Below are 66,233 nucleotides of genomic sequence, written 5' to 3'. Positions count from 1 at the left end.
ATACCAGCAAAGTGCTCTATGGGGCCGAAACTCGATACTCAAGGGTGGAGAAGATGATATTTGCCCTGATCCTATCCGCGCAATGACTTTGTCCGTATTTCCAAGCATACGCCATCGTGGTCCTCACCGATGGTCCTCACGACCAGCCCCTGAGGGAGATCCTCCATCATCCGATACATCGGGACGACTGGCGAAATGGACGGTGAAGCTGAGCGAGTTCGACATTTAGTACCGACCGTGACCTGCTTTGAAAGCCCAAGTCCTGACTGATTTTATTGCAGAATGTCCGACAGCCGACCAGATGTCGGAAGATGGGAGCTCCAAAGAGGCTGCGACCTCCGAATATGACCCCGGGTCAACCTAAGTGTTACACATAGATAGAGCTTCCAATGCCCAAGGGAGCGGGGTCGGATTCCTGCTCACCAACTCGGAGGGGGTGGTTACCGAGTATGCCCTCGATTCAACTTCAAAGCTTCCAAAAATCAGGTCGAGTATGAAGCGCTTCTTGCTGGCTTGAGAGTGGTGAAAGAGCTCGGGATCGACAGCCTCAGAGTCTTCTCCGACTCCAGCTAATTGTGGGGCAAGTCAAAGGCGAATTCTAAGTGCGGGATCCGACCATGGCAAAATATTTTCAGAAGGTGAGAGATCTCGTAGCACACCTCAAGTATTTTGAGATCTCTCATATTTTCAGATCGGAGAATGCTCGGGCCGACACACTCTCCAGGCTTGCGACGTCCGCCTACGACACCCGGGGCCGGACACTCATGGAGAGTCTCGAGCAATCGAGCATCAACAGGGCTGAGGAGGTGCTACAACTGATGACGGAGCTGAGCTGGATGGACCCGATCGTTCAGTACCTGACCAACGGAACCAGCCCCGAAGATCTCGCAGAAGCCAAGCGACTCCGATGGACGACTTCCCAATATATAATGATGGACGGACGACTCTACAAAAGTCGTTCTCCCTTTCATTGCTGCAGTGCCTGAGACCGACGGATTGGACTACGCACTCTGAAAGGTGCATGAAGGAATCTGTGGGAGTCACCTGGGGGCAAATCCTTAGCCTACAAAGTCCTGCGGCAAGGTTACTACTGGTCCACCATGAAGAGAGACGCGGCTGACTTGGTTCGAAGGTGTGAGCCATGTCAAAAGTATGCCAACTTGCAACACCGACCCGCCAACCAACTGACTTCCATTGTCACCCCGTGGCCCTTCGCCCAATGGGGGTCGACATACTTGGCCCTTACCCTCCGACGTCTGACCAAAGAAAGTTTATAGTTGTCGCGATCGACTACTTCACTAAGTGGGTGGAGGCCGAACTCCTGGTGCAAATCACCGAGCCCAAGATAGAAGATTTTATCCAGAAGTCCATCATCTTTAGATTCGGATTGCCGCATACTATCATCACCGACAATGGGCGACAGTTCGACAACCATGACTTCAGGGAGTTCTGTGCGAGATTTCATATCGCGCACAAGCTGACTTCGGTCGGGCATCCACAGTCCAATGGAGAAGTCGAAATGACCAACCGAACCATTCTGCATGGACTGAAGATCTGACTGAACGCAGCTAGAGGCCTCTAGGTCGAGGAATTGCACTCGATCCTGTGGGCATACCGAATGACATCCCGTGTCCCAATCGGAGAAATTCCTTTCAACTTGGCCTTTGGGATGGAGGCGATGATCCCACTGGAGATCGGGCTACCATCAATTAGAGTCGAGCAATACTGTGAGCCAGGCAACTCTGAGTGTCAGAGAGTTGACTTGGACCTCTTTTTCGAACTCCGACATGAGGCTCAACTCCGCATGACTTCCTACCGACAAAGAGTGGCCCGATACTACAATGCTAAAGTTAAGCCAAAATCTTTCAGACCCGAAGATCTAGTTTTAAGGAAGGCGGAAGTCTCGAAGCCTCAGAATCAAGAAAAACTGTCTCCAAACTGGAAAGGACCCTACAAGGTAGCAGACACCTGCAGGCCGGCACCTACCGACTTGAGACCTTGGAAGGGACGGCTATTCTCCGGACTTGAAATGCCGACAACCTGAAGTTGTATCATCAATAAATTCTGTATGCCCTTACTCGGAATACAATTCAATTTCAAAACTTCAGAGTCTACAAAATTCGGTCCTCACCAGAAGTACGAGCCTCGACGTCCCGACTTGGGCCCAACATCTCATTGGAAATCTATGTCTCGATCGTCGATCGTCGAACTAATGGCTCGATCGTCAATCGTCAAATCTACGGTTCCATCATCGAATCTATGACGGCCTCCGTCTCTGAAGGCAAAGGGCTTCGACCAATGCGGTTGGCTAACTTGCCGACTTAACTTTGACTAAGAAGGGCAAAACGCCAAGACAACCGCAGTCGCACTTGCGACATACCAACCGATCACGATCGATCGAAGGATATTCGGCTTGCCACCATTATCATACGTCTCGACTATACGTCGACAAGTGGACAACGGATATTCGACTTGCCATCATTATCTATCCGAATACATCAGACATGACTCGACTATCAAATTCTACAGACGAATATCTACGACGGCCTCCGTCTCTGAAGGCAAAGGCTTCGACCAATGCGGCTGGCTAACTTGCTGACTTAGCTTTGACTAAGAGGGCAAAATGTCAAGACAACTGCAGTCGCACTTGCGACATACCGACCGATCACGATCGATCGAAGGATATTCGGCTTGCCATCATTTATCATACATCGCGACGCATGCCCGACCAAGGATCGGATATTGACTGTCATCGTTATCCTATCCGACTATCAGACTCTACGGAATGATCATGATCGATAAGCTACGTTCGGAGATTGGTCGACACCCGATTCGACGTACAAGCTATGATCAGGGCTTGCGCTGCCCTTAGCACGGCGCACACTACTGACTACTTTGATCGGCTATGCTAGATCCTACCGAACGTCCTAGCGAGGTATGTCGGAGCTACGACCTATACTCTTGGGGATGGCTCAGCAAATCGAACACTTTGAACCACATGCGGAGAAAAGTTTGAAAAGTCTTTGATTTCATTAAGTTGAAGTGACTTACAAAATTGGGCCGAAGCCCGGTTACAAAATTGGGATGAAGCCCGATTATAAATATCAAAGACAAAATAGAAACAAAAGAATACAAAGATAACAGACCAGACACTCCGACTAGTCATCGGAGTCGACTTCCTGCATCGGAGATACTTCGGGAGCCATCGATGTACCCACTCGGGTCGAAGTGGGACTGAAGGTTGGAGCCACCTCACCTTCGGTCACTCGTTCCATTGACCCAGGGTCGGCCTCCTCCGCAGCCATCGGGTCCCTCGGCAGTGGGTCGGCCTCCTCCTCTGCGGCTCGATCTTCCGACCCAGGAGGGACGATGCTGCTCAGGTCGAGCTCTGGGTGCAGACTCTAGATCGCATCTCGGGCATCTTCGTACCCCACACGGTAGGAGGCAAAGCCGCTCTCGAGGAGCTCCTCTCGGTACTCGTCCGAGCCACGAAAGTCCTCCACCACCCAGCTCAGCGCCTCCTTGGCCGACTCTACCTCCGCCTTCGTTATGTTGGCGTCGGCTTGGGTGGAGGACAAGTTCTCCTCGGCCTTAGCCAGGTTCTCCAGGCTAGCCCGAAGCTGTTCGCGCTCAGCCTCGAGCTCCTTGACGCAGCCATCCCGCTCATGCCGCAGCGGTGAACGGAGCGGGTCATGCGCTGGACCTGCTCGCGAGCCGACTGAAGTTCGGCCTCCGAGGCAGCTAGGCCGTTGGTGAGTCGGGAGATCTCCTCCTCGAGCCTAGCCTCACGATCGACCGACAACTTCAGCTGGTCCACCAGCATCATCTTCTCAGCCTCGACGATCTCGGCCCTATTCTTCTAGGCCGCTCGGACATCGTCGAACCTTCGGTACCCGACCTCCAGCTCGGACATATTGTAGATCAGTTGCAAGTAGAAGGCTGGTCATCAGAAAAATGAAATGACGAAAACAATAATGAAGAAGGAAGAAGAGCTCACCTGGATCATGGTCGGGTAAAAGGAAAAGAGCATCTCGATCACCGACCGGCTCCTCAAAAGCTCCCGATCGGTCGGGAGAATGATCGCCTGGCACAACCTCTTAGCAAAACTGTGGTTGGCCAGGGCCGATGCTCCTTCGGGAATCCGAACGTCGGACGATGTGATGCGGTCCGCCGACCTTGTGTCATCCACCGCCATCGGAGCCTTCCCCCGATCAGTCGTCCAGACTCGAAGATCGAAGAGAGACGGGAAGCTCGAACTTGATTGGGTCCCTCCCGAGGGTGCGACGGGAGCCGCCGCAGGTCGTTCGGGCTCACTCGCTTCGACCTGAACCTCCTCCATAGGCGGTGGCACCAACGATCCTTCCTCAGATGATACCTCAGGTGGCACCGTCGGTGCCGACAGGGCGATGACTGGCTCAAAGCCCAATGCACATTCAATGTCGGGCTGCGCTGCCACCGTCGCGATGTCGGTTAGGGATGATATCTGAGGCCTCTTAGGAGGTCGCAAAGGTCCGACCCCGGGCGCCGGTCTCTTCCTCGCCGCATGTTGCCGAATATCGGCATCTGTCAATCTCACTCTCGACGGCATGTCTGCAATTTCAACAAAGGATTAGCATAAGTCCGAAGATGGATGAAAAAGTCAAAGGATGACCGACAGACCGAACGATACCTAAGCGGAGAACCAAACTCAGGCCGGCGTCGTACAGAGCTTGCTTGGTGACGAGCTCCCTCTGCTTCGACACCGACACATCCTTCAGTCGGTGAAAGTCCTCTCGGTCTCCAGCCTCTACCCGACTATTTTCGTTCGATTGAGTCCGAGGGTCGCCCCAGCGGGAAGGGAACCCCCAAGGTAGTGAAGAAGAAGCAAAAAAAATTGGTTTTTTCACCCATGAATCGACGATGGATGATCGATGATGAACGAAAGATCCTTCCGGAGATTGAAGAACCACCACCTTCGGGCTTTCGGATGGGGTCGGAGGACAAAGAATGTCCGGAAGAGAGAAATGCGGGGAAAGATCGACAAAAGCCGACACAATAAAGCAAAACTGATTATCAACCAGACTGAGTTCGGCGTCAGTTGCGTCGGGCAAAGCTCGTAATAATCCAAGACGTTTTGGACAAACTCCGAAATTGAAAAGCGAAAACCTGCCCGAAGGTCCTCGACATAAAAAGCCACCTGGCCCGGAGGCGGGTTGTTAACCCGACCCTCGGCCCCAGGGGCGAAGAGTTCGAACTGCTCCGGGATACTGTACTGCTCCCTGAGCCGTTCAATGTTTGCCCCCGAAAGTGAAGAAACCTCCACCTCTGGGGTCGACCGGGAGTCGTCGGTCAGATTCTCCGACTGACTTCCTCGTGGAGAGGTTCTAGCCATGACGCTAGCCCCAAAAAGGAGAACATAAAAGAAAAATGGCAAAGGAGAAAGGATGCATGGAAACAGGCACAGAAAAAACTTCGAGAAGAGCTTCCAAAGGAAGAGGACGGAGACAACTACTTGAAACTGGGGGATAACTCGACAGGACCTCAGCGCCAGGAACAGATTTGCAGCGAAAAGTGAAGTTTTGAATGTAAGTGGCCACATATATATAAGGCCCTTCGACGATCGAGATGAAAGCACGCCGAACGAGGGTTTTTCGGATGTCGATACGTGGCAGCACCTGGGCTCTTCCTTGGTCCGACGGTTCGACGCACCTGCCCCCAGATCAAACCACATCGCCTCCATCCGCATGAACGGTTCCAGCCCAATAGTCCTCTGACACGTGGCAGAAAAACTGCGTCTTAGAAAACCACGTCTCAAAATTCATTAACCGACGGTGGTTCGCATTCCCAAAGAGACGGCGATTCGCGTTCCCAATAGGACATTTGACACCAGATCATTCGTTGGTACGATCGTCAGAGTCGGAGCATGACGTGATGGAAAACCACTCATTTCGCTCGAAGCCGTCGCCCACGTGGAAATGCTGGCCAACACGACATCCGACTCAGGAGTGGGGGGGACAACTGTTGGGATATACCGACCGATCCCTGTACGCCGACTTACCTTCAGTCCGATCCGATCGACGCCCGACTCTATCGATCAGACCAACGGACGATTCCGACAAACGACTACCGACAATAGCTGCCGACGATATCCGACCGATGGTGTGTCGGCCGAACAGACCCATACTGTTCCCGATCGATCGAGTGGCCGAACCCGTACCACCGACTCGCTGTCGGGGGTGGCAGCCGATGTCCGACTTCCGCAAGGCACCAGATCAGCTGATGGTGTCTTCGAGTCATCATCCGACGTCCCGACAGTCGAATACCAACATATAGTCGGCTAGCCCATCCAAACGCCGTACAACCGCTATGGGCAGTTGTCCTGTCAAGGACATGCGGTATGGCCGCCCTGGGGTATTGTCCTGCCAAGGACATGGATTAATCCCAGTGACTTGACAACCCATGGCGATTTGACAGCCCCCGACGACTTGACAACTTCCTAATTGTCTGCACCATTAATGGCGGGACCATACCGCATTCTACTATAAAATGGGGTAAGGCAATAGTCTTGGTAAGTTTTTAAGTGAGCTTTCTCAAGTTTCAAGCAAGCTTCCTCAAGCTCTCTCTCAAGCTGAGCCCCCTGATTTTCCACTATTGCCTAGTCTCCTCTCTGACTTGACCGTTGGAGGGTCCCCACCGGAGACATCTCTGATCCGTGAGGACTTTTCTTACAGGTGTGCGACCTTGACAATCGGACGACGGGGGGATTGGCCATAACAGAGATAATAATAAGTTAGATTGTAGTTCTAGTTTGATTATTATAAAAAAAATTAAAATACAGAAAAAGGGTAAATTCATAATGCGAGCAAATCCACATTCTGGAGGACGAGGGGATTGGTCGTAACAGAGATAATAATAAGTTAGATTGTAGTTCTAGTTTGATTATTATAAAAAAAATTAAAATACAGAAAAAGGGTAAATTCATAATGCGAGCAAATCCACATTCTGTTTTATATGCAGCTTCCGGTGGATTATCTATGTTATGCATATATAGTATTTCTGTTTTGACTACTATTGTATCTTAGTATATGGAACAGAACTCATGTCCTTGTGCCTGTGACTTCTTATTTAACAAATTGAGAGTGATGCTCTTTACCAAAAAAAAAAAAAGAAGTATAGGTTACCATAAGTTCTAACTTGGGAATATTTTAATCTAAATATCTCTAATTCTAACATTTAGATGAAAACCATGAAAAATAAGCTAATTGTTAAAATCCTGGCCTGTAACGATGAGTTGGTATTTGCTGCTTCTGCTGTGTTTGGTCGGTAGAAGAAGCCCCTTTGTCTGACGAAGTGGTTGAAACAGAAGCAATGAGAGTTGGCCCAATAAAAGGTGAAGCAAAGGATGAAAGGATTGGAAAGGGAGGAGAAAAGAAGGGTAGATTGTTCTGGACTTTTTTCAATATACGATGTGGTTGCAGAAAGTTTCTTTTGAACGTGCGTTTTTTTTTTTAAAGGGAGAGTTTTAGGATAAGTTTTCACAATGCCTTAAAGTTTTTTTTTATAATGAATGGCGAAAGAATTAAAGGAAGAAACGCGCGAATGCTTTGGATTTGTTTTAGAACTTGGTGGACGCGCGCTTATTTCCTCGAGCGATCATGGTTGGATACTTTTTTAGTAAAGAAAATTTAGTTGGCAAGATCAGGAAGAGTTTTAGGATATTTAGACTCCTTGATTTGTTTTATGATATCTGGGATTTTTTTTGTTTACGATGCCTTATAATTTTTTTATGCAGGGTGGAAGAATTTGAAGAATCAAAATCGTTTCAGATTTTTAGGACGCGCCATGTGATTTAGAAAAATTATGGGGCGCTTGCTTTTTTCTTGGAGTAATCCCGCGGATTCTACCAAAGGTTGGACGTGGATGTTTTTGGACGCCTAATGTTGTTTAGGAAAATTTTTAGACTCACGTTTTTTTAGGAATCCCAATAGAATTTGGATGCTTTTTAAAATCATAGTTGGAAAGATTAGGAAGAGTTTTAGGATATCTGGACTTTTTGATCTGTTTTATGATATCTAGGATTTTTTTCAGATGCCTCATTATCTTTTTTATAAATGGCCGAAGAATTGAAAGAGAATCACGTTGTTTTAGACTTTTTTTTGGATGCGCGATGTGGTTTAGAAAAATTATTGGACGCGCGTCTTTTCTTCCTTGTAGCAATCTTGCGGATTCTTTTTTGGTATAGAAATCAGATTTTTTTGGATGCCCAATGTTATTTAGAAAATTTTTTAGACTAAAATCACCTCAACCAAATATAGAATATTTAGAGTCTCCAAATATAATCATACTAATCATATAATATTTATCGGGATTTTGCATAAATGCCTTAACTAGTATACGAAATTGTTATCTAATTACCAGTATTTTATGCTCTATGCCGCAAAAGATTAATAAAATACCAGCATTTATAGCAAAATACCTTTTATTTTATAACACTTTTTAATAATTAAAAGCACTTGAGCCTAAATGCCATTAAAAAAGAATTTTTACCTATATAAAATAACAAATGCCACTACGATTATGCCGCTAATGAAAAATTTTGTTGTAGCTCCTTGGATAGCAAAATCCAAATATCGGAGTGAAAAAAAAGCTGACAAAAGTATCAAAAAAAAAATCGATTTCACTATCCTAATACTAAAGTTTCACCATTAAGGAGTACTTTAAAAATAATAATACTTAATAAGGAAATATCTAAAGATCCCATTATGGTACTTGACGGTATGGAGACTGATTTAAGTTTGGAGGCTCCTGATTGTCAAAAAATTTACATCGCTCGAGACGGCCTTCCTTATAGGAAATGCATGTATCATACCTTAAAAAGATAATAGTGATCATAGAATATTGAAGTCAGTGGAGAGCAAAATCTGATCCGTAAGATGCTCCAAGCTGCATAGGGTAGTAACCACTAGAAGATGATGCCTCGAATGCACCATATGCATATGGATCATAAGGTGGCTGTGGATAATAGGATCCATAATGCGGGATGATCCAGATACATCCATGGACCCTACTCCACATGCAAGATCGTCCGCAGTATATATATAATTAAAATATATGCAAGTATAACAAAACACGATAGTTTAATGATAATTAAAATAATTATATATAATTTTAAAATAATTTTAATAATTATTTTAAAACTTATAAATTCAAAATAAATATGTTATATGTTTCAAATAATATTTTTAAATTAACTAAAATATAACACTATTTTTATATATTTTTTATTTTATAATTAAATTTTTTAATTTAAATAATTAAAAAAATAATTTTTTAATTTTAAATATTTAAAAAAAATTAAAATTAGATTTAAGTAGCTTGAACCATTCTAAACATGATTCCTAAACTCTAATTTTTTTCTAAAATTTATTTTTTTTAATTTTTAAATAAATAAATATTTAAAAATATTTAAAAAATATATAATTAACAAAAATTATCAATTTTGATGTCATCATGTAGATCTTCCAAAGATCTATCACATATAATTAAATCATACCAAAATCATAAGATTTTGGCATGATTTTCTCCTATTTTTATTTTATCTCATTTTTATTCTATTTCTAACAATAAAAATAAAAAAAAATATTTACTAACAAAATAACAGATTATCTTACCTCCGGTCAAAGATCAGCCTCTTCTCAAATCATTCCTCCAATTTCACAAAATTTTATCTTCTTTTCTAATTTTTTGGAGGTCTCAACGATTAAGTTGCCCACGGCCATGGGTGTTCTCTGAGAACTCTCAAAAAACACCGAAGGCCTGGTGCTTATTAAAGCACCAGGCCCTCCCCCCACGTGAAGTGGGCCACACCCATTTCTCTCTCCTCTCTCTCTCTCCAACCATGTGAAAAGGCCCCCACCTTCCCTCCTCCCCCTTCTTCTGGGCGGTACGGTTCGGTTCACCCCGAACCGGTCCAGAACCGAGCCGTACCGTCCGGTTTCGTGTGGTATGGGCCCGAACCACATCGAACCGAATGATTCGGGGTTGTGTTCAGAAAAAAAGATTCGAATCAGACCGGTAAGGGATCGGTCCGGCTCGGTATGCCCCGTACCGGACGGTTCGGCCCGGTATGGCGAACCATGGTTTGGAGGATAAACAGTGTGCTCAATTAATATCTATATTATGCCAGATTGTACAGGATTTATTCGTAGCCACATCTGTGATTCCTACGAAGGAAAACTTGCAGAAATCAAAGCCAATGCGAGGGTCTGAAATTTGTGATAGTGCCCAACATGCTTTCGAGTTTTTTTTTTTCCTACTTTTTAAATCAATGAGCCAATCCAACTCCAATCAGACTTTAGGTAAGTTAATCTTTTAATCTGATCTTTTATAGTACTGTTTGAATGTATCTGAAACTCTTTTTTCACAAAATTTTTTGTAACATTCTAATGCAAAATTACATTCTCTCAATTTCAATTTTCACTAAACTTTTAATAAGAAAAAAATCACTTTTTTATTTTAAATTCATCTTAATCTTTGAACTATTGAAATTGCATCGTAACTTTTATAATAGAGGCATAACTTGCATCTTTATTTCGAGTTTCTTCTACCTGCTTTGAAAATATAGAAGGTCCTAATAGTCATTAAACTTTACTTGTAGCTCTAATCAAATCCTCCTAAATCAAGTTTCTTGTAATCTTTATCATAGTTTGATGGTGCCAAGGAAGTCTTGACCCTTAAATTAGAAAAGTTCAATGGTCATGGGTTCCTTAGATGGCACGAATAGCTTGAGGCCTGATTAATTGCATTTGGGCTCATCACTGCCACTGAAAAATAACATCCTATGATATTTCCTCCTCATCTAGATCATGATTTTATAGATTATCTGATGCTTCAACACTTGTAGAAGCTATAAATCATTCAAAGGAATTGAATTTCATTGTAGAATCAGAATCTTTAGTTTTTTTTCAGATGACCTATACGAAACCTATAAAAAATATAAGATCACCAAAGAACTCTGGATTGCCCTAAAAGATGCCCATAGCAGAGATAATGAAGGGGCCATAAGGTTCACCATTAGTGATTTTAGCAACTTCAAGATGGTAGATAATGTTTTAATAAATTATCAAATTCATCAGTTCGAGAATTTAGTCCAAAAGATCCATAGAAGGGGCTTGATGTTAAATGAGAATTATCAAATTTCTTATCTAATTGATGAGCTCTTGTCATCATGGATAAATTTTGGATATGAACTTAGAAGAACTCAATATAGCCTTATCCTTCGACCAATTATCCAAGCCATTAGAATAGAAGATCAATACTGAATTAGAGAGTTAAAAAAAAACTAATTGAAACTCAAAATAAAACTGATCGAATTTTAATACCTACAGCAAAAATCTAAGGATCAAGATTGTCGATATTAGAACTAATTAGATTGCATTTGGTACATCATCCGATAATCTTGGAAGACAATGTTGATTGCCTTTAAGATAGATTGCTATCATTAAATTATCAATAATATTGATTACTATGTTTGATACATGCAAGTAATTTGCAATAAAATTACTAGAAATCTTGATTGACATGTTTGATATGACAATCATATTACTAATAATGTAAAATTAAAATTTTAAAATATTCTCAATAATTTTGTACTATTATGTATAGTATTATGAGAAAAATTGGGTATAAATATATACCAACTATTTGTTGAAAGTTCACCTAATTAAAGTAATAACTTTCTAGTGAGCATCGTCAAATTAAGCATGCTCCATTATTATATCAGATTATATCACAATATGCACATCAATTATAGAATTACATCATTAAAATATACCATAAAATCAAGCCTATACCCACTTCCATCTCAACTGGGAGGGGCTCTCGACCGATGATTGGATCACAGCTCTTGAGCAGGCGATGGAGCTGGTGAAGACAAAGGGGGCCAAAAAGAGGATCGAGGAGAAGATGGAGAAGGCGGTGGGTAGAGGGATAGAAGAAATTGAGGGAGGTGAAGGGGCGGAAAGGGTGACGGTGTTGGTGGTGCGATTGATATATGGGGAGGTAGCGGAGATGATGTCGGTGGTGCTGCTATCGATGTGCCAGGTAGGGGAGGGGGTTGATGAAGCGAAAATTTAGTGCAGGGGCAAAATGGTAATTTTAAAACTTTTTCAAAATTACTATTTTACAGCAGAATTATTAATTAATCTCATTAATTAATACTAATTAACCCTACACTAGGATCTAAATATGATACAACAGCATGCATTTAAATTTGAAATTCAAATTTGAATCAGTAAACGTTTTACAGTACTGTGTTCAGAACACATCACCTTTTGCGGGTAGTCGATCACCGCAATCTGATCACCGTCGGAGGGCTCTGATCATCACGTCACAGCCACCCAACTGTCTGGCCTCTGCGGATCGTCCACACGAAGCTCCCGTCTGATCAGCTCCTCACGAATGCTAGTTCGTGATTTCACCCTTTTGATGGCAGATGTTGATCGAACTCCTTCGATCGATGTGTGCCGACTTCTTGGATGCTCCGGATCATCTGCACAGTTACTTGAGAGGCTGATGGATCTCTCTCTGAAATTTAGTGGACTCACGACACTCGTGGCACACCAATCTCACTTCCCGAACCCTAGGTAGAAACCCTAGGGTACACACCAAAAACCCTACGCCCAATTTTCTCTCTTTTCTTTCTTTTTCTCTCAGAAGGTTTTGGACCTTCACCTTGCGCAGAAGCCTTCCTCGCGCCCCAAAGTTTCTCTCCTAATTTTTCTACGCACGTCCCACCTTTCTCCTCTTTTTAAAACAACGTCGAACGTGTCTTATCCGCGTGAGAGGATAAAGACAAGAGGTTACACATTTGAATTCAAATCAAATTTGAATTCAAACAAAAACCAACTTATCCCTATCCTTTTGGGCGTGAGAAGAGAAGGGGTGTGGCTCTTTGTGTGTGGAAAAAGTTTCATAAGAAACCTTTTCTCGTGTAAGTAATGTGGCGCACAAAATGGATAAGGATGAAAGGGCAAGTGATAAGTTATCCATTCAAATTCAAACATGCTTTGAATTTGAATGGCTAACTAATTATTTTATCCATCCATATGGTGCACAAATGAGGACGTGGGGAAGGGTTTTGCGTGAGAAAAATTTTACGAGAAGTTTCTTCTCGTGAATTCAAATGGGTGCAAGGAAGTTGGATGACGCAGGGAATTTAAAACAAGGTGGTTTGATTCAAATTGAGCCAACCTAGTTTAAAATAGGTTGAGCACAATTAGACCAAATTAAACCCAACATAATTAGGCTTAATTAGGCTTAATAAAATCCTAATCAAATCAAGAATTAACTAAACCTAACCCCTGATCAAATCAGGGACTAAACCACCTTAGCGATTAGGTCAACATTTAACCTAATCGGGTCAATCCAAACTGAATCCAATTCAATTGGACTTGATCCAAAAATAATTACTCAATCAAATTGAGTTAATTAGTGATTAAATCACTAATTAAACCTCTCATAAATATTGAGTCCAAATCCGATGGGCAATCAGGCATCAGAGACCATCGATATGAAACCCTGATCAAAGAGTTCAAATTTCAAATTCAAAATTTGAAATTCAAAATTTTGACCCCGGTACCCAAAATGTGTGGAACTCATGATTAGAGAATCCTAATTCTCAATCATAGAGTCCCAGATAGATAAGACTCATAATCAGCCATCAGATCAGAAAGGAACCTCTAATGTGTGTGACCCCGCAGGTTCGAACCTAAGCCGGTAGCACAGGAACCAATTTCTGTACTAATCGAAGTGACCATCTAGCAATGGTACCCGACGATCGGATAGGTCGAATAATCGCAATCGCAATATTCAGAACCTACGTGAATATGGTTACCGTATAATTCATCCCTTTTGACCCCTGTGTTTAGGATGACTCAAGGTTAAACTGTCAACCTTGATGATATCATCCGAATCGTGCTCAACTCAATTAGTCCTGTGACTCCTCACTAGGACTACCCTGGCCAAGGTTTTGCTAAATTGAAACACGACTGTACACAGCTCCTAAACTGGAGTGGTCAATCCCATCTTGACACACGCACCGACAAGTCAAGTACTTGACTACACCCAGCAACCTTCCGTCACTGAATTAGAAATTCAGGTAGTCCAGTGCCTAAGTGCAGTGAGTTGCTTGCAAGTCACCGTGGCGGTCTCAGGTCAGAGGGACATTTATACCCATATCCCATCGGAGCAAATCTTGACAGCAGAAATAGCTCCGGAGTTGGTCACGTTCAGTGCAGATGTACCATTACATCTCACCTGTATGCCATACCAGTGTCTCCACACTCTTTGGTTATGAGGACAACCAACGCATATGGCACACAACGATCTATGCTCGATAAATATTGTCGTCCTTGGTAACAACGTATCATTTGGTCGCGAACATGTTTAAGGACTAAACGACAAATCCTCCTTTGTCGAGTCTAAATAGTCCTAAGGACTTCACCACAACACAGGAGTTCATTAGAAGATGAAACATTTGTGATGAAAAAATACCAAAATAACTTTTATTTATTTATAATTCATGTACTAATACAAAAGGAGCACAACCGTCAACAGGCTGACGATTGGCTTTGGGACACTATTCCCAACAGTTGAGGGGGTGGCGGTGGTGGGGGAGGGGGAGGGCTAGTGGTGGAATTCAGGGATGGAAGGGTGCTATCGTGGAGGGCGAGCAAAAAGTGGAGAATGGAGGAGGCGGTGCTGGTTGTGGCAGATCGAGGGAGGATAGAGATGGCGGTGGCGGCTGGCTTCTATCTGGTCGCAGAGGGAGAGAAGGGGGAATCAGGGGGATAAGCTAGTGAAAAAGGGGGTGAGGGAGGTGCTGGGGGTGGTGGTGCTAGTGGTGACTGACAGACTACCCGTCCGCCTTCAACCTCATCTCCTCCACCCACATGATGGTGCTGCCCGCATGCTCCAGCACCCGTTGGATCTATACGAGTCCCGCCATGGGAAGCCCACATGTGCGAGGAGCCGTGGGTGGCGCTGGAGAGAGGGGAGGATTGGGGGACGGAGAGGGTTGGACGATGAATTTTATATAATTTTTTTAAAAAATAATTTTATCCAAAATTTTTATTATAATGTTGCCAAAGATGCGATAATCTGGAAAGTCACCTCTTTCCAAGACTATCAAGATTGCCTCATGGGAGGCGATATAGATTATCAAGACAATTTAGATTGTCATTCAAAAAATATACCAAATGCAGTAATCCAATGGGCTCATTTTAAATTGCCAGCAATCTGAATAGATTGCCAGCTATCAAATGTAACCTTAGACTCAAATCAAGGATAAAAGAAAAAGGGGTCGATTCCAAAATCAATCCAAATTTGATTCTCAAACCATAAGGAACAAGAAATCTATTAATAAAAGATTTTGCTTCATTTGTAACCCGGACAACTATCTTTCTCATCAATGGTTCTTCCAAAAGAAGAAGAAGGTTGTGATCAAGAAGAGGAAGAACCGACCTCAATCTAAACCTATGATCAATATGGTAGAAGATGAACCATCTACCTTTAGATCAGTATCATTTATCCCATCAGTTAAGTTTACCTATAAAAACATTGATTATGGTTAGATTCTGATTTCAATATCCATATTTGCACTAATAAAGCATCTTTTTTCTCTTATTAGGACTCAAGTAGGAAGTGTAATCATGAAAAATGAAACAACTGTCAATATTTTGAGCAATGGTAACATCCACCTAAAGTTTATCTCTGAAAAGAGTATTATCCTTCCAGATGTGCAACATGTTCCTAATATAAAAAAAATCTTATTAGTAAATCTTTATTAGTATAATTAGAATATAAGATTATACTACAGTCTAATAAGATTATAATTTCTAAAGATGATATATTTATTGGTAAAGAATTTGTGTCTGAATAATTTTTCAAACTTAATATAATTTCTCTTTCAAATCAATCATTTTTTTTGAATTCTGAATCTTGTGATGTTTGCATTGTAGATTAGGATACGTGAGTTTCAAATCTATCCAAAAGATATTCAATCTTAATCTTATTTTTAAATTCAAAATCAATCATAAATATAAAAATATAAAATCTATGCTCAATTCAGACAAACTAGAAAACCTTTCAAATTCATCTCTTAAAGAAATACTCAACTCCTTGAATTAATTTATAGTGATGCACATGATTTTTGTAGAAGTCCAACCTGTGGAGGTAATCATTATTTTGTGACATTTATTGATAACTTCTCTAGGTATTATTATTCCTTTCTCTTAAAGTTCAAAGATGAAGTCTTTAATAAGTTAAAGTTTTCAAAGCTAAGGCTGAAAATCAAATTGAAAAAAATATTAAAATCCTAAGGTTTGATAGAGGAGGTGAATATTTTTTAAATAATTTTATTATCTTCTGTCAAGATCATTGTATAATTTATGAAATCACTACTCCTTACTCTCCTCAATACAATGATGTTGTTAAATAAAAGAAAGAATTCTATTAGATATGGTTAATACCATGATCATAAGTTCTGATATTTCATAAAACTTATGGAAAGAAGCTCTTTTCACTTCTATTCACTAAAGGATAAAGAGAAAACTCCCTATGAGTATTAAAAGAGACATGCATCGAAGTTGAGTTACTTCTAAGTTTACAGGTGCTTAGCTAATGTTACAGTTCCTAAATCTAAGAGCAATAAAAGAGGTTTTAAAAGTATTGATTCAATTTTTGTTGGTTATTATCTTGATGGTAATATTTATAATTTTTTTATTATTTATTCTAATTTTAGTGATATATCTATTAATACCATTATTGAATCTATAGATATGATCTTCTTTAAACATGTATTTTCTTTCAAGACTTGAGTTCCTAGATCCACATCTAATTAGGACTCTTATTCCTTACCCAATTCAATTGAGATCTCTAGTTCTTTGATCCTAATGAGCTTGCATCTAATCAACCAATCTTCCTTCGGAGTACAGAAGGAGCAAGAGGGTTATGATCAAAAAGAACTTAAGTAAAAGTTTCTTTATCTTTTTAGTTGAGAATATACCTACCTCATATCAGGAAGCTATAAGATTTTTGATGCTTTTTTTGAAATGAGGCAATTAAGAGTGAGATTGAATATATTATTAGAAACAATAATTGGATTATCACTGATTATCTCTTATAAACAAACCTTTAGATCATAAATAGATCTTTAGAAAGAAACTCAGTATTAATGAATCAGTGAAAAAATATATGGCATGATTTGTAGTCAAAATTTTGGATAAAAAATCAGTATTGATTTTTTTGATACTTATGCATCTATCACTAGCATTACCACTATTCGTGTCCTCCTTACTCTTAGTTCCATCTATAAACTTCTTGTGCATCAAATGAATGTGAAGACAATCTTTTCTCATGGAGATCTTGATGAAGAAATTTATATCACTCAATCTGAGGGCTTCACAATGGTAAGACAAGAGTATAAAGTGTACAAGCTTACTAGGTCCTTGCATGGACTAAAATAAACACCTACATAATGGTATGAGAAGTTCGATAATATTATCCATTCATATGATTTCCAAATAAATGAATCTAACAACTGTCTCTATCATAAAAGATTTGATGATCGTTATATCTTTCTTTACCTCTATGTAGATGATATCTTAGTTCTATTTTTCGACCTTGTTCTAGTTAATATTGTTAAGAAATTTTTTTTCCATCACTTTCTATGAAAGATTTAGATAAAACTGATCTGATTCTTGACATGAAAATCATTCGATCCTTGATTCTATCTCTATCTCAATTTCATTATACTCAATTGTTGATAGATAAATTTGGTTGTTTTGATTTTTTCTTATTTTCTACTTCTTTTGATCCTTCTATTTGACTCTTGAAAACTTGGATAAATTTGTGAATCAAGATAGACGTGCTTACATCATTGGATTTCTAGTGTATCTTTTCAATCATATTAGACCTAATATTGCTCTATTTCTAGACTTAGTCCATATACTAGTAATTTTAGTTGGGTTCATTGGATTGCTCTAGGAAATGTTTTTACGTATCTTAAAGGCTATATTTTATATTATCTTAGATTTATTGGCTATCCAGTTGTGTTGGAGGGGCACAGTAGTGCCAACTGGTTTTCTGACTCATCTAATATTAAATCCATCTTTGACTATGTATTCTTTCTCAATGATAGTGCTATTTCTTGAAAATTAGTCAAACAAAATATTGTAGCTAAAAGTATAATAGAAGTTGAACTTGTTGTACTACTACAATAAGGATCTATGACAGCGTTTACTACTGCAGTAGTTTTCATAGCATGTACAGCAGCGGTTATAAGAAACTGCTGCCATAGATGGATCTACAGCAGCGATTATTTATAACCACTCCAACAGATCGAATATAGAAGCAGTTATACATAATCGCTGTCATACGTTAGATCTATGGCCGCGGCCATTGTTAGATCTATGGCAGCAGTTAGCGGTTATATAATTTGTTCTTTGTAATGATTGTTTAGAAGCTCTTTTAGATTTGTTTGCCATAATTTTGGATTAAAGTAGATTTTTTGTGCCAATGATTGGATTTATGGTGCTAATATTGGTAATGACATCCATTGAATATTGCGACTATGTACCCATGACTTGTGCTCTCTCCCTTTCTTCCTCCCTCCGTTCCTTTGTTATACTTTGTATTTAAAAGATGCACCAGTACAAGGTCTTTACGTGGGGCGAAGACCCACTGCAGGAGATGGAAGCCCATGCAATAGGCTGGAGTCCTCATAAGGCTAAAAGCCCAAGTAGAGGCTCCAAATGTGGAATGCCTGAAGTCTCATCCTACTTGGTACCAGCTGGTCCTGTTTGCCAACCCAGTCTGTGCCAGCCAATACCAACTTAGATTGCTTGGTCTTATCGGTATCAGAGAGCTGGATCTGCCCCAATATCTGATCTCTCACAAGTCCATCCGGGCCCGATCTGGGACATTTAGGATAGATCAGTACCGACCACAGCTTTAAACCTGTTGAATATATATGTTATCTTAAGTGTTTAATTTCATCATCTCCCAAATTCTATGGTAGATGGTGCAAATTCTCATGTTCGTCACCGGAATCATATGTCCCTTTGCAAAACGATCGTCTAACTTCGAGGTTGAATCCTTTGAACCCACAAGCAAGATATTTAATTGTTGAGTTTTAGAGATCAATTCTTATGGATGTTTTATATCAGACTTTTCAGTATCGTTTATTCTGTGGATCCTGGATGCACCAAATCCTATTACATTTTTTTCATCACTTTTATCATTTTTAAAATGCTTGACGTGACCAGGAGTAAGTAATTGTTTGATTCATACTCTTATAGGATTCTTCTCCTCTCAACAGAGAAGTTGCAGCAGTGTTTTGAGACTGACCTGCCTGCTGAGGTCAAGCAACCTACCGTGTATGCAAGACATTTATTAGAGTACTGCTGTTATAAAGCTCTTCAAGTGTTGACTGATCATCCAGATTATTTGGCTGATGAAGATTTTCGCCGCTTAATATATGATGTGATGCTTGCTTGGGAAGGCCCTGGTGAAGGGAATGAATCTTTATCAAAAGTGAGACACCTACAATTGTTAGAAGTGGATACTTGTAAGAAGTTCTGATGTTATTTAATACCCCTTTTCCATAAAGGATTTTAATTTGATGTTCCATAAAAAAAAATTCATGTTACTATTTGCTTATGAAATTATATTGCTCATACTCCTTCCTAGATTTCACTTGTGTTTTATTATATGGATTCAAGGTGATGAGAACTTTACTTTTGTTTTGGACCTTATTGTGGCAAACATTGGCTGCATTAGGAAACCACTTCTTGTAACCATTTAGAAGTTGAAGATGAAGATGAGGCATCACTCCTTTACACAAATTCTACGTGCCTAGCAGTTCAGGTTAGTTGTTTCTGTACTGATTCATTTAGTGTAATTACTGTATCACATTTTAGTTATGCATAGGTGTCAATTCTATCATTTTCATAGGTTCTCCAGGTCTATGACAAGAAAACTGTTGGACTACGAGCCTTTGCACGGATAGCTTCTGTTTGTCCTGCAATAGCCGAATTGATCACTGTTCACAACCTCTGTGATGCACTTACAATCTCATCGAGTGACCAGCTCCATTTTCTCATCTATGACAAGTACCTCAAAAGCCTAGACAAGTATGTTTTGATTTCCTTCTTCAAGGACTCTATTCCAAACTCATCTATTCCTTTTTATGTGTTTACCCACAACTAAAGTTCCATTTTTGAATATGTTATGAAAGTATAATTTCCTTTCTATTTCATACCTGCCATTTAGGTTTATGTGTCCCTCATATTTTGGAAATGTTTACTTTATAAAGGAGTAAGCAATGTGTTCATTAGTGCTCAGTGTTTTATGATGTCACCTATTTATCCAGTATGTATCTTTGTGGGAAAAAACACTTGAATTTCTTTATCGACAGGAGCAAAATATCATTTTAAAAAAGAAAGCTAGATTCTTTAGAATATACTGGTGCCTTTTCTCTTTCTTTGAGGTCATCTCATAATTTGACATTTCAAAGAAACACGGTTGGCTGCAAGCAAGCATTTTTACAATCATCTCAACAAAGCTGTTCCTGTTATAATCTTGAGCTGGTTGGACTAAAGTGGGAGTCTTGTTGAACATTCCAACTTTTGCATGGAGAATTAGATGGAAAGGACGATAATATTGCCAGAAAATTGGTATATAGAACCAAAAGAGAGATACACATCTTGTCATATTCTTCAGTTTCAGCTTGTAAAGATGCTCTGTGGTTGCATGGTATGTAGAACATAGGATGGGTATAACTATCTTGTAGATCTGTTTCCTTTCTAGTTTAGGTGAGATTTTTGTCCATTACAACTGGCTGCTAGAACCTATGAGAATTCGGTAAAATGAGAACCAAGTTTGTGTGCTATGGAGTAACCTTCATTCCTTTATCAGATTGTATCTCTTTAGAGCATCTAATCTTAGAACATGCAGGAAAATGCTCAGTAATGTTTTGAGATTTTTTTATGGAGGCAGTTATGAATAATTCAGGTTTAATACCTTTGATTTGTCCTTTTTCCTTGTTTTCCGAACATTGTTGATGAAAAGGAGTTTACTATGGCTGTACATGGTTTTGGGAAATCTAGAAGCCTTTTGACCACGAGAGTCTGGAATAGATATACTGCTAATTACTGTTAGAACCTTTGTTAGCAAAACAAACTTTTTGGCAACATTTCTGAGATGTTGTCAACCTGACATTAAATCATGATGAGTTGATATCAAGATCTTGGCCAAGGTCCTGTTGCAGAAGTAAATTTTGCCCTTGAACGCAATCATGTCTTGAGTCACTCTTTACATCTTTTGTATCTGGCAACTGGCAAGTGTTTTGACATCCTTCACTTTTCTGTCTTTTTCTATATCTTCCTGGATATTCTGTTTAGAAATCTTTGCAAACATGATGTCCAGACACCAGATGTGTCACGCCCCCGACCTGCGATTGTGAATCAAGGGTCATGGCGTGACAATTAATATGGTATCAGAGCCAGGTTTTGGGCTATCACATTTTTCACCCCTAAAAAGAAATTTCGTCCTCGAAATTTTTTCATACCTGTCACCATTGTATTGGAAGCTTGTGCATTCTGTAGAGTAAGCGCATTCATTCTTCTCTGATTTTTAGGAATCTGTCCACCACCCTTATGTTGTCTTTCATAAGTTCTTTGGCCAACTTGATTTTCAGTATTTAACGGGCAGCTAGCAATTTTATGATCCTTCTGACCACATTTGAAACAAGCACCTGTATTCCAATAGCAATCTTTGTCTGCATGATTTTTGCCACATCTGGAGCACGGCTCACCATCAATCTGTTGAGTCTTATTGTCTACTGTTCCCTTAGCTGATCTTTTGATGTTTTTATTATTCTGTCCTTGTGTATCATTTGATTTTGCTCTCTTTCTTTGCCTTCTTTCCCTTTCCATGCGTTCTTTATTGACTTCCCTTTCAATTATCAGTGCTTTGTTTACCACATCTGCATAAGTTGTCAATTCATATGGAACCACTTATTTTCGAATCTCAGTTCTCAGTCCCATCTCAAACTTGTGAACACGTTCTTGCTCACCATCCACTAATCTCGGAGCAAATTTTGCTAACTCCGTAAATTTTACTTCATATTCAGTCACACTCATACCCTTTTGCTTCAAATAAATAAACTCTTGTTCTTGTCATTCTACGGGGAGGCATGATAACCTTGTAGTAGTAAAACCTTATTAGATTCATTGATCTATTTGTTAGGATGGGTTTATTATGATGCTCATACTCTAACGTCCCAATATTCCTAATGTTTACCCATCTACACTCATACTATGTCAAATTCTATGTGTCATAACTTATCCACTTATGCTCTGATACCATATTAAATGTGATAGCCCAAAACCTGGCTCTGATACCATATTAATTGTCACGCCCCGACCTGCGATTGTAAAAAGAAATTTCACAAGATGTGTCTGATATCTCCACATGGGGTAGGAAGGGCTGAAGAAGAGAGATGGTTGATGGATGGAGAGTTGGAGGGACTATGAGGTTGTGATCCCTCTGTATCGAGAATTTTGGAATACTGGAAATGAACTCTCTAGAGGAATTCTGGTATCTAGGATCTTGGAAAATATAGTGCTTGGAGGATCAACGGCCTCCTAGATCCCTTCAACCTCTCTCATTCTTAGCCTTATCTAACTCTGCAGCTCGCAGCAGTCCAGCATACATCATGGGGAGCTGGTGCCACATGGGTTTCTAATGATTACATTAAGAAAAAAGGAAATCACCTGAACTGATTCTATAAAAGTTACTGCTTTATGAATATTCATTCAGTTATTGTCAGCATTACCATTCTTATCCAATATTCGAGATTTTATTTTATAAGTAAATGTGCATATACCAGTTGTGATTGGCCCTTTCAGTACCTTGTTTTCCCTGTACTTCTGGAAAAGGCACGGGAACACTTTCTCCTCTTTCCCTACCTTTTTTTTTTTCTTTTCTTTTCTTTCTCAAAAGAAAGGATAGAATAGCCATGTCAGGACTTTGAGGCTCAGGCACATAACCTCCAATATTTATGCTTTTATCATAGGGTTCTCAAATCCACAAAAAAGCATAATATGGTCACCACTTGCTTCAAGCCTTCACCTTTCTGATGGAGAAATGATCTAAGATGCTGATGGTGTTGCGCCAACTCAACCTGTTCTGCAATACATTGGAATATCTGCATGGCCAGGTTAAGTAATTTTCCTTTTCATTTTCTTTGTTCTTAATTGTTTCCAAAAGCTCTTAGGAACATTCTTTCTTTCTTTCTTTTTTAATTTTGGCAGGACGGTTGACCATAACCACCCATGCTCTTTACTTTGAGTCCTTAGGAGTGGGTTCACATGACAAAGCTCTCAGGTATGATTTAGCAGCAGATTTAAAGCAGGTAGCAAAGCACGAACTGACTGGACCATTGGGTGCTCGCCTCTTTGATAAGGCTGTGATGTACAAGTCAACCTCTGTGTAAGTTCTGCATTTACATTGATTTTTTGTTCTGAAATTGGATTTGTTTAATTTATGTTAATTCGAGACAAAATTTGCATGCACTCCGTTGCAGAGCAGAGCTAGTTTATTTTGAGTTTCCTGAATTTAAAGGTCATTCACGCAGAGATTACTGGTTGGCAATAATTCGACAAGTCTTACAGGTGCGTAGATTCATCAGAAAGTTCAATCTTGAAGAAATTCAACAGGGAGAAGCTCTTTCAAACGCCGCTTGAGGCATCTTCAGATACCGTGCTGTGAAAGAAGCTTTCCATATTACTCCCTATCACTTTAAGATGACACTTGCTTTTAACTTAGCTGAAAAATTACCAAAAGGTGACATGATCTTGGAAGCTCTATATAATCACCTGGAACTGCTGCATACTGGATACCAGAGCCATTTTGTTAGTGATTCTTCATCTGATAAAAAGTTTCAGGCTCTTCCTTTACCATCTTCATCATATACACTTTTTAAAGTGGGCTTACTGAAAAGGAAAAATAGGATTAACGAAAGAGATTTCCTTGTTGCTGTTGTCTGCATTGGTGCAACAAGTCCTTTAGAGATGGCTTTAAAAGAGTCACTTTGTCACTCTGAAAAAGCTGAGGCAGCATGTGCAACAGTGGATCAGGTGAAAGTGGAAGGGATTGATAGAAACATAGCTGTGATGCAGGTATATAACCATAAAGTGTTATCCTTCTGTTTCAGTTTCTGCATTAAATAAGTAATGACTGAACTTAGATGTTGGAAAATTTTCAACATAAGTTTTGTGAGTAGAATAATAAAAAGTGACTTCAAACCCAAACCTTAGATATTAAGTCAAGAAAATTGGGACCAACAAAGTTGTGCTGTCTAAAGTCAACTTTGAGAATCGTCGTTCTAGATGGTAAAAAGAATTACTGATACATAATTAAGATTTTGAGTTGCAAGAATGTTCGATGGTTTACTCCCTTGCAATATTTTCTTTTATATTTCTTGCTTCTATGTGGAAGTTATGATCGTTCTTTCTATTTCTACAAAAAGAAAGCGGAGATACTTATTTGTGGTGAAAATAGGCTCACTTTGAACAAGAAGAGGGCAATTCATGATAAATTTCAATTCATTTTTGATGTATTTGGGTATCTTCTGGAGGAATAATCTGCCAGTCAAAATATATGGAACTGTAATATTCTACCTTCACAGAGAGAAACTTATATTTTGCAATTAGCTGCTAGTTTTTTGAATATTTATTTCTGAAGTAAAATTTTAATCACGGAGAGGAAGTATCCTTATGATGGTTTTGACGTACGGTTAAACATGTTGGAAGAAGACTGTACATACTACTATAATTTATCAAAGAATGCAAGCCCATGTATTACATGTGAGGGACCATATATTATTGTGAGAGGCTAGATTTTAATTTGTTTTTGATGCTCATGGATTTTTATATCATATGAGTCGGTCAAACTAAATATGTTCAACTATAATCTTTGTATGTTTGTAGGAGCACGAGATAAATTTGCTTTAGCAGCTGGGTTTTTGAGCATTTATTGCATAAGCAAAATTCTTATTATGGTAAGAAAGAAACTTGCGATAACTTTTGAGTTGCTTTGGAACATGTTAGAGATAGACTAGCATATGGGTATTCTTTTGTAGAATGGTAGAGAAAGTGGATATATAGATTGTTACCTGGTTGTGGATTTGTGTTGTGTTGCATTTTTTCTATGAATTAGCCTGGAAGTTAGGTATCATCAGGTTATCAGCTTTTTCTTTTTGATCGTTTGTGATGACCTGGGTAAGATAAAATAACTTTTCACCATCCCCATGGTTGGGTAAAACCTTTCTGTTACAAAGTTTAGGTCACAATTACATACTTTGCATGCCTAATTCCTAAATGTTGCCATGGGACATTGTTTCAGAGTTATTAATCATACTATACATTTTCTCTCGGATACATTGTACAGGTCTATGCTAATTCATTTTTGAGTTGCCACATGAACTTGAGTCATTTAGGTTGATATGATCCTTTTAACCTGACAGGGAACTCGACAATCACCAATTATTTGCTGCAATTAGGTTAACTAATCTAGGATCAAAAAATGCTTGAAAATAATAGGATTTTTTTTTCTTTGTTTTCTACACCAAACATGATTCTAAAGGTTAAAGTATTGAATGCTACAAAAACACATGGATATTAACAAATTAATGAATCATTATTGAGCAAATCGAGGCAGTTTTAAAATCCGATTTTTCTCTAAAAAATAATATATCTGAAAAGCAGCATGGCTTAAACTCATCTCAAGTTTTACTTGGAGTAGTATTATTAATATAAGAAAGCTATGGAAGAGGACCTATTAGGTTTTAGGAAAGGGACTAAATCTATGGTTTGCTAGAATTTTGGTTATTAATTCAAGTTTTTGATATAAATGTAGTAGAAGGCAATGTTCTTAAAGGAAATAGAGAATGGTTGACCCTAATGTAACTAGGGTTCTGGATTTTAGGGCCCGAATTGGATTTTTAGGGCTTTATGCAATTGAATATCCAACATCAATATTTTGATGGAATTTTTGGTGAAAATCTGACATTTATATGATTAAAGAAAAACCCTATAGGAAGTGAAACTGTGACGGCCCAACCCATGCTAGAATCCCAACCAAAGCCCAAAAAAAAAAAAAAAAGAAAACAGAGGAGAAGACTCCCGAAGGGAGTCTTCTTCCTCCTCTCGTCGGCTCCCAATCGGAGTCGGAGACGAGCTCCCTTCAGCTCTATTTAAGGAGGAGAACCCTCCTCTCTCCTCTCATCGAGAAATCCCGGGGCAAAATGGCGGCAATCGCCGAAAATTCCTCACGGAGATCCGTCACTGTGCCGTCCAATTTCTCGCCGGAAAAGCTTCGCCGGCGACGGAGGTAAGCCTCCTCCCCTTCAACTCTTCTCCCCCTTCCTTTCCGTGTCGATGTGCATGCTCGCTGGCGACCGGAGTCGCCGGATTTTGTTGCGGAAAAATCTTCCTTTTTTTGCCATTTTTCCGTCGTCGGTGGTCACCGCCGACCACCGGTTTGGCCTCCTCTTGCCGCCGGATCGTCTCCCCTCCTGCCGACGGCCACCTCACGCTGGCCGCACCGTCGGCCGGCCAACCAACGAGGGGACCTCACGGTTCCCTGTTTTGGCCCAAAGAAACCCACGGGAGAAGAAGAAAAGAAGAAGAAGAAGGAAAAGAAAAAGAAAAAGAAAAGAAGGAAAAAAAAAAAAAAGAAAAGAAAAAAAAAAAAGAAAAGAAAAAGGAAAAAAAAAGGAAAAAAAAAGAAAGAAGAAAAATAAAATAATAATAATATAATAATATAATAAATAGGATTTTCTCTCCTCTCTCTTTCGTGAAAAAAAAGAAAAAAAAGAAAGGAAAGAAAAAAGAAGAAAAAAAATAATAAATTAATAAATAATGATATAAATAATAAAATATGAAAAAGAAAGTTTCTCTCTCTTCCCCTCTCTCTTCAGCCTGAACTAGTATTTTCTCTCTCTAAAATTGGACTTTCTCTCTCTACTTTCTCTCTCTAGAATCCTCTCTCTAGATTATTTCTCTCTCCTAAGATTTCTAGAATTTTGAGAAGAATGATGATGAATTTAAATGATCCTCGTGATGGATTTTTGATCCGTGATCGTCGGACGGTACACCGACATCCACTTTGATCAGATCAAGTATTTTTAGATTTTATTCTCATGATCTTATTGAATTGTCCACATGATAATTTCAGCATGATTTGATCTGATTGATCGGATTTGTTGAATCATATTGTCTGAAGAATCCAAGATGAGTTTTCTCTCTCTAGAATTTTCTCTCTCTAAAATTTTTTTCTCTAAAATATTCTCTCTCTTGATTGATTCTCTCTCTAAAAAGGTTAGTGAATGAAAAATTTCTTTTAAAAGTCTGATCTGATTCTAATGAAGAATCCTGATCCATGATTGTCAGACAGTGTACCGGCACCCACCTTGATCAGACCATGAATCTTTAGATTTGATCATCCATGATCCCGATCTAGTCATGACTTGATTTGATCATGTTGATTTCACCACTCGAGATATTGGACCAATCGTAATGCTGGATTGTGTCATCTGATCAATTCGAATTGTACCTCATGAATTCTCTCTCCTCTGATTTTCTCTCTCCACTTGATTTTATGAAATCGATAAAGAAACCTCGATCCTATCACTTCTTATCCGATTTGATCTGATAGTCAAACTTTGGATCGTTTAGATCCTAATTAGATTTTGATTAGATGAAATTAGATGATCGGACCCAGTCTAAACTGTTGAAATATGGTATTCGTATTCTTTCTAATTATTGAAATTGATTCTGTATAAGATTGTGGATGTTTGATCATGGGATATTGCGATATGATCTACGAACAAAATTTTTAGAAGAAAATTTATAGAATTATGTGGATTTATTGGAATGCTTTCGAGGTAAATCATGTTTTACTTTTTCTAGATTTATCGATAAATTATAATATATTTTTCTGACATGATTTGTGAAACGATGCATGAATTGGATGAATGGTATTTTGTTATGAAAATATCTTATTTGAAATGTTATGATGAAGCACGATTGAACATATTGATTTCATGATGCATTATATTGATTGATTTCGATACTACATGATTATATGTTTTATTATCAAAATTAGAATATGAAACATGATTTATGAAGAATTATGATATAAGAAACATTATGAATTGACAACCTGACTATGTAAAGGACCCCGCCAATGGGGGCATATACGTTGGCAATGGATTGTCCTGAGGGTTTATGTCGCCAGCGAGACCAGCGACATGTCGCCAGAGAGACCAGCGACAAACCACCAGCGAGACCAGCGGTTCCAAAGGACATGGCTGCCAGATGATTCGCAGCCTACTGCAAGCAGATACGCGGTATTATGACCCTGCCACAGGAAAAATATGGTCATAGCTCATGGTTGACGAAAAAAATTAAGAATGAAAGAAATTGAAATCTCGAAAGAAACTTGAATTTTCGAAAAAAAAGAAATAAATTTGGCATGAATTATATTGCATAATTAAAATTGATTTCGAATTAATGAACTATATATGCTTATTTTCTATAAATGATTATTTACTTATATGCCTGATGAAATCTGTTGAGAAGTGATCATTGCTTACTGGGCTGTCTAGCTCATTACCTTCTATTTTACTATTTTTACAGATGTTGAGGAATTAAGATGATACAAGATATGAATGGAAGAGTGATCAGAAGCAGAATCCTTATACTTTTATTTTAGGTTGAAAGTCTTATTGAATTTGGTGTAAGACATATGAATCATTGTTGAATTTATTAAGATATTAAAGAAGAAATTTAGATCGTTATATTTTGGATTTAAATTATTGACTAATTATTCCGCTGTTATTTTAGGATAGTTTGATAAGATGCCTTGCATGCTTATGGGAAGAGTTTTCTATGAGTATGCGGCGGTTGCCATGACCCTCGATTCAAAATCTCGGGTCGGGGCATGACAATTATAGTGGTATCAGAGCATAAGTGGATGAATTATGAAACATAGAATCAGATATTGAATGGGTGTTAGTGATAGACACCAGGACATTATAGTGTAGATCTTTGATAATTGTAGTGGGAAAAATATTTATAAATTTTGATTAAATATTGAGACTATGTATGAAAGGATCACAAGAGATTATGACATATGGAGTTTGAAATATGATGGATGATTTATTGATCATTATATGATTAGTTAGATTCCGATTGAAAGTAATTACAAAAGGATTGACATAAAATTTTATAGTACATTGTGGTTATTAATTTGATCATTGGTTATTCAAAGTGAATCGTAAGTTCAAATTCGATGTGAGGATAATATTATGATATTACTTCTAGTTGAGAAGTTGACTATTATTGGCAAGATAAAGATTTGATAATAAAATATTGTTCCATAATGAGCTAAGAAAGTTTTTTTTTATGGTGCTTGATTGGAATATTTATCGAAAGTGAACTTGGTATGTGGATCATATATAAAGTGGCATATTAGGATGAATGCATATTTGGAGATATTGCAAAGAAGCCTATTTCTTATTGATGAAATCGATTATGAGGTTGTAGAATATTCATCGTACTAGAATCTTGAATCATCATCTTTAGATCTAGATAATGGATCTTATTATGTCTCTTGGAGAGTATATGATGTGTATGAAATTTTAATTTAAAGATTTCGTATCTAAGTTGATCAAGAGATTTTCTGATATTATTGTTGAGATTGTTAATAAAAAATTGATATCTTTAGATTAAGATAAAAGATCTGATTTATATTTATTTCAAATTAAGGGATCACTACAGGAAGAAGGGCATCTAGCGACCCTTTTTTGCCGACGCTTTTGGAAAGCGTCGGTAGGTTGCGCTGACCTGCCGACGCTTTTAAAAAGCGTCATCTTTTAACGACGCTTAAAAGCGTCGTAAAATTTGAGCTTTGTCAACGCCGACGCTTTTGCTAAAAGCGTCGTTAAATAAAGCAAATGCCGACGCTTTTTTACGTCATTATGTAACGACGCTAGAAAGCGTCGTTAGGTTCGTTTAATACCCCCGATCTCCCGTGCCCTAATCCATCTACCGCCGCCCCTTTCCATCCATTCCTCCGCCGACCCCATCTCCATCGCCGGCAGCGCACCCGCCGTCCACGCTGCACCCGCCGTCCATGCCGCACCACCGTACGTCCGCTGCTCCCCTCTGCTGTCGCGTCCGTCGACGCTGCACCCGCGCGGTCCAAGCCGTACACCGTCCGCCCTCCCGGTAGCAGCCTCCCCACCGGCCCTCCTCCCCTCCCCCCTCCCGGCGATCGAACGGGCTTCCAAATTCTTCTTTTCTGACGGAGTTGTTCGCCGTTTGTCGGAGAAAGAAAGATGAGAAAACTTTGATCAATCTTTGATTCTGTTCAGTTTTCCTCCCTAATTTCCATTGAAGATGATTTGGTCTCTCTCCCGTGGGCTATTAAATTATTTTTAGACTGATCATTGATTGTGTGGCTTGACTGTTAGCGCATCATGATTTTGATAGTTTATTTGGTTATAAAAGAAAAATTTTTATTTTGATTGTGCATTGGTAGTTCGCACCTTAATCTTGATTTAGGTAATGGCAGGCACAGCATGAAAAAAATACGGCCAACTTTTTCTCTCGGTCATGACATTATAAGAAAGCATGTCTAAGAAAGCATTAACCATTTAAGTTTCTCATGCGTTAGGTTAGAATTGGCTGCTACTGTGAGAAGTAGTGGTTCATTTGGCACTTTACTATTTATTGAAGCATCTCCTGCCTACAAATCCCCTTGATTAGGAAAAACATGTCTCAAATCAAGCTTTGCACTGTTAAAGGAAAAGATCTACATAGTTAGATAAAAGACATATATAGGGTTATGGCTTACAATATATGCAGTCCAACTTGTACTAGCTGACAAAGCAAAAGACAAGCAACCGAACAGCTGCAATGCATTGTAGTCAAAGTACAATGGTGCATTGCTATATGAAGCTGCTGTTAACTGATGGCATCCAGTGTTGGCCTTTGTAATTCACATACTCCAAAAAAAAAAAAAAAAAAAGGAAAAAAGAAGAAGAAAAGAAAAGAAAAAAAAAAATCAAACTGATAGATCGTGTTTTCTTGAGCTCTCAATGTTGATCTTTTCATTGAATATTTAGGTCAATCTGGATGTTCTTTATGGAACATTTTACATCTCAACCGATTCATGATGAGATTCACCTACTAAAATCATATGCATATGCTGAACAGTAAGACTTTCTTAATTTGGTTAGATGTAGATTTTCGTGCATTACTGGTCTACATGTTAAATGCCAATGCAAATTAGAAGAAGCAATTCTTGAATATAGTCGCCCAATATTTCTCATCCTAATTAGTTAAAAATGTTAAATGCCTAATATGTCTGCTTCTAACAACACCTTAATCTACATCCTCTTGATGACATGTGGGACCAAGACAGCATGAGAAGGCTCATGTGCCAAAGAGTGCCGGTGATTCTAATTAGAGATGTTTGGTTAGGTGGCAATCCGAGTAGCAGCCAAATCTTAAACATGCGTCTAGATGAAGTTACCAATCATCTATGACATGCTGCAGGTGTATCAGAAGAAACAAACTCAAAGCACACATCACATCAGGACAATAAAATGCATAGGTGTTTGAGCTATGAATGGCATGTAGGAAGACCCCATCCTTTCAGTTAATGCTTGTGGTTTAGAAAAATAGATCATAGAAAACACAAGTCCATAACTAAATGAGATTAATGTCGCCACCTACCTGAGATGGAAAGCCCAATCTCCTCAGCATCCTGGCCTCCACTGTAATCCATCCCATAGACACTGGCACACCGGAACTCCATCTTGTTCTGTGTCAAAGTGCCGGTTTTATCCGAGAGCACATACTTGATCTGCCTCAAATCCTCATTTATATTCAATGCCCTGCACTGAAACTTGGAATTGGTGTTCTCATCAAACATTCCCTTATCTTGAACCATGAAGAAGGCCTGCCCCAATCTCACCAACTCCATGGGACATGCTAACATGCCACTTCATGGCCCTTTTCCTTCAACCCTTTTAATGAAAATAAAAAAAAAATACCATCCAATATATAAAGCAAAGTTTCTTCTCTCTCATTGCCATTTGCATATATGTTGAAGTATGTCTTATATTAATTAAAAGGATCTTTGTGTTATCATTTATACAGAGCATATCTGATCATCCAATATTAACAGGTCCATCAATTACTTCCTTTTTGTCCATCCAAATAATTAAAAATTAGATCTCTTTCCATTAATAAAACAATCAATATTGAAAAGACAATCATATGATTCTAAGTCCAATACTGTGTGCTGATGATTTCAAATAACCTATTATAATTAATTTTCCTACCAAAAAATATGATTGACTTGACTAAAATACCCAGACAATTGCAATCTGATAAGTATTATATTTGTGGTTTTTAATAGTATTTGTCATGCATATCATGTTTCCCACAAACATAAGGCTGAAATTGGATTAGATACTAGTATATCCAATTTTACATTCATTTTTTTTGACGGATACAAATATGAATACAGATATGATTGACTACAAAAATTCTTGTTCGTATCTATTTTAAAAAATCAAGAGTATCAAAATCTACTATCCAACTATTCTTTCATTTAATCTTTCTCATGGATATTTTTTTAGGATCAAAAAATAATTTTTGTACATTGTGAAAGGGTTTTGGATTGTTTTCTAAATTATTTTTCAATAAAATCTATTTTATGAAATATTTATTTATTTATTTTAAAGAAGTACCTTAACTCATTTATAATTTTTTATTTAATATTAATCTTTGATCAATCAGAGCATCGCAACTCATTTATGTCATCACCAGTTGAAAATTTAAGAATCTTAACCAAAAGAATGGACCATTTGGAATCACATGTAGGTGTTGGCTGTCTAATCCTCTCCTGTATATCATGTCCAAATAGATAATACCACATCATCCAAAGAGGAACATAGGTCCACCAATTTATTCCTACAGGCATGCATTGAAAACTTTCATAGCAATTGAAAGCAAGGAGTTCCCAACCACGAGGGACAGCCTATCCAAAAAAAAAAAAACTACTTAGCATGGATTTTAATTTTAAAATCCATGCTAAGTAGATTTTCATGGGTGTTTTTGTGATGGTTGTGAATTTCATGCCAGGCAATGTTAATTATGAATTAATTTTAAAAAAAATTGCATTGCATAGAAACATAGACCCATCTTTTGATTAATGTACATATTCTATTGTATCCGTACATTTATTTCTTTTTGTATGGATAAAAAAATTATGTACATTGATCAATTGATTGTCCAGTATGGACAGTTTGAAAAATGTGAGTAATTCTATAGGTCATTACCATAATCAAATGGTATGCTGAGGGTTCGAAAAAAATTTCGGATGGTATTTTCCTTTTTTCTTCCTATACGGAAGAACTAAGGGAAATGCTGCCGAAATTTTTTTCGGCTCTTGTTGCATATCATTTGATTTCTGTAATTGACCTATAGAATTAATGCATTTTCTGAATGGGATAGGACTTCTTTACCTATTAGTTGATGATAGCAAGCATTTACTATGTAAACTTTATCTAGCTGTTATTTTTTTAATTTTATGAAATGACTGATATTTTTTACTCATTGCATTAATATAGATTGTATAATTTTTTTTATTTTTAGATAAATTACAAGTTCGATCATTTTTATCCTACAATGGACAAAAGTTGGATAAATAAACCAAGGAATAGTAAAGAATATTTAGATGGAGTTCATGACTTCATTAAATTTGGTATGGAGAAAAGTAGTTTGAATGGAAAGATTTTATGTCCATGTCGGAAATGTGTAAATAGTTCTTCTTTAGATCCACAAAATGTTGAAGAACATTTGGTATGGAATGGTTTTTTAAGAGGTTATACCGACTGAATTTTTATGGAGAATCTATGTTGCCATCATCATGTAACCAACCCCTGACTCATTTTGGATCCACTAGCCTACAAGACAATTCTGCAAGAGATGATGATATAAGGGGTTTGATCACAGATGCTTTTGGATTTGGTGTTCAAAATTTAGGAGAATCCAGTAGTATACAAGAAACAGTTGGGATGTTTGATGGATGTACGCATACGGAACGTATGCATGTTGAGGAGCCTATACATACATCTAATGATGAGACAGCTCGTTATCACACCTTAATGAAAGATGCAGACGAAGAATTATATCCGGGTTGTACGAAATTTTTTAAGATTTCTTTTCTTGTACATTTATTTCATATAAAATATTTGAATGGATGGTCTGGAAAGAGTTTTACCATGCTGCTCAAGTTATTAAAGGATGCATTTCCATAAAGCACTCGTTTACCACATCGTATTATGAAGCCAAGAAAGTAGTAAAGGAATTGGATCTTGGATACGAAAAGATTCATAGTTGTCCGAAAGATTGTATGTTATATCGGGGTGAAAATGCTAATCAAGAGTCATGCAATGTATGTGGATCTTCAAGATGGATAACACAAAAAGAAGATCGAGACGATGTACTGAATGAATTGGATGCAACGAGAGTAAAAAGAAACCGGCCAAGGTATTGCGTTACTTTCCTCTTATACCTAGATTGAAAAAGATTTATGCATCATCAAAAACAGCTTCATCAATGAGATGGCATGATGAAGGACGTACAAAGGATGGAATGTTGAGACATCCAGCAGATAGTCTTCAATGGAAAGCATTTGATGTTAGGCATCCTGATTTTGCCTCTGATGTTCGCAGTATTAGGTTTGGCTTAGCTTCTGATGGCTTCAATCCATTTCGGACGCTGAGTTCTACCTACAGCACTTGGTCAGTCATTTTGATACCTTACAATTTGCCACCGTGGATGTGCATGAAACAATCATCACTTATCTTGTCAATGGTTATTCCAGGAGATAAGGGTCCAGGCAATGATATTGATATTTTTCTACAGCCTTTAATAGAGGAATTGAAACAGTTGTGGGAGGGTGTTGATGCATTTGATGCTTCCAACGGCCAAACATTTAAACTACAGGCAGCTTTGTTATGGACTATTAATGATTTTCTAGCATATGCCAATTTATCTGGCTGGAGTACAAAGGGACGGGTCGCATGTCCTTGTTGTGGAGATTCAACACATTCAATTTGGTTAAAACATGGAGGTAAATTTTGTTACATGGGACATCGTCGATGGTTGGAAGCAAATCATCCGTTTCGATTTGAGAAAGATTTGTTTGATGGTACTATAGAATTGGGATGTGCCCCTATTCCACCTTCTGGAACTGATATTCATAGACAAATGGATGGCATCAATTAAGCTATGGTAAGCACTCAAAGTCTTCTAAAAAAAGAGGAAGGGATGATGTTGAAAGCTCAGTGCACGAAGGGTTACCAGAGGAAGTCAGTATCAGTACTATAGATGCAGGGTGTTTCAAGATCCAGATAATTATTTTGAGGATGAAAATGAGGAAGACACACAGATAGCATCTACACAACAGCCCAGTAAACATTTATGAAAAAAATGAAGTATCTTTTTTGACTTACCTTATTGGAAACATAATCTTATTCGGCACAATCTTGATGTCATGCATATAGAGAAGAATGTTTACGATAATTTTTTGGAACATTTTTAAACCTTGAGGAAAGAGCAAAGATAACATGAAGGCACGTCTTGATTTAAAAGAAATGGGTATCCGACAGGAACTTCATCCTAAAATGCTTGCTAATGATAGAATTTATGTGCCTCCTGCATGTTACACAATGTCTGTTCGAGAAAAGGATAATTTTTTGGGAGTTTTGAAAAGTATCAAGGTACCTGATGGATATGCATCAAATATTTCACGATGTGTGCATCTAAAGGATGAAAACTTTCAAATCTTAAAAGTCATGATGGTCACATATTGATGCAAGATATTTTTTCAATAGCTTTAAGATCGTCATTGCCGAAACAAGTTGTTACAATTGTACTTCGATTATCGTCATTCTTTAAGGCATTATGTTCCAAAGTTATTGATCCTCGGAAACTTGATCAGTTAGAATCCGATATTGCAATTACACTTTGCCAGATGGAAAAGATTTTTTCTCCTGGATTTTTCACTATTATGGTACATCTGCTCATTCACCTAGCTTCAGAAGTTAAAGTTGGTGGACCGGTACATTATAGATGGATGTATCCTATTGAGAGGTATTATTGCAAACCTTAAATCTTTTGATAATTTTATTAGAAACAACAGCATACTGATATTTTAATAAATATTTAATTCTTGAAGGTATCTTGTGCGTCTTAAAGATTATGTGCGAAATAGAGCCTATCCCGAAGGCTCGATTGCTGAAGCATATATTGCGGATGAATGTTTGACATTTTGTTCAAGATATCTTCAAGGTGTAGAGATATTTTTAGTCGACCTCAAGGCATAATGACTTTATGGAGAATGCAGAACTGTATAAGTTCTTAACTGCTGGAAAATTTTTGGGAAGAGCTGAAAGTATTGTACTTGATCAAAAATCCTTAGCACAAGCACATCGTTATGTGTTACTTCATAGTGACATAATATCTGACCATCGCAGGTTAGTATATTTAAGGAATGACATCAAAATTTAAATTTTATATTAGATATAATTTCTAAATGATATATTTATATTTTATGCAGTGAATTTTTAATTTATCAGAGACGAGCCAATCATAACATTCGTCCTAATGCAAGGATTGAACAGCGATGGTTGGTCGAGTTATTCCCTATGTGCTTTCGAATCAGGTGTGATTTATATTTAATTATGGGATATATTAATTTTTGATACATATTTAATATCAGATAACTCAACAGCACTTCGTCATATCATTTTTTTTTAGGTATCAAAGATGATGGAGACAAATAATTCAGATGAACTAATAGCTCTTGCTCGAGGACCTAATAAGATTGTGAATAGATATAACGGTTTCATAATTAATGGCTTTAAATTTCATACTAGAGAACGGAGAAATTTAGAAAAACACAGAATAGCGGTGTTATGGTGGAAGCGGATGAAAATCCTATTATGGTGCACTTAAAGATATCTATGAGTTGGATTATTATAAAATTTAAAGTAGTACTGTTTAGATGTGATTGGATAGACATAAACTCACCAAGGGGTTTGAAACAAGATGTAAATGGATTTACACTTGTAAATTTTTCAAGGTTGATACACACTGGTGTGTTATTGAAGGATGATCCATTCATTTTTTCATCTCAAGCTCGTCAAGTATTTTATGTACAAGACGCAAAAGATAAAGATTGGTTTACTGTCATCAAAAAAAACCTAGAGACTTATATGATATGGGAAACTAAGTGGAGGATGATGATGATGACACTTATACACAATGTATGCCCTACAATTTTGTGCCAGCTGATGATTTAAATACTACGACGATGTTGGTTAGAACAGAATTTGAAGAAACACTACTGCTTGATTGTTACTGGTAATAATTATTTATGATGTATATATTTTGCATTAATTATTGTGTTATTTTACTCCATATATTAACTGATTCTACCTTTTATTTATATAAATGCTAGGTGACATCATGCGTCGCAGGGGACGATATGCTGGTGTGCAGTTCCAGTTTTCACAGACAGAGGCCGGTACGTCTTCTTCAGCACAGCAGCCTGAGGCCAGTTCAGCTGCACAGCATTCTGAGCCCTGTCCTTCATCATCAGCACAGTACGATCCTCCTGTTCATCAGCCAGATGATGAGATACACGTGCAGGGTATATATTGTCTTTCATGTAATTTTATTTTTATTTCATTTTATGTATATTTATGATATAGTTACTTTTATGTATTTTTTGCAGACGGATCGGGAGAGTACGCCCCAGATGCGGACCCACAGTAGTACAAGATGTGTGGCAGATGCGTGAGGGCGAGAGATTGTTGTGGAGTGCAATCAGCTAGGTCAGCCAATTAAGAAAGCTGCCTGCTTATTGACTTCATTTTTGGGGACTGTTGCTCGGAGGCCTCAGCTATGTCCGTTGAGCTATGCAAAATGGAATGACATGCTTCCAACGTACAAAGTTGAGCTCCTCCGAGTTATAGAGGTAATGAATTGATGTTCATACTGTATATTAATTGTTAATCATTTATATAATTTATTTCATTTAACTTTTTTTTTATAGAGCAAGTTTGTTCTCCCTCCATCCACTCATGATTTTGTAATGAAGTCTCTCAACCGCAAATGGAAAGAATATAGAGCACAATTGAAGAAGGACTATATGAGACAGGGTATGACAGAGGAGGAGGTTGCTAGAAATTGTCCTCCTGATGTACTCCCTCATCAGTGGATGGAGTTGGTTCATTATTGGTTCTCCGAGAGGGCACAGGTATATTATCTGCTTATTATCTTTTTTTTAAATATTTTATAAAAATATTAATTTTTATTATATATTATACATATAACAAGTTCTTTATTTTATAGACTTATTCTGCTATTGGTAGAGCTGCACGAGCAGCTCAGTCTGTTCCTCATACATCGGGGTCGAAGAGTTATGCACGACTCCGACAGGAGTTTGTATGTTCCTTAAACTTTCATAATTAACTTTTAATTTTTATGTTAAAATATTTATATAACTAATATCATTATGTATCGTGGACCATGTCTGTATCATGATACTCATATATTTTTTTAAATTATTATAACTGTTTGCTTAAAATTAAAATTATTTGTGTAGGTGGATGAGCATGGGAGGGAATCCGGACAAGTGGAGTTTTACCGGATGACTCATACTCATCAGGATGGTACTTTTGTTCGAGATGAGTCGAGAGATTTATATGTACGGTATTATTAATATTCTATTTTTTGCAATGATTTAAATTTAATTTTGTTAGCTATTAATGTATAACTTTGTTTTCAAAATAAATACAGGAGAGGGCTACATCTCTCATTGCGGAGCATGACGACGAGTCCGCAGCATCTACGCAGAGAGCCGTATCGAGGTCGAGGTGTTCACAGAGTTGATGGGACCAGAGCGCTACGGCCGAGTGAGGGGTTATGGAGTAGGAGTCACCCCCACTCAGTTATCTGAGGTTAGTAGATATACGCAGCATGCTGCAGCAGATGCTCAGGATTCACGCGTTCGCAGACTCGAGCGGAGATACAAAAATTAGACAGAGTCGTGCTGCTGAGATGGAGGAGATGCGACAGAGCCGTGCCGAGATGCAGGCCATGAGGGGACAGATTGATCGGCTTACATCTTTATTAGAGATGTATGGTCCATCTCAGGTAAACACATATTATTAAATATATATTTTTGTATTAATTTAATGATTTATATATTTTTATTTATAGATATGCAAATCATGCTTTTGATATGTTTCTTGTAGGCTCCTGGCACATCAGGCACCGTCGAGACAGCGGCACGTCACGTGGAGACAACGACGACCATCCGCCTGCGGATTGACATTATTTTATTTTTATTATATTCTTATATTTATTTATATTACTTTGATTGTAATGGACATTAGTACTTTATTTTTATTTATATAAAATAATATCTTTTGGTTTGGTTAAATTTGCTATTTAAGTTTGCTTTTGGTGTGAATGGTGGTGATTGTACAGGTGTGAATGCTGGTGATTGTACAGGTTTATGTTAGAATAATTGATATAATTTTGTACAGAAATGTATGTATTTTTTTTTTTGTATATAAAATCTGTATTTTTTTTTTTTGTCTTTAACGATGCTTATAAGCGTCGTTAAAATAATTTTAACGACGCTTATAAGCGTCGTTAAAGACAAAAAAGCTGACACTTCGAAAAGCGTCTTGTTAGAGTGGAGGACGCGGAGTCATTAACGACGCTAAAAAGCACCATTAAAATTAATTTTGCGACGCTTTAAAGCGTCTTTAGAAATATGTTTAACGACGCTTATAAGATCGTTAAAAAAGTTTAACGACGCTTATAAGCGTCGCCAAAAACCTAACAGCCGACGCTTCAAAAAGCATCTTGGTAGAGTGGAGGACGCGTTGTCATTAACGATGCTAAAAAGCCGTTATAATTTAATTTTACGACGCTTTAAAGCGTCGTTAAAAAATAACGACCTTTTTAAAAGCGTCGGTGCTTTTCGTCTCCACTCTTATATAGGCGACGCTTTGACGAGCTTTTTGAAACTTCGTAAAGCTTATTGGCGACGCTTATTAGCGTCGTAAAATAACCTTAATAGCATCGTTAATGACCATTTTCACTGTAGTGGATCCATGTGAATTTATAATTTAAAATTTTGGATTTAGGAATTGATATGGAGTTCCTTTGCTTTTGTTAACGAGGTCCCTAATTGAATCTACTATTAAATGAAGATTTGATTTTTTTTTGAAGCTTGTATGATTGTTATGAAAGGATATTTGATAGATATTGAAAATTTTGATGATAGAAATTTTAAAATAATAATAATAATAATAATGATTTAAAATTCATATATATTTAGATTATGTCCAAATTTGGTGGAGCATCGAAGGATTTTCTCATTGATTTGACTTATAAAGATTTTTTGTTTGAAAATTTTGAATTGAATTGATATGAGAATTAAGATTTGATTCATATTGATTATAGTAAATTTATATGATGGTTTAAATATGATATTGGACTCAAGGGTTAATCAAGATTATTGTACACCGGTAAAAGTATGAATGAGAATCGAAAGTTAATCTTTGATTTCAATTGAAATTTAAAATTTTAGATCTTTTCTATTGATAAGATAAATAAATAATTTGATCAAAATTTTTTGATGAACCTAAAAAAATTTTGATTGTTAGATCAGAGTGCGCAGCGGAAGTATGGTAATCTGAACTACTTTGAGTAAGTCAGGAATGTTGACCCTTTGAGTCAAAGAATTATGATAGATGATATAGTTTGATACAAGAAAATTTATTGATATTAGAAAGAATAATATTTTAAAATTTTGAATCATTTTAGATATCCTAATGTGACTTTTAAAAGTAGTGCTTCCACCTACTATGCTACAAAAATAATTAGCATCCTAATTCTAGGATGAGTGGACCTTTGATTTTTGATTTTAGATTTAGAATCTCCTAAAATTAAATTTTATAATTCTCTATTTATTAGAAAGAATTTGAGATCATTTATCGAATGATGATTTTGATCTTAGATTAGTATACTCAAATAATTATCTCCAGGGTATAATAAAATTTGAAGTTAGAACTCTTTTGATTATTATTATTTCTCTGACTAAATGAAAAAGATTGAGGTTATCTATTGATATTGACGATTATTCTACAAAAGATGGATTGGAGTTATTTATAATTTAATTTAATAATAAATTGATTAATTAAGAGTTGTTAATGTTTAGATAAAGAAAATTGATATACTTACTTAGAATAGAGACATTGATTTTGATTATAAGAAAAATATAGTTTTGATTTAGATCAATTTTTAAGTTATTGATTTTCATTATGGAATGACTTAATGATAAAATTTACTTCAAGAATTAGAATATTTAAGAGTTTGAGGTTTGAGTAAAAAATTTCGATGACTAGAAATAGTGATATTGATTCAATCAACAATGGTGATATTGATCTTTATGAAATGACTTAATGATGAAGTTGCATCGAAAATAAAATATCAAAAGTTCGAGAATGAGATTGAAATGATAAATTTTCAACCTTTGAAAGTACGAATAAGAAAAATATTTTTAAATTTTGATTGATTGGGATATCGTCAAATGATTCATAGAAGTATATTTTTCTATCTTATGATGGGTTGAAATTAAGAGTGGTTAATATTTTAAAATAAATAAATAAATAAATGAATGATGATGAATGAAGTTCTTATGCAAGAATAGAGACATTTACCTTCTTCTATTCACAAGAGATAGATTTGATTTTAATTTGAGTCATGAGATATTGAACATTAATTTTTACAGAAAATGAGATCATAATTTTGAAATCTTAAAATATTGAAAATCTTTGAGATGTTGGTCTTGATAAATAAGAAAATGAATGGTTCCATTTCAGATCGATATTAATATACTGACTTTTTTCTTATGAAATAATTTAAGAATGAATTCATATCAAGAATTAGACTATTGAAATATTTGTGGATGAGATTCAAGTAAGAAACTATGAAGACTCAAGCAAGAAAAATTTCGAGGATGAAATTTCTTTTAGAGGGGAAGAATGTGACGGTCCAACCCATGCCAGAATCCCAACCAAAGCCCAAACAAAAAAAAAAAAGAAAACAGAGGAGAAGACTCCCGAAGGGAGTCTTCTTCCTCCTCTCGTCGGCTCTCAATCGGAGTCGGAGACGAGCTCCCTCCAGCTCTATTTAAGGAGGAGAACCCTCCTCTCTCCTCTCATCGAGAAATCCGGGGCAAAACGGCGCAATCGCCGAAAATTTCTCACAGAGACCTGTCATGTGCCATCCAATTTTCACCAGAAAAGCTTCGCCGGCGATGGAGGTAAGCCTCCTCCCCTTCCTTCCGTGCCGATGTGCATGCTCGCCGGCGACCGGAGTCGTCGGATTTTGTTGCGAAAAAATCTTCCTTTTTTTGCCGTTTTTCCGTCGCCGGTGTCACCGCCGACCACCGGTTTGGCCTCCTCTTGCCGCCGGATCGTCTCCCCTCCTGCGATGGCCGCCTCACGCTGGTCGCGCCGTCGGCCGGCCAACCAATGAGGGGACCTCACGGTCCCTGTTTTGGCCCAAAGGAACCCACGGGAGAAGAAGAAAAGAAGAAGAAGAAGAAGGAAAAGAAAAAGAAAAAGAAAAGAAGAAGGAAAAGAAAAGAAAAAAGAAAAGAAAAAGAAGAAAAAGAAAAGAAAAAGAAAAAGGAAAAGGAAAAAAAAGAAAGAAAAAAATAATATAATAATAATATAATAATATAATAAATAGGATTTTCTCTCCTCTCTCTTCCGTGAAGAAAAAGAAAAAAAAAAGAAAGGAAAGAAAAGAAGAAGAAAAAAAATAAAATAAATTAATAAATAATGATATAAATAATAAAATATGAGAAAGAGAGTTTCTCTCTCTTCCCTCTCTCTCTTCAGCCAGAACTAGTATTTTCTCTCTCTAGAATTGAACTTTTTCTCTCTATTTTCTCTCTAGATTATTTCTCTCTCCTAAGATTTCTAAAATTTTGAGAAGAATGATGATGAATTTAAATGATCCTCGTGATGGATTTTTGATCCGTGATCGCCGGACGGTACACCGACATCCACTTTGATCATATCAAGTATTTTTAGATTTTATTTCTCATGATCTTATTAATTGTCCACATGATAATTTCAGCATGATTTGATCTGATTGATCGGATTTGTTGAATCATATTGTCTGAAAATCCAAGATGAGTTTTCTCTCTCTAAAATTTTTTTCTCTCTAAAATATTCTCTCTCTTGATTGATTCTCTCTCTAAAAAGGTTAGTGAATGAAAAAATTTCTTTTAAAAGTCTGATCTGATTCTAATGAAGAACCCTGATCCATGATTGTCAGACAGCATACCGGCACCCACTTTGATCAGACCATGAATCTTTAGATTTGATCATCCATGATCCCGATCTAGTCATGACTTGATTTGATCATGTTGATTTCACCACTCGAGATATTGGACCAATCGTAATGCTGGATTGTGTCACCTGATCAATTCGAATTGTACCTCATGAATTCTCTCTCCTCTGATTTTCTCTCTCCACTTGATTTTATGAAATCGATAAAGAAACTCGGTCCTATCACTTCTTATCCGATTTGATCTGATAGTCAAACTTTAGATCGTTTAGATCCTAATTAGATTTTGATTAGATAAATTAGATGATCGGACCCAATCTAAATCATTGAAATATGGTATTCGTATTCTTTCTAATTATTGAAATTGATTCTGTATAGGATTGTGGATGTTTGATCATGGGATATTGCGATATGATCTACGAACAAAATTTTTAGAAGAAAATTTATAGAATTATGTGGATTTATTAGAATGCTTTCGAGGTAAGTCATGTTTCACTTTTTCTAGATTTATCGGCAAATTATAATGTATTTTTCTGACATGATTTGTGAAACGATGCATGAATTGGATGAATGGTATTTTGTTATGAAAATATCTTACTTGAAATGTTATGATGAAGCATGATTGAACATATTGATTTCATGATGCATTACATTGATTGATTTCGATACTACATGATTATATATTTTATTATCAAATTAGAATATGAAACATGATTTATGAAGAATTATGATATAAGAAACATTATGAATTGATAACCTGACTATGTAAAGGACCCCGCCAATGGGGGCATATACGTTGGCAATTGATTATCCTGAGGGTTTATGTCGCCAGCGAGACCAGCGACATGTCACCAGAGAGATCAGCGACAAACTGCCAGCGAGACCAGCGGTTCCAAAGGATATGGCTGCCAGATGATTCGCAGCCTACCACAAGCAGATACGCGGTATTATGACCCTGCCACAGGAAAAATGTGGTCATAGCTCATGGTTGACGAAAAAAATTAAGAATGAAAGAAATTGAAATCTCGAAAGAAATTGAATTTTTGAAAAAAAAGAATGAATTTGACATGAATTATATTGCATAATTGAAATTGATTTCGAATTAATGAACTATATATGCTTATTTTCTATAAATGATTATTTACTTATATGCCTGATGAAATCTGTTGAGAAGTGATCATTGCTTACTGGGCTGTCTAGCTCATTACCTTCTATTTTACTGTTTTTACAGATGTTGAGAAATTAAGATGATACAAGATATGAATGGAAGAGTGATGAGAAGCAGAATCTTTATATTTTATTTTAGGTTGAAAGTCTTATTGAATTTGGTGTAAGACCTATGAATCATTGTTAATTTATTAAGATATTAAAGAAGAAATTTAGATCGTTATATTTTGGATTTAAATTATTGACTAATTATTCTGCTGTTATTTTAGGATAGTATGATAAGATGCCTTGCATGCTTATGGGAAGAGTTTTCTATGAATATGCGGTGGTTGTCATGATCTTTGATTCAAAATTTTAGATCGGGGGCGTGACAGAAACTCCAAAAAATTTCGATAACAGAGAAGAACAAGAGAAAAGGGGCAAAACCGACTAAAGAAGGAAGGGAATTATGGAGACAAAAATAAAAAGAAGGAAAGGGAAAAGATAAAAGCGCACTCACTCTGGGACCTTGGAATGAGTTGCAAGCCTGACACTGATCCATGGCAGCACAACATAGTAAAGGAAAAAAGCTGATATTTTATTTATCTTCTGCATAAAGCTATATTACTTTTAAACTTCCAGAAAACACCTTTCATAAGGTCCCAGTTATACAGTATGCACAGTATTATAAACAGTAATTGCGACGGTATTTGAACCCATCAACTATCAAATATGATTTAGATTTTTTTTTTAATTAGCACCTGATTCCAATATTACCAATTAAAATTAAAAATAGAAATAAATAAAAATATAGAAAATTAACTACTAAAATTAAATATTAAGAAATCCTAAGTCTTGTTGCCCTCGGGGCATCATGATGCAATCTTGGGTCTCTATGAATTATGGAGGGACATAATATGCATCCTAGCCCCCTTGTAGGGGTCCATAATAAATTTGCTTGTTAAGGCAAATTTATTTATGCTGCAATGCATATCCAGTCATTTATGTATGGCATTTCTAATTAAATGCTTGATTGTGAAACCTTGGTCATGTTGTTACCTTACCGAAAGATGGCTTTTAGGAGGTCAGAGACTGTCTTGGCTATGGCGGAACAACTTCTACGTAGCATAGACTTCTATTTGGTGCACCAAGAAGGGTATATCGACTTAGTAATAATTCATGTTAGGGCAATATTTGCATCCAAGTACATTTTGGATATTTTCTACATTATTTTGGTAATGGAACATTGGACTCACCATCATTCAAAAATTTATACAAGAGGATCATCTAGATGGAAGAAAAATGAGATCTAGATGGAGAAATCAATACCATGTAAGAAGAGGTAGCTAACAGTATTAAGAAAGCGGCTATAGAGGCATTAGGAAAATCAAAAGGAAAAGGGCCATAAGTATAAAAGGGAAACTTGGTGCTGGTTTGAGAAAGTTTAATTGGTGGTCAAAGCTAAGAGAGAGTGTTATAGAAGACTACCCAAATGTAAAAATAGAGAAATATATGAAAGCTATAAGGTGGCTAAGAAGGAAGTTAGGAAAGTGGTATGAGAGACTAGATTCAAAGCATATGAAGAGCTATATCACAAGTAAGAAACTAACAATTAGGAGAAAGATATCTATAAGATTGCAAGACTAAAAGAAATAAAATCTAGAGACTTGACTCAAGTTAAATGTATTAAAAATAAAAATTAAAAAATATTTGTTTAAAGAGAACAAATTCAAAGAAAGATGGAGTTAGTTTAATCAGTTATTCAATGAAAGTCATGTAAATGATCTAGGATGCCTTGCTGTATTGAGCAAGGATCGATAACTTGGAACCGAACCCTGTGTTGGCTAGCCGGTGGAACGAGTCGGTATGCCATCGTATTAGGATCAAACCGACATGGAAGTGAGGATGAATTGGAGAGGAAAAAGAGAGAGAGAGGGAGAGGGAAGGAAGGAAAGGAGGCTAGTGGAGACATTTGGCGGTGGACATAGGAGGGCCGTGGAGGCCTTCGAAGGGTCGCTGAGGTCTTCTGGGCTCTACAGTCCTCCGCAAGAGAAAATGAGAGTTGAGAGAGATAGAGAGAGAAAAGTAGACAAGAGGAGGGAGGGGAGGTCGGCGTGGAGGCTGCTAGAGGGTCATCGGGTGGCCGCTGGACAATCCAAAATAGTCTTATGGCCACTGCGGGTTTGAAATAGGAGCGAAGTCTCTATTTCATCAATGACTTCATTGTGTATCATATTTTTTAAAAAATATGATGAAACAGGGGCGTTGCCGCTGTTTCGAACTAGCGGCGGTCATGAGGTTGTTTTAGGCCATTTGGTGGCCTTCCCGCTGCCTTCCCCTTCCTCTTTCTTTCTCTCTTTATCTTTCTCTTGTCTTATATCTTGTAGAGGACTGTGGAGTTCTGGAGGCCTCAACGGCCTCCGATGATCTCGATGGGCCACAATCGATCTTTTCCTTTATTTTCCTCCCGCTTTTCTCCCTCTTCTTCTCTTTCATTCTCCCTCCCTCCATTTTCGCTCGCATTTCGAATCAAATATCTGAATCATACTGATTAGCTGCTGGTATAATTTAGCATTCCCAGCAAACCATGCCATTGAGGATAGAAATATTAAATATATACATAGAATTAGAGTATCTGGGCAAAGGAGGCTATGAAAAGATGAAATTAAGAAAAATGGCTGGACCTGATGGAGTTTTGTTTAGTTTTGAAAGTGTGTAGGTGATGCAAGGGCAACTTGGTTAATGAATTTGTTTGATAAGATTTTAAAAATTAAGAAGATAACTGATGAATGGAGGAGGAGCACTATAATATTGATTTATAAGAATAAAGATGATATTCAAACTTGTTTTAACAATCATGATATCAAACTCATGTGCCATACAAGAAACACTGGGGGGTTTATTGAGCATAGATTAAGGTTTGATATAAAAAATATCAGAAAATCAATTTGGTTTTATGCTAGAAAGGTCAACTATGGAAGGTATTTTCTCCTTTGAAGGTTAATAGGTAAAATAGAGAAAAGCGATAAGATCTTTATATTGGTATTTATTGATTCAGAGAAAGTATATGATAGAGTCTCTAGAGAAGTCTTATAATCATTATTAGAAAAGAAAAGTATTTTCATGAGATACATTAATATAATTAAAGACATGTACAATGAAATAATTACTAGTGTAGGAATTGTTGGTAGTAACATCGATGTGTTTCCAATCACACTAGATTTACATCAACAATCTACTCTAAGCCCCTTTTTTTTTTATGCTAGTTATGCATGAGCTACTAGGTATATTCAGGATGATTTTTCTTAGTGCATGCTATTTGTGGATGATGTAGCCTTAGTAGATGAAATTAAGACTATAGTTAAGCATAAGTTGGAATTATCGAGTGTATTAGAATCTGAAGATTTTAGATTAAGTAGGTCCAAGATAACATACAAGGAATTTAGTTTTAATAAAATAAAGATGAAGGTAGATTGAGATTTAAGGTTTATAAAGTTCATAAGATTGATCATCCTAGTATTAAGGATCGATCATTCATACAGAAGGAGAGATTAAGAAGATGTTATCCATAGGATTAAAGCAGGTTGGATGAAATAGAGAAGTACAATTAGAATATTATGTGATTGTAGGATATTTGCTGAGTTAAAGGAAAAATATATGAGATAGCTATATGACCAGCTTTACTTTATGGTATAGAATGTTGGAGAGTCATTAAATGTGTGGTTGAAATGAGAATGTTCAGATGGATATAAGATAATACAAGAAATGATAGAATAAGAAATGAAATCATTTGTAGAAAGATAGAGGTAGTACCAATTGAGAACAAATTGAGAGAATGATGACTTCGATTGTTTGGATATGTATAATGTAGGTTGAGAAATGCACTAATTTGAAGGAATGTTTGAGACATATAGAAGGAAAGATGTATAGAGTTAGACCGAAACTCTTAGGGAATGAAGTAGTAAGGAAGAACTTGATATCACTATATCTTTTAAAAAATTTGGCCTTAAAAAGGCAAAATAGAGGAAAATAATTTATTCAGCCAAATCGAACTAACTTGCAATTAAGGCCTAGTTTAGTTGAGTTGGGTTGGGGTCGTCTAGTTGGAAACTGATGATTGAGATTGCTTAGTATTTTTCTGTATTTTTTTTATTTGATATTGAAAATTACATATTTTTTTCTTAATTGGATTTTTAAACATCTTTTTTTGTTAGATACTATGTACTGTTTATGTGGATCGTGCTCATCATTACTGACATGCTTTTTCAACCTAATTAATGTCTGTTTGGTTGCGAGGAAACCTGTGAAAGCGTGAAAGGAAAAGAGAAACTACAAGACCCTGATTTTACTTTTCCAAGAGGGCTTCTGAATTCAATTTTCGTCTTCTGGATGTTTTTGATAAAAATGAAAAGTCTAACATCAAGATAATGTAAAAAAACTTTTGCTGGTCTTTTATTTTCTGCCAAATGAAGCAGACAGTAGACTTGTATTTTAAGAAAACAAATGTTTTACTTGCAAGCAAACAGACCCTAAGGCATTAATGATTTTTAGTGGAATCATAGTTTAGATGCTTGTAACGTGTTTATCAGTAAAAACACTCTAAAATAGTATGATTAGAATATAGTAGAATACAAGATTGTTATAGGGAAAACTTGCATAATATTCTTCAGCAGTACGTTTTCTCACACGAGCATATCTTATTAATTACAATATATCTTAAAGATGAGTAATATTTTCTATGAAATATGATCTTAAAAAACATTGAGAAATAATTTTCTAGATAACATGAGAGAGATTTTTTTAAAAAAAAAACCGACAGCTCTGTTTTGATGAACTGGAGTCACCTCCTTGTCTTAGGAATTAGGATGGTCTTTGACAGAATAGCAACTGCTAAGATGAGTTTAATGGAAAATCATCATTTATCACCAATTGATGGATATTGGAGCCAATATAACATATTAATAATAATTTTAACAAGTTGCTTTAATGAAGTTTCTGTCAAAAGGAAACTCACCTCATATTGCATTATAATGATCTGTTAAATAAAAATTATGAAAGTCATTATACTTTCTAAAATCATAGGCTTTCTAACTTCTGATATGACTTGGAAAAAACTCTTCTAAACCAAGCAAAAACAAGCCAGTCCAAACAAAAAGCGCTAAGTTCAGCTCAAATCAGATGGTTCATTCAATTAATATTTTCATTGGTGGTGGGAGACTTTTGGAATCAATAAATCAGCCATCATACCAGCTATGCAGGCCTTATTGTACTATTAAATTTCCCTTTAAGTTGCTAAGGTGTATGTCAACCAACCATATATAGACTTATCTCTCTCTCTCTCTCTCCTCTCTCTCTCCCACTTCCTACGTATATTTACTTGTGAGTACATCTTGGGTTTTTAAGAGCATTAGATGTACACATTGTATATAGTTGTATTATCTATGGATGATATACACTGTACTCGTAATATACTTGTGGTAGTAGCAATTGGGCATGTCCAACGCCGTGAGGGAAAAAGCAAAGAGAGAGCAAGTGATAGAGTCCAAACTGTTTAGAAGTTTAATCAAAGTTCAATTTATTTGAGAGTCTAATTAAAAAAAAAAAAGATTGAGAGTCCAATTCATTTGGGAGTTTTATGAAAGCGATCCAATTTGATTGAAAAGGAGGAGAGCTGTGAACATGATAGTTGACGTGGGCATGAAGGCCGGATAACTACCGATCAATATGAAGGGTATTCTATAAAAAAAAAAATGATAGATGGAATCAAGAAGGAATATTTTGTCATTTCAAAACTGTCATTTGTATATATATAATACGAATAAGTTGATCTTGGGCTTTCAGTGGCTTCACCATGCTATTGAAGTTTTCTGACTATTTCTCCTAAATCATACAAAACAATATAGTAGTTTAAAATATAACAGATTCTTTTTTCCCCTAATTTTATATCCAGATGCGGTGAATCTTGTATATCGTGTTGTAGGAACTGCTTTACCCTGTCGTCGAATCTGGCAAACGGCTTCACTTTCTAGCCACATGGGAAGATCCATTTAGATCAACATTCTTCTTGGTTTTGATTCTTTACCTTGCTTACAGGTAATATTCTTTTCGAGGTTTTAACAACTGCTGGAACAAGATGGTATGAATGGTCCATATTGTTCTAGCAGAAAATTGACACCGGTGCATAGTGTGTTAGTACACGATGCACTTTTGCACTGTATGTCCATATGGGTATTGTACCAGTTTTCAGTCCCGGTTTCTAGAACCTATCTAATTTAACTAATGTTTTGCTATTATATTAATATACATGGCCCGTCAATCCATTATTCTCGATCAGTACGGCTATCCTATATGTTATATTTTATTATTTCATTTTTGTCTGTTATGTTTGACAACATAATGTTGTGACTTATAGGGATTGGGTCAGGCACATATTGCCTTGCATTTTCTTATCTCTCGCCATTCTCATGCTTTGGCACAAATACTGCAGCAAAAGGAAACATTTGGGAGCTTTTCACATCAAATCTCCCCCTAATAAAACTGCAGTTGAGCAACTTTTGACTTTGCAAGATGCAATTGCCAAAGTAGAAACTCTTGTTCAGGTAGGAAATATTTTTCTTCTCAAGTTAAGATCTCTCTTGTTTGCAGCAATCCCGAAGGTTTGTCTCCTCAGTACTTCGACCAGGTGTCCAGAATAATATGTCATAGTATGTTTCTGGATATGATCTATTATGCTACCCAACATTCTCAATTGATGGTGTCGCATATTTATTAGCAAAGGATCTTAAATAAACTTATAAGTTATAGCAGTATACCCCTCAGGGGTATACATTTTTGTTTAATTACTATAGCCCCAATTGCAGGTTTAAGCCTTTCCTTTCTTTATGGAATCTTGCTAGAGGTTTTTAAAATACAGTGAAATTTCACTACCACCGATTACCCTAGTCATATGTAAGCATACAAAAACACAAGTATGATACCTATTCTTTTTTTTTTTTCTTTTTGGCACTCCAGTGACATATAGAAACATGTTGTAACTTGCAGTCTGTGTGTTGGAATTGCTGAACCTTGAAAGTCAGTAGAATCCAGTATCTCTAATATAATCTGTCAATTGTGTTTGTGACCATAATCTTTTATATTCATTTCGTATGTGAACACACATGCAGTCTTTCTTTTGGTTGTTTCCTATATCATTGGTGACTTTTCTGATTAAATATTATTTGACCCCATGATTTAAGTCAAAGTTATGCCGAATTTGAGACTTGCTTCTCGATTTTGTTATATTAGAGTCTCGATACTATTGTCCCAATAAATCTCCTGAAAAAAATTCAGATCTACTTACATTTAGTCATCCATATTGCCCGCTGATTAAGTTGTCATGGTTATCTATACCTCACCTAGTATCAAGAGCGCCACTAATATCTAATGACTTTCTTCTGCTTGTGTGATGCCCAGCCAATGTAATAATCCCAGCCCACCAAAGCTCAAAAAAAAAAAAAAAAAAAAAAAAAAAAAAAAAAGGGGGGAGAAGACTCCCGAAGGGAGTCTTCTTCCTCTTCTCGCCGGCTCCTAATCGGAGTCGGAAAGAGCCCCCCTCCGGCTCTATTTAAGGAGAAGAACCCTCCTCTCTCCCTCTCACCAAAGGTTCTAAGCCCAGTCGACGGCAATCGTCGGAAAATCACCGTGGAGACCCGACCTGTGCCCGTCCAATTTCTCGCCGGAAAGCCTCACCGGCGTCGAAGGTGATCCTCCTCCTTCCTCTCTTCTCCCCTTTCCTTCCCGTGCCGGTGTGCACGCTCGCCGGTGATCGGAGTCGCCAGATTTTGTTGCAGAAGAAACATCTATTTTACCCATTTTTCTTCGATTTTTCGACGCCGGTGGTCACCGCCAACCACCGATTTGGGTCCCTCCGAGCCGTCCGTCGTCGCCCTTTTGTCGCCTGCCAGTCTCGTGCCGATTGGCCACCGACCGGCCAACTAAATCGAGGAGATCGTGAGATCCCCTGTTTCGGCCCAAAACAACCCACGGGAAGAAGAAGAAAGAAAAAAAAAAGAGAAAAAGAAGGAAAAAGAAAAGAAAAAGAAGGAAAAAGAAAAGAAAAAGAAAAGAAAAAGAAAAAAAAGAAAGAAAAGAAAAAGAGAAAGAAAAATAAAAGAAGAAGAAAAATAAAATAATAATATAATAATAATAATAATAAATAGGATTTTCTCTCATCTCTCTCTTTCGTGAAGAAAAAGAGAAAAAAAGAAAAAAAAATAAATAATGATATAAATAATAAAATATGAGAAAGAGAGTTTCTCTCTCTTCCCTCTCTTCCTTCAGCCTGAACTAGTATTTTCTTTCTCTAGAATTAGACTTTCTCTCTCTACTTTCTCTCTCTATATTTTTTCTCTAGGTTATTTCTCTCTCTTAAGATTTTTTAGAATTTTGAGAAGAATGATGATAAATTTAAATGATCTTCGTGATGGATTTTTGATCTATGATCGTCGGACGGTACACCGACATCCACTTTGATCAAATCAGGTATTTTTAAATTTTATTTCTCATAATTTTATTGAATTGTCCACATGATAATTTTAGCATGATTTGATCTGATCGATCGGATTTGTTGGATCATATTGTCTGAAGAATTCAAGATGAATTTTCTCTCTAAAATTTTTCTCTCTAAAATATTCTCTCTCTTGATTGATTCTCTCTCTAAAAAGATTAGTGAATGAAGAAATTTTTTTAATAGTCCCGATCTGATTCTAATAAAGAATTCTGATCCATGATTGTCGGACAGTGTACTGGCACTCACCTTGATCAGATCTGATATTTCTCAATTTAATTATCCATGATTCCGATCTAGTCATGACTTGATTTGATCATGTTGATTTTACCAATCGAGATATTGGACCAATCGTAATATTGAATTGTGTCACCTGATCAATTCGAATTGTACCTCATGAATTCTCTCTCCTCTGATTTTCTCTCTCCACTTGATTTTATGAAATCGATGAAGAAACCTTGGTCCTATCACTTCTAATCTGATTTGATCTGATAGTCAAATTTTGGATCGTTTAGGTTCTAATTAGATTTTGATTAGATGAAATTAGATGATCGGATCCAATCTAAACCGTTGAAATATGGTATTCATATTCTTTCTAATTATTGAAATTGATTCTGTATAGGATTGTGGATGTTTGATCATGGGATATCGTGATATGATCTACGAACAAAATTTTTGAAAGAAAATTTATAGAATTATATGGATTTATTGAAATGCGTTCGAGGTAAGTAATGTTTCACTTATTCTAGATTTATCGATAAATTATAATATATTTTTCTGACATAATTTGTGAAACGATACATGAATTGGATGAATAGTATTTTATTATGAAAATATCTTATTTGAAATGTAATGATGAAGCATGATTGAACATATTAATTCCATGATATATTATATTGATTGATTTTGATACTACATGATTATATATTTTATTATCGAAATTAGAATATGAAACATGATTTATGAAGAATTCTGATATAAGAATAATATGAATTGACAACCTGACTATGTAAAGGACCCCGTCAATGGGGGCATATACGTTGGTAATTGATTTATCTCGAGGGTTTATGTCGTCAGAGAGACCAGCGACAAACTGTCAGAGAGACCAGCAGTTTCGAAGGACTTTGCTGCCAGATGATTCGCAGCTCACCGCAAGAAGATACATGGTGTTATGACCCTGCCACAGAAAAAATATGGTCATAGCTTATGGTTGACGAAAAGAATTGAAGAATGAAAGAAATTAAAATCTCAAAAGAAACTTAAATTTTGAAAAAGAAATAAATTTGGTATGAACTATATTGCATAATTGGAAATTGATTTCGAATTAATGAACTCGATATGCTTATTTTTTATAAATAATTATTTACTTAAATATCTGATGAAATCTGTTGAAAAGTGATCATTGCTTACTGGACTGTCTAGCTCATTACCTCCTATTTTACTATTTTTACAGATATTAAGGAATTAAGATGATACAAGATATGAATGGAAAAGTGATCAGAAGCAGAATCTCCATACTTTTATTTTAAATTGAAAGTCTTATTGAATTTGATGTAAGATCTATGAATCATTATTAAATTTATTGAGATATTAAAGAAGAAATTTAGATCGTTATATTTTAGATTTGAATTATTGACTAATTATTTCACTGTTGTTTTAAGATAACATGATAAGATGCCTTGCATGCTTATGGAAAGAGTTTTTTATGAGTATGCGGCGGTTGCCATGACCCTCGATTTACAATCTCGGATCGAGGGCGTAACAATTAATATGGTATTAGAGCATTAGTAGATGAACTAAGATGTGTATAGAAGGAGTGTTAGTGGATAGACACTAAGGACATTATGGTGTAGATCTTTGATGATTGCAGTGGGAGAAATCTTTATGAATTTTTGGTTAAATATTGAGATTATGTATGAAAAGATCACAAAAAATTATGACATATAAAATTTGAAATATGATGGATGATCTATTGATCATGATATGATTAGTTAGATTTTGATTAAAAGTAATTACAAAAGGATTGACATAAAATTTTATTGTGCATTGTGGTTATTAATTTGATCATTGGTTATTCAAGTGAATCGTAAGTTCAAATTCGATGTGAGAATAATACTATGATATTACTTCTAGTTGAGAAGTTGACTATTATTGGCAAGATAAAGATTTGATAATAAAATATTGTTCCAGAATGGGCTAAGAAAGTTTTTTTTTATGATGCTTGATTGGAATATTTATCGAAAGTGAACTTGGTATGTGGATCATATATAAAATGACATATTAGGATGAATGCATATTTAGAGATATTGCAAAGAAGCCTATTTCTTATTGATGAAATTAATTTTGAGATTGTAGGATATTCATCGTATTGGAAGCTTTAATCATCATCCTTAGATCTAAATAATGGATCTTATTATGTCTCTTGGAGACTACATGATGTGTATGAAATTTCAATTTAAAGATTTCGTATCTAAGTTGATCAAGAGATTTTCTGATATTATTGTTGAGGTTATTAATGAAAAATTGATATCTTTAGATTAAGATAAAAGATTTAATTTATATTTATTTAAAATTATTAAAATTATGTGAATTTATAATTTAAAAATTTTGGATTTAGGAATTGATATGGAGTTCCTTTGCTTTTGTTAACGAGGTCCCTAATTGAATCTACTATTAAATGAAGATTTGATTTTTGAGGCTTGTATGATTGTTGTGAAAAGATACATGATAGATATTAAAGATCTTGATTATAGAAATTTTAAAAAAAATAATGATTTGAAGTTCTTATATATTTAAATTATGTCCAAATTTGGTGGAGCATCGAAAGATTTTCTCGTTGATTTAACTTATAAAGATTTTGATTTGAAAATTATCGAATTGAATTGATATGAGAATTAAAATTTGATTCACATTGATTATAGTAAATCTATATGATTTTAAATATGATATTAGACTCAAAAGTTAATCAAGATTATTGTACACCAGTAAAGGTATGAATGAGAATTGAAAATTAATCTTTGACTTCAATTAAAATTTGAAATTTTAAGCTTTTTCTATTGATAAGATAAAAAAATAATTTGATCAAAAAATTTTTTTTTGGTGAACCTAATTAATTTTGATTGTTAGAACAGAGTGCGCAGCGGAAGCATGGTAATCTGGATTACTTTGAGTAAGTCAGAAATGTTGATTCTTTGAGTCAAAAAATTATGATAGATGATATAGTTTGATATAAAAAATTTATTGATATTAGAAAGAATAATATTTTAAAAATTTTAAATTATTTTAGATATCCTAATGTGATTTTTAAAAGTAGTGCTTCTACCTACTATTCTACAAAAATAATTAGCATCCTAATTATAGGATGAGTGGACTTTTGATTTTTGATTTTAAATTTAAAATATTTAGAGATAAATTTTTTCTATCTTAAAATTAAATTTTATAATTCTCTATTTATTAGGAAGAATTTGAGATCATTTATCGAATAATGATTTTGATCTTAAATTATTATACTCAAATATTTAGCTCCAAGGTATAATAAAATTTGAAGTTTGAACTTTTTTGATTATTATTATTTCTCTGACTAAATGAAAAAGATTGAGGTTATCTATTGATATTGACGATTGTTCTACAAAAGATGGATTGAAGTTATTTATAATTTAATTTGATAATGAATCGATTAATTAAGAATAGTTAATATTTAGATAAAGCAAATTGATATACTTAGAATAGAGACATTGATTTTGATTATAAAAATATATATATATATATAGTTTTGATTTAGATCAATTTTTGAGTTATTGATTTTTATTATAGAATGACTTAATGATAAAATTTGCTTCAAGAATTAGAATATTTAAGAGTTTGAGGATTTGAGTAAGAAAATTTTGATGACTAGAAATAGTGGTTTTGATTCTAATCAACACCGATGATATTGAAATGATTAAATGATGAAGTTACATTGAGAATTAAAATATCAAAAGTTCGAGAATGAGATTGAAATGATAAATCTTCAACTTTTGAAAGTACGAATAAGAAAAAATATTTTTGAATTTTGATTGATTAGGATGTCATAGTATAATTTATGAAAGTATATTTTTCTATCTTATGATGGGTTGAAATTAAGAGTAGTTAATATTTTAAAATAAATAAATAAATAAATAAATGATGATGATAAATGAAATTCTTATTTAGAAATTAAGATATTGATTTTCTTCTATTTACAAGAGATAGATTTGATTTTGATCTAGTCATGAGATATTGAACATTAATTTTTACAGAAAATGAGATCATAATTTCGAAATCTTGAAATATTGAAAATCTTTGAGATGCTGATCTTGATAAATAAGAAAATGAATGGTTCCATTTCAGATCAATATTTGATGTATTGACTTTTTTCTTATGAAATAATTTAAGAATAAATTTTATATCAAGAATTAGAATATTGAAATATTTGTGGATGAGATTCAAGTAAGGAAATACGAAGAATCAAGTAAGAAAAATTTTGAGGATGAAATTTTTTTTAGAGGGAAAGAATGTGATGCCCAGCCCATATAACAATCCCAGCCTACCTAAGCCCAAAAAAAAAAATATAGGAGAGAAGACTCCTAAAGGGAGTCTTCTTCCTCCTCTCGTCGGCTCCCAATCGGAGTCGAAAAAAGCCCCCCCTCCGGCTCTATTTAAGGAGGAGAACCCTCCTTTCTCCCTCTTACTGAAGGTCCTAAGCCCAGTCGGCGGCAATCGCCGAAAAACCATCGTGGAGATCCAACCTGTGCCCGTTCAATTTCTCATCGGAAAGCCTCACCGACGTCGAAGGTGAGCCTCCTCCTCCTTCCTCTCTTCTCTTCTTTCCTTTCCATGCTGGTGTGCACGCTCGTCGGCAATCGGAGTCACCGGATTTTGTTGCGGAAGAAACATCTATTTTGCCCATTTTTCTTCGATTTTTCGATGTCGGTGGTCACCGCCGACCACCGATTTGGGTCCCTCTGAACCGCCCTTCGTCGCCCTTTTGTCGTCGGCCAGTCTCGTGCCGATCGGCCATCGACCGGCCAACTAAATCGAGGGGATCGTGAGATCCCCTGTTTCGGCCCAAAACAACCCACGGGAAGAAGAAAGAAAAAAAAAGAGAAAAAGAAGGAAAATGAAAAGAAAATGAAAAAAAAAAAGAAAGAAAAGAAAAAGAGAAAGAAAAAAAAAAATAAAATAATAATATAATAATAATAATAAATAGGATTGTCTCTCCTCTCTCCCTTTCGTGAAGAAAAAGAGAAAAAAAAGAAGAGAAAGAAAAATTAAATAAATAAATAAATAAATAATGATATAAATAATAAAATATGAGAAAGAGAGTTTCTCTCTCTTTCTTCTCTTCCTTCAGCCTGAACTAGTATTTTCTCTCTCTAGAATTAAACTTTCTCTCTCTATATTCTCTCTCTAGATTATTTCTCTCTCCTAAGATTTTTTAAAATTTTGAAAAGAATGATGATGAATTTAAATAATCTTCGTGATGGATTTTTGATCTGTGATCGTCGGACGGTACACCGACATTCACTTTGATCAGATCAGATATTTTTAAATTTTATTTCTCATAGTTTTATTGAATTGTCCACATGATAATTTCAGCATGATTTGATCTGATCGATCGGATTTGTTGAATCATATTGTCTGAAGAATTCAAGATGTGTTTTCTCTCTAGAATTTTCTCTCTCTAAAATATTCTGTCTCTTGATTGATTCTCTCTCTAAAAGGGTTAGTGAATGAAGAAATTTTTTTTAATAGTCCTGATCTGATTCTAATGAAGAATCCTGATCCATGATTGTCGGGCAGTGTACTGGCACTCACCTTGATCAGATCCGATATTTCTCAATTTGATTATCCATGATTCCGATCTAGTCATGACTTGATTTGATCATGTTGATTTTACCTATCGAGATATTGGACCAATCGTAATGTTAGATTGTGTCACCTGATCAATTCGAATTGTATCTTATGAATTCTCTCTCATTTGATTTTCTCTCTCCACTTGATTTTATGAAATCAATGAAGAAACCTTGGTCCTATCACTTCTAATCCGATTTGATCTGATAGTCAAACTTTGGATCGTTTAGGTCTTAATTAGATTTTGGTTAGATAAAATTAGATGATCAGACCCAATCTAAATCGTTGAAATATGGTATTCGTATTCTTTCTAATTATTGAAATTGATTCTGTATAGGATTGTAGATGTTTGATCATGGGATATCGCGATATGATCTATGAATAAAATTTTTGAAATAAAATTTATAGAATTATGTGGATTTATTGGAATGCATTCGAGGTAAGTAATATTTTATTTTTTTTAGATTTATCGATAAATTATAATATATTTTTCTGACATGATTTGTGAAACGATGCATGAATTGGATGAATGGTATTTTGTTATGAAAATATCTTATTTAAAATATTATGATGAAGCATGATTGAACATATTGATTCTATGATGCATTATATTGATTGATTTCGATACTACATGATTATATATTTTATTATCGAAATTAGAATATGAAATATGATTTATGAAGAATTCTGATATAAGAACAATATGAATTGACAATCTGACTATGTAAAGGATCCCGCCAATGGGGGCATATACATTGGTAATTGATTTGTCCCGAGGATTTATGTCGCCAGAGAGACCAGCGACAAACCACCAGAGAGACCAGCAGTTCCGAAGAACTTTGCTGCCAGATGATTCGTAGCTCACCGCAAGAAGATACGCGGTGTTATGACCCTGCCATAGGAAAAATATGATCATAGCTCATGGTTGACGAAAAAAATTAAAGAACGAAAGAAATTGAAATCTCGAAAGAAACTTAAATTTTGAAAAAGAAATAAATTTGACATGAACTATATTGCATAATTGAAAATTGATTTCGAATTAATGAACTCGATATGCTTATTTTTTATAAATGATTATTTACTTAAATATCTGATGCAATCTATTGAAAAGTGATTATTGCTTACTGGGTTGTCTAGCTCATTACCTCCTATTTTACTGTTTTTACAGATATTGAGAAATTAAGATGATACAAGATATGAATGGAAAAGTGATCAGAAGCAGAATCTCCATACTTTATTTTAAATTGAAAGTCTTATTGAATTTGATGTAAGGTCGATGAATCATTGTTGAATTTATTGAGATATTAAAGAAGAAATTTAGATCGTTATATTTTGGGTTTGAATTATTGAGTAATTATTTCGCTGTTGTTTTAAGATAACATGATAAGATGCCTTGCATGCTTATGGAAAGAGTTTTTTATGAGTATGCGGTAGTTGCCATGATTCTCGATTCACAATCTCGGATCGGGGGCGTGACAGCTTGTCTTCCAGAAGATTTGTTGGTTGAACTCATATGTAGGCTATTTAGCATATGATTAATTTCTGATGTGGTTTTTGAGTTATTCACCAAAAAATTATGAGTTATTTCTACAGTCCATTACGGCATTCTGGTCTTGTTTAGAATAGTCCAAGTTAATTCACTTTTCAGTGGATCTTCATTCACCACCAAAACTGAACAGGCATTTGTACCTTTAGTTTCTTTTGCATCCACAATCCATATTAGTAGCTGCCATGTTTTCTCAGGGTATGTAATCATTATTCTTGATTTTTGGTCCCTCCTGGTGCTAAATTCGCTGGATAAATACCTGTTGGCCTGTTGTGACGCTATCTTCAGATCTCTTCTGCTTATACCCCTTCCAGTTAGTGAATGAATCTTGTTGAACCTTTTTTGGTATGTCATTGGGCTTTATTCCTGTTCTTGATTCAGATATTTACATTTTCTTTCTTCATTTCTAGCCCACCTAACTTTTCTTAATCATTTTTTTTGTTCTCAATTATTTTCTTGCTTCTAGAGTCACTTCCTAGGATCTTCTAAATGATCCTGTAATCTACTTTTAGGCATACAATTTTAGCATATAAAGGATCCATAGACTCATTATAAGTTTGAGGGATACTATTTCTTGATTGTCTATTTACTAGCTCGGTCTTTTTTCTAGCCCCAAAACACTTTGGATGGCACATCTTATTCGTGGAATCCAATTTTTCACTACTATGACCACAGTTTTAATTAGATATTGGGATGTAGACTGTAGAGGCTCATTGCTTGGGGGTCATCACGGTACATGCTCTATGATGTACTGTAGCAGCACAGTGTACCAGCTGGCATGACTTGCTGGTTGGTACACCCTTGTACATATTATTTGGCCTGCAAATTCTTTACCTTTTTTCCAAGTTCAATTTTCTAAATGACAAGTTTATGTATAAATATTGCAACTGTATTATCTAAATGCCCTGATCATCCTATTTGGCTTATATTGAAGCTTTTATATTGTTACTTGACACATGTTTACCATGTAATACTTAATTTCACGTAACTTATTGTAAAAATACTTTGGAGTTTGGACAACTATATTTGTGCACTAAAAGTTTCGCCAATTTTTTCGAATGAAAAAGAATTTTGCTCAATTTGATCTCAGAAATGCATGCCCAAAAACATGAGTCGGCCATTCATACACCACGTAATCAGCCCAAAACATGATTCCAAGCGTCCCATTATATAAATTCAAAATTTTCTTTACCTTGGATTTGGAATTTGCAAAGTTAAAAAGAAAAGGATAGAGAAGCATCACCCTAGCTAGAAACACCGTGCTACTCATTAATTGATGCTTTCTTTGGTGATCTGAGCTCCGAAGGTGCGATTTGCTGTATTTAGAACTTTCCTAGTCCTTGCCCATCTTGTTTTCACCTTAAAATGGTTGGGGAGAGGATCCTTCCTAACAAGTTTTCCTCAATACCGAGTGGTTAAGGCTTGGGTTGTGCTTGATCCACCTCAATTTGGCATGATCCAAGTGATTTATACCCAGTCTGTGAACATCGGCTGCATTAAGCCCCGATGTACAGGCACCTGGGTTGTACAGTTCGCACTGGCTGATCCCAGCTGCAATTTCAACAATGTCTATGACAAAATGGCTGCTATGGATTGAATAAAAGTGTGCGGCTGTACGTCTTTGTGAAGTAATTTATAACTTGCTTCCTAAACTAAATATATGAGGAGGTATTATTAGCAATTTTTAATCAGTCGTGATATCTTTCTTGCATGTACTAGTGAAAATTGATTCTTTCCTGACCATCTCATGCCAATTGTTAGGTGGTTTGGAATATGACTTGTCATTTATTATCACATTGAAATCAAGATATGGTGATGAAGCCAAATGAGTAGAAACTAACTGACTAGAAAGATAAAAATAAAGAGGAGGATGAATGCTATGTTTAGTTTTCTTAATGATGAGGAAGAAAACTAGGGTAATGTGGAGATTAGGAATGAGATTAGAGTTCAGTATAAACAATACTGAATGAGGTGAGAATGAATAAAAACTATGACAGGCTGTTGCTTAGGTTTCATTTGGATAAAAAGAGAAAGTAAGTGGGGAGAGAGAGAGCACTACTACATTCAGTTTAAAGAAGAAAATCAGAGAAAAGGAGAAAATATTGACATGAAAATAGGAGGTGAGGAGCCAACAGTAGAAACTACTTAGTCATGTATTTTAAGCTTTTCAAAGTCATGTCTTCAAAACAACATGCATGAAATTTTCTTAATGAGAACTGAAGGAAGATGTTATAGAAGAGAGAGAGTATAAAGGAAGAACCTATTTCATTATTATATTAGTTAAATGATTATCAATATTTTCAAGAAGATACTATAGCCTCAAAAATTGTAGCATGTGCATGCTATGAATGCTAGCATGATACAATTTTTTAGATTGAATTTTCATATTCTTATTTTATCAATATTTTAATACAAATTTATATATTTTTTATAAAATAAAATATTGTTCAAAAATGAAATCACCTTGTTGCAGGATGTTGTCCATCACACAACATATCTAAAATCCAAAAAAAAAGAAGAAGACATGGGTTCTCTCTTTTTGGATTTTTGCCAATTTTGGATCAAAAAAGAAAAATTAGAGGGCCGCACCCACTGGAGTGTCCTCCTCTGGTATGGTGCTGATGACATTTTTTTCTCTTCTTCTTCTCTACTCTTCTCTCTCTCCCTCTATTTTTTTGCTCTCTTACATTATGGGGATAGAAAGGCCTGCCTAAAGGCATCTTCGAATGCAGCGAACCCCCCCCCAAAAGAAGAAATCATGAGGCATTGTGGTTGGGATTGCCTCGTACTGACAATATTGGTATTAGTCTGGGCCAAACTGCAGCCTCCCTTTAAAGAAGGAATCATGAGGTATTGTGGTTGGATTGCCTCATACTGACAATATTGGTATTAGTCTTGGCCAAACTGCAGTCTAAAGGCATCTTTGAATGTAGCGAACCCCCTCCTCCCTTTAAAAGAAGGAATCACGAGGTATTGTGGTTGTGATTGTCTCATACTGACAATATTGGTATTAGTCTTGGCCAAACTGCAAGATCCATCCTGATCGGGATGCTTTGTTCGAGACTGATGTTTGTGACTTGGGTCCTATCATGATATTAGAATCACAGTGGTATAGTAAGATATTGCTGGTATCATTCCGTTTCGCCAATAGTTTAAACCATGGTATGGGTACACTGGATAAAGCATAGAAAGAAAAATTGTTAGGTATCTTGGATTAGATATAGCAAGAAAAGTTTAAGCATAGAAAAGGTTTAACCATGGGTTGGATGTGGGTTTTGAGAGCATAATTGTGCCTTTTTACATATGATAATTTGCACAAGGATTGAGGTATTGATGGTGCCAGTCTGTCTTGTAGGTGCTATAACATCCACAGTGAGAACAGTATGTAGGATGGGTGCAGGACAGTGGTTTAAGTGTGAACCAGGACATTTTACCCACCTCACGTGGTGCCAATTGAGAAAGGCCAATACCATGGGCAGTTCAACTGGTACTGGTTGGGACCTAATTGAGTCCCTCTATTTTGAAAAAAACAGAACATGCACCCCCTTTGCTTATCTCTTTTCTCATAGCTTCAATCACTATACGGGTCCAAGGCAGAGAGAGAGAGAGAGAGAGAGAGGTGGGAGGCTTAACCTTTATTTAGCATTTTTGGAGATCTAGTCGTGTTGATACCAGAGACCACTATCATTGGTAAGGCTCTTCACTTCCTTTTTCACCATTAATTTGGTGGAGAAATAAGAAAAATAAGAAAAAATCATGTTAAATTTTTTTTATCATGAAATTTGGATACTGTTGTAGGCTGGGGATCAACATACAACATTGTATTTTTTATTTTTAATGCATCTTTTGTTATAGGTGATATTATTTTTAGAAATAAATTAATTATTAAATAATTTGTGCTATCAACATGTGCATGTTACTAAATTGCTGCATAACTGGATCAATTTTATGTTCTGTGAAAACCGAAATCTATGACCAAAGTTAACATCAAGTTAGAATTATCTTGACTAAAAGACTTCTATTTAGATTGGAGAATGTATTGGTAAACATGGAGGGGTTTAAAAAGTCCCTAAAAAAATTTAATCACCACAATTTCCATAATTTCAATATAATAATAAAATATTTAAATATTGTAAGTCATTAGATTAAATATGAAAATAGTTGGAATAAGTGTAGTAAATATAGAACAATTTTGCTAACCACATGGGATCATATGAATATGGGCATGTTAAACCCCACCATCAAATTCATTTAAGACAAAAATGTAATAATTTAACAGTAGCAAAATAAAAGGGGCCTCTCAATAAGGTATTGGGATGCCAGACTATCTCAAGGGTTAGGATTGTAGCATCTTGGTAGCATATCAACGGGGGAGCAGACTAATAGAGTAGGCAGTATTGGGTTTCAGACCTTTGGATTTGGACATATGCAGAGGGTTTTAGCCCTTATCAAATATAAATAACCAAGGCATGAAATCACAAGATGCCAATAAAGAATTTCCCATAGGGGTGTGTGTGTGTGTGTTTTTTTCTTTATTTTTTTTCTTTTTTTAGTGTTTGTGGGGGGGGGGGGTGAGGGGAGAAGGTTTTATGGACCTAAGGTTGAGGAATCTCAAGCTTAATGCACTCTATGAAGATTTTTCCTAGTTTAGAGGGGACCATTTCTCCCCTAATGCCCATGCAACTCCACCTTTGGATCAATTATAACAGTTAATTTAGCCTGAGAATTATTTTTGTTATCAATTTCTCACGCTGTTAAAAAGGACTAGAAGAATCTTAGAGTTCTAGGGGAAGAATGTAGCTTGCTCTCGAGAGTGCTTTAACATTCATGCTGTTTCCCTTTTGACTGTGATCACCGATGATCCGGACTGCTATCAGAGCCGTCAAGTTGGGGGTTCATAGCAAGGGAGATGCGTGATCATTTGAAGGGTGGAGACCAACCGAAGAGGAGCTGGAAAAGAGTTGTATAGGGGCGGAATGTGTCGGTTTCACTGGAGCCATCACTGGAGGAAGTGACGGAGCTTACCAAGTGGTTTTCGAAGGTGGTCCGAGTCTTGGAGGCAGCTCTTCGGGAGAGGTCGGCGTGCTGGGAGGTGACCGCATTGGTTGGTAAGAGTCTTGGATGGAGGGTGTCGTCGGACTAGGCCAGGGAGTTCTGACTCTAGGGAGCTCTCAAGGGTGAAATCACGATGTACGATTTGGAGAAGGGGTTATTCCTTGCTTGGGTTGGGGAGGAAGTAGAGTGAGACTAGGTGCTCCGATGGTCATGGACGGTGGCAAGACAAGCCTTTGCCCTCAAGCCGTGGAGATTTGGTTTCTTTTCAATGGAAGGCATAATCTCCACGGCCCTGGTGTGGGTGCGCCTCCCCTAGCTTCCAGTGGAGTACTGGGATGAGGAGGCCATCTGGGAGGTGTTGAAGCTCGCCGATGATTTAGTGTTCCTCGATGATTGCACGGCAGACATCCGACGGCTGGGGTTCGCCCATGCATGTGTCCAACTTGACTTGGCCGTCCACTGCGATCGAAGTTCTAGTTACGGGTTCGGTTGGTCC

General features: G+C 36.3%; 1 pseudogene; it reads left to right on the top strand.

Moving 5' to 3' along the window:
* Positions 1-11,895: 11,895 nt before the first annotated feature.
* On the top strand, positions 11,896-24,742 carry LOC105042075 (uncharacterized; annotated as a pseudogene).
* The last annotated feature ends 41,491 nt before the right edge of the window (positions 24,743-66,233 follow it).

This window comes from Elaeis guineensis, chromosome 3, assembly GCF_000442705.2.
Source record: "Elaeis guineensis isolate ETL-2024a chromosome 3, EG11, whole genome shotgun sequence".
NCBI lineage: Eukaryota > Viridiplantae > Streptophyta > Magnoliopsida > Arecales > Arecaceae > Elaeis > Elaeis guineensis.
This window is presented reverse-complemented; position numbering and strand designations above follow the sequence as displayed.